We start from the raw sequence: 71,812 nt of genomic DNA, 5'->3' as shown, positions 1-71,812 counted from the left end.
CCACAATAATGCTCATATTTTAGTAACCTTTAGTGTAAGATAGATCAAAAGACTAAACCAAGTACTAGCATAGCATGCACACTCGTCACCTTCATGCATATGTAGGAGGAATAGATCACATCAATATTATCATAGCAATAGTTAACTTCGCAATCTACAAGAGATCATGATCATAGCATAAACCAAGTACTAACACGGTGCACACACTGTCACCTTTGCACACGTGCAGGAGGAATAAAACTACTTTAATAACATTGCTAGAGTAGCACATAGATAAATTGTGATACAAACACATTGCAATCATAAAGAGATATAAATAAGCACTTCACTACGCCATTCATAACAGTGAATAAGTATTCTGTGAAATATAGCCTAAGAGACCCACACGGTGCACACACTGTCACCTTTACACACGTGGGACAAGGAGTCTCCGGAGATCACATAAGTAAAACTCACTTGACTAGCATAACGACATCTAGATTACAAGCATCATCATATGAATCTCAATCATGTAAGGCAGCTCATGAGATTATTGTATTGAAGCACATAGGAGAGAGATGAACCACATAGCTACCGGTACAGCCCCGAGCCTCGATGGAGAACTACTCCCTCCTCATGGGAGCAAGCAGCGGTGTCGATGGAGAAGCCTTCCGGGGCACTTCCCCGCTCCGGCAGGTGCCGGAACGGAGACTCCTGTCCCCGGATCTTGGCTTCGCGATGGCGGCGGCTCCGGAAGGTTTTCCGTATCGTGGTTTTTCGCCTCGGGGGTTTCGCGACGGAGGCTTTATATAGGCGAAGAGGCGGCGCAGGAGGGTCGAAGGGGTGGCCACACCATATGGCGGCGCGGCCGTGGGCCCGGGCCGCGCCGGCCTATGGTCTGGGGGCCCAGTGCCCCCCCTCTGGTCCTTCCCGGGTGTTCTGGATGCTTCCGGTGAAAATAGGAACCTGGGTCTTCGTTTCGTCCAATTCCGAGAATATTTCGTTACTAGGATTTCTGAAACCAAAAACAACAGAAAACAGGAACTGGCACTTCGGCATCTTGTTAATAGGTTAGTTCCAGAAAATACACGAATATGACATAAAGTGTGCATAAAACATGTAGGTATCATCAATAATATGGCATAGAACATAAGAAATTATCGATACGTCGGAGACGTATCAAGCATCCCCAAGCTTAGTTCTCGCTCGTCCCGAGCGGGTAAAACGATAACAAAGATAATTTCTGAAGTGATATGTCATCATAACCTTGATCATACTATTTGTAAACATATGTAGTGGATGCAGCGATCAAAACAATGGTAATGACATGAGTAAACAAGTGAATCATAAAGCAAAGACTTTTCATGAATTAATAGTACTTCAAGACAAGTATTAATAAGTCTTGCATAAGAGTTAACTCATAAAGCAATAAATCAAAGTAAAGGTATTGAAGCAACACAAAGGAAGATTAAGTTTCAGCGGTTGCTTTCAACTTGTAACATGTATATCTCATAGATAATTGTCAACATAGAGTAATATAACAAGTACAATATGCAAGTATGTAGGAATCAATGCACAGTTCACACAAGTGTTTCCTTCTTGAGGTGGAGAGAGATAGGTGAACTGACTCAACATAAAAGTAAAGAGAATGGTCCTTCAAAGAGGAAAGCATCGATTGCTATATTTGTGCTAGAGCTTTTATTTTGAAAACATGAAACAATTTTGTCAACGGTAGTAATAAAGCATATGAGTTATGTACATTATATCTTACAAGTTGCAAGTCTCATGCATAGTATACTAATAGTGCCCGCACCTTGTCCTAATTAACTTGGACTACCGGATCTTTGCAATGCACATGTTTTGACCAAGTGTCACAATGGGGTACCTCCATGCCGCCTGTACAAAGGTCTCAGGAGAAAGCTCGCATTTTGGATTTCTCGCTTTTGATTATTCTCAACTTAGACATCCATACCGGGACAACATGGACAACAGATAATGGACTCCTCTTTAATGCATAAGCATGTGGCAACAATTATTATTCTCATATGAGATTGAGGATATATGTCCAAGACTCGAAACTTCCACCATGAATCATGGCTTTAGTTAGCGGCCCAAAGTTCTTCTCTAACAATATGCATGCTCCAACCATGAAGGTGGTAGATCTCTCTTGCTTTAGACAAGACGGACATGCATAGCAACTCACATGATATCCAACAAAGAATAGTTGATGGCGTCCCCGTAAACATGGTTATCGCACAACAAGCAACTTAATAAGAGATAAAGTGCATAAGTACATATTCAATACCACAATAGTTTTTAAGCTATTTGTCCCATGAGCTATATATTGGAAAGGTGAATGATGGAATTTTAAAGGTAGCACTCAAGCAATTTACTTTGGAATGGCGGATAAATACCATGTAGTAGGTAGGTATGGTGGACACAAATGGCATAGTGGTTGGCTCGGGGATTTTGGATGCATGAGAAGTATTCCCTCTCGATACAAGGTTTAGGCTAGCAAGGTTATTTGAAACAAACACAAGGATGAACGGTACAGACAAAACTCACATAAAAGACATATTGTAAACATTATAAGACTCCATACCGTCTTCCTTGTTGTTCAAAACTCAATACTAGATGTTATCTAGACTCTAGAGAAACCAAATATGCAAACCAAATTAGCAAGCTCTAAGTGTTTCTTCATTAATGGGTGCAAAGTATATGATGCAAGAGCTTAAACATGAGCACAACAATTGCCAAGTATCAAATTATCCAAGACATTTTAGAATTACTACATGTATCATTTTCCAACTCCAACCATATAACAATTTAACGAAGAAGAAACTTCGCCATGAAAATTAAAAGCTAAGAACACATGTGTTCATATGAACCAGAGGAGCGTGTCTCTCTCCCACACAAGCATTTATTCAAAAAAAAACAAAAATAAAAGCACACAGACGCTCCAAGTAAAGTACATAAGATGTGGCCGAATAAAAATATAGTTTCAAGAGAAGGAACCTGATAATTTGTCGATGAAGAAGGGGATGCCTTGGGCATCCCCAAGCTTAGACGCTTGAGTCTTCTTAGAATATGCAGGGGTGAACCACCGGGGCATCCCCAAGCTTAGAGCTTTCACTCTCCTTGATCATAGTATATCATCCTCCTCTCTTGACCCTTGAAAACTTCCTCCACACCAAACTCGAAACAACTCATTAGAGGGTTAGTGCATAATAAAAATTAACATGTTCAGAGGTGACACAATCATTCTTAACACTTCGGACATTGCATAAAGCTACTGGACATTAATGGATCAAAGAAATTCATCCAACATAGCAAAAGAGGCAATGCGAAATAAAAGGCAGAATCTGTCAAAACAGAACAGTCCGTAAAGATGGATTTTATTAGGCCACCATACTTGCTCAAATGAAAATGCCCAAATTGAATGAAAGTTGCGTACATATTCGAGGATCACTCACGTAAATTGGCTTAATTTTCTGAGTTACCTACAGAGAATTAGACCCATATTCGTGACAAAGAAAGAAATCTGTAATCGCTGCAGTAATCCAAATCTAGTATTCACTTACTATCAAAGACTTTACTTGGCACAACAAAACATAAAACTAAGATAAGGAGAGGTTGCTACAGTAGTAAACAACTTCCAAGACACAAATATAAAACAAAGTACTGTAGCAAAATAACACATGGGTTATCTCCCAAGAAGTTCTTTCTTTATAGCCATTAAGATGGGCTCAGCAGTTTTAATGATGCACTCGCAAGAGATAGTATGTGAAGCAAAAGAGAGCATCCAGAGGCAAATTCAAAACACATTTAAGTCTAACATGCTTCCTATGCATAGGAATCTTGTAAATAAACAAGTTCATGAAGAGCAAAGTAACAAGCATAGGAAGATAGAACAAGTGTAGCTTCAAAAAATTCAGCACATAGAGAGGCATTTTAGTAACATGAAAATTTCTACAACCATATTTTCCTCTCTCATAATAACTTTCAGTAGCATCATGAGTAAACTCAACAATATAACTATCACATAAAGCATTCTTATCATGAGTCTCATGCATAAAATTATTACTCTCCACATAGGCATAGTCAATTTTATTAGTAATAGCGGGAGCAAATTCAACAAAGTAGCTATCATTATTATTCTCATCAAGTGTAGGAGGCATAGTATAATCACAACAAAATTTACTCTCCATAGTAGGTGGCACCAAAAGACCACTATCATTATAATCAACGAAATAGGAGGCAAAGTATCATCAAAGAAAATTTTCTCCTCAATGCTTGGGGGACTAAAAAGATCATGAAAACCAGCTTCCCCAAGCTTAGAACTTTCTATATTATTATCAACAATGGTGTTCAAAGCGTTCATACTAATATTACTACCGAGCATGCAAATAAGATTTCATAGGTTTTTTAATTTTCGCATCAAACAATCCATGTTTTAAATCAGGAAATAGAATAAGAAGCTCATTGTTGTCCATTATGCCAAACTAGTGTAAACAAGAAACAAAAAGATGCAATTGCAGGATCTAAAGGAAATAGCTTCGAGCACGTACACAATGGCGCCGGAAAAGTACCGTTACCTGGAACCGGAGTATGAGTGCCTTTTTACCTTTCCTCCCCGCAACGGCGCCTGAAAAGTGCTTGATGTCTACGGGAGCTTCTATTCTTGTAGACAGTGTTGGGCCTCCAAGAGCGAGAGGTTTGTAGAACAGCAGCAAGTTTCCCTTAAGTGGATCACCCAAGGTTTATCGAACTCGGGGAGGAAGAGGTCAAAGATATCCCTCTCATGCAACCCCGCAACCACAAAGAAAGAAGTCTCTTGTGTCCCCAACACACCTAATAGGTGCACTAGTTCGGCGAAGAGATAGTGAAATACGGGTGGTATGAATAAGTAGTAGCAACGAGCACCGGAAAAGTGCTTTGCCCAGGACGAGTAAACAAGCGGTAGTAATGCAGCGAGTAGTAACGCGATAGAAACGATAGAACAAGCAGCGATAGCGAGTATCTAGGAACAAGGCCTAGGGATTACACTTTCACTAGTGGACACTCTCAACATTGATCACATAACGGAATAGATAAATGCATACTCTACACTTTTGTTGGATGATGAACACATTGCGTAGGATTACACGAACCCTCAATGCCGGAGTTAACAAGCTCCACAATAATGCTCATATTTTAGTAACCTTTAGTGTAAGATAGATCAAAAGATTAAACCAAGTACTAGCATAGCATGCACACTGTCACCTTCATGCATATGTAGGAGGAATAGATCACATCAATATTATCATAGCAATAGTTAACTTCGCAATCTACAAGAGATCATGATCATAGCATAAACCAAGTACTAACACGGTGCACACACTCGTCACCTTTGCACACGTGCGAGGAGGAATAAAACTACTTTAATAACATTGCTAGAGTAGCACATAGATAAATTGTGATACAAACACATTGCAATCATAAAGAGATATAAATAAGCACTTCACTACGCCATTCATAACGGTGAATAAGTATTCTGTGAAATATAGCCTAAGAGACCCACACGGTGCACACACTCGTCACCTTTACACACGTGGGACAAGGAGTCTCCTGGAGATCACATAAGTAAAACTCACTTGACTAGCATAACGACATCTAGATTACAAGCATCATCATATGAATCTCAATCATGTAAGGCAGCTCATGAGATTATTGTATTGAAGCACATAGGAGAGAGATGAACCACATAGCTACCGGTACAGCCCCGAGCCTCGATGGAGAACTACTCCCTCCTCATGGGAGCAGCAGCGGTGTCGATGGAGAAGCCTTCCGGGGGCACTTCCCCGCTCCGGCAGGGTGCCGGAACAGAGACTCCTGTCCCCCAGATCTTGGCTTCGCGATGGCGGCGGCTCTGGAAGGTTTTCCGTATCGTGGTTTTTCGCCTCGGGGGTTTCGCGACGGAGGCTTTATATAGGCGAAGAGGCGGCGCAGGAGGGTCGAAGGGGTGGCCACACCATATGGCGGCGCGGCCGGGGCCTGGGCCGCGCCGGCCTATGGTCCGGGGGCCCGGTGCCCCCCCTCCGGTCCTTCCCGGGTGTTCTGGATGCTTCCGGTGAAAATAGGAACCCGGGTCTTCGTTTCGTCCAATTCCGAGAATATTTCGTTACTAGGATTTCCGAAACCAAAAACAGCGAGAAAACAGGAACCGGCACTTCGGCATCTTGTTAATAGGTTAGTTCCAGAAAATGCACGAATATGACATAAAGTGTGCATAAAACATGTAGGTATCATCAATAATATGGCATAGAACATAAGAAATTATCGATACGTCGGAGACGTATCAGGCCCATAGTGGGGCGCCCCAGCCTAGCAAGGCTGGCCGGCCACTTCCCCTCATATAAAGAGGTGGGATGGCTAGGGTTTAGATAGACAAGTTTAGACTAAAGATTAGGGTTTTCCCCATTGCGTGTGTTCACGTGTATCATCCCTCAGGGGGTACGGCGCTGCCGTTTATCTATTATATCCGCTGCGAAGGTTCTTGTGTTCATCAAGGATTGTCTAGCTCAGGTTTGAGGCGTATCGTCCAACGATCTGTTGCTTGCTGGATTCGTCCCTCTTCTCCAGGTTGCTTTCATCGCGTTGTTGGGAGGACTCTCTACCCCAGCTTCTCGTTGTGAAAGATCGGGCAACACCTAGGAGGATCTGTTGGGATCCCCCTTATCACATGTTGTTGCATACAAGTTGGATCAGAACGAGCACTTAAGGATGGGGTACATAATATGCATCTTGATGGCTGTGAAAACACCACTTTTTCTCACGTTTAAGCCTTTATCTAAGTCAAAAAATTGACTAAGTTTGCCTCTCTATTTGTTACTAATGAATAATTATTGCAAAGATGTGCAATCTCTCCTATCTTTGAATGGTGTGCAGGAAATCACGTCATAATGGCCAATGAACCCGCAATTACTTAAGGGAATCACCTCATAAGTGCAGCAAGGTTGACCACGCTTCAAAAGGCGGTTCCTGAAGGTTTAGCGGATACCGGTACGGGAAAGCCCCGCCCGTACTGCGCGTCGCAGCATTCCCGAGGTCAAACCCTATAAGTTCTGTGAAGTACCCGGCGCCAAAAAGGGAGTCATTCGTCGCTAAACAGAGCCACCATCCATCAGATCCATCTACACCACACCGAAGGAGATCCACCATAGTTCATCCATTCCTTCTCCCATCTCCTCCATAGCCATCACCATTGTAATAGAGACCTCCTTGAGAATTGGCGACCATTGTAAGAATATTGTGATTTCAATCCAAGTTTTTGCCACAATGATTTCTATATTTGATATTAATCTTGATATTATGTGTGAGTAGTCCTCACGGGCTGCGGGTTGGGCTGAATACTCGCAGCGTCTATGTGCATCTAATTTTATAATATGTGTAAGGATTGAATAGGAGTTTTGCAATCTTGTATCCTTGTCTCTTTGCCTCGATTCGATGATCTGCATGTACCCATGTCTATCGAATCGATCAAAGGAAGAGACGGCGTGCTATCGCTGTAGGATAACGTTGCATAGAAAACAAAAAATTTCCTACTGCGAACACGCAATCCAAGCCAAGATGCAATCTAGAAGATGGTAGCAACGAGGGGGTATCGAGTCTCACCCTTGAAGAAATTCCAAAGCCTACAAGATGAGGCTCTTGTTGCTGCGGTAGACGTTCACTTGCCGCTTGCAAAAGCGCGTAGAAGATCTTGATCACGATCGCTTCCGGCGCCACGAACGGGCAGCACCTCCGTACTCGGTCACACGTTCGGTTGTTGATGAAGACGGCGTCCACCTCCCCGTTCCGGCGGGCAGCGGAAGTAGTAGCTCCTCTTGAATCCGACAGCACGACGGCGTGGTGTCGGTGGTGGTGGAGAAATCCGGCGGAGCTTCGCTTAAGCGTGCGGGATGTGGTGGAGGAGAGAGACCGCTAGGGTTTGCGGAGAGAGGGGGGTTGGGCGCCGGCCCTCTAAGGGGTGCGGCCAAGGCTGAGGCTTGAAGTGGTCAGCCCCTCTCCTATGCCCCTCATTATATAGGTGGAAGCACCAAGAGTTCTAGTCCAAGTCTTCGAATAAGACCCCAACACTAAAACCTCCCATATGTGGGAAACCTACTCAAGGAGGGAGTCCTACCCAAGGTGGGACTCCCACCTTTCCTTGAGGTGGGTTGGCCGGCCACCCTAGGGGAGTCCACCTTGGACTCCTCCCCTTTAGGGTTGGCTGGTCATGCAAGGTGGAGTCCCTCCGGGACTCTACTTTCCATGGTGATTTCTTCCGGACTTTTCTAGAACCTTCTAGAACCTGCCATAAATGCACCGGATCATTTCCAAACTTGGAATATGACTTCCTATATATGAATCTTATTCTCCGGACCATTCCGGAACTCCTCGTGATGTCCGGGATCTCATCCGGGACTCCGAACAAATATTCGAACTCCATTCCATATTCAAGTTCTACCATTTCAACATCCAACTTTAAGTGTGTCACCCTACGGTTCGTGAACTATGCGGACATGGTTGAGTACTCACTCCGACCAATAACCAATAGCGGGATCTCGGAGATCCATAATGGCTCCCACATATTCAACGATGACTTTAGTGATCGAATGAACCATTCACATACGATACCAATTCCCTTTGTCACGTGATATTTTACTTGTCCGAGGTTTGATCTTCGGTATCACTCTATACCTTGTTCATCCTCGTCTCTCGACAAGTACTCTTTACTCGTACCGTGGTATGTGGTCTCTTATGAACTTATTCATATGCTTGCAAGACATTAGACGACATTCCACCGAGAGGGCCCGGAGTATATCTATCCGTCATCGGGATGGACAAATCCCACTGTTGATCCATATGCCTCAACTCATACTTTCCGGATACTTAATCCCACCTTTATAACCACCCATTTACGGAGTGGCGTTTGATGTAATCAAAGTACCTTTCCGGTATAAGTGATTTACATGATCTCATGGTCATAAGGACTAGGTAACTATGTATCGAAAGCTTATATCAAATAACTTAATGACGAGATCTTATGCTACGCTTAATTGGGTGTGTCCATTACATCATTCATACAATGATATAACCTTGTTATTAATAACATCCAATGTTCATGATTATGAAACTAATCATCCATTAATCAACAAGCTAGTTAAGAGGCATACTAGGGACTCTCTGTTTGTCTACATATCACACATGTACTAATGTTTCGGTTAATACAATTATAGCATGATATATAAACATTTATCATAAACATATAGATATAAATAATAACCACTTTATTATTGCCTCTAGGGCATATCTCCTTCAGTCTCCCACTTGCACTAGAGTCAATAATCTAGTTTACATTTGTAAAGATATAACACCTTGGCCTTATGGTGCTTTATCATGTATTGCTCACTGGAGAGGTTTTTAGTCAACGGATCTGACACGCTCGTAAACGTATGTATTTTGTAATTCATTTGCGTCTCAACGCATCACTCATTTCCAAATGAGTCGGCATTAAATATGTTTGATCTTCTCGGTGGAACCTTAATTCCGCTGTCTCGAAATATGTCACTAATATTGTCACACACAATATAGCTTCAAAGTTCGACTCGTCGGAACCGCACCAAGTTCTCAAAGAACCTCTTGACTTAACATCCTTTGTCATTGTCAAAATAATGACATACTCGCCTTCTTTTGTAGAATCCGTCACAATATTTAGAACTCTTCTAAATCTAGCATAGACAACTTCTAGCTCATTGTGCTACCTTTTAAACAACACTTAGTCTAATTTGAGATTGAAATTATATTTTATATGTGACAAAACCAATATCGGTGTAACACCTTACAGACGATTTGTTTGTCATTTCTTCATACAAAAATATATATATATATCCTTAGTTCTTCTAAAGTACTCAAGGATATTCTTACTCGTCGTCCAATGATCATCATATGAATCATTCTGGTATATGCTCATAACACTTTATAGCACATGATATCTGATTGTGTACATATTATTCGTGATCTATAATCACTCATGTGTTTTTACTCATTGAGTGTCGGATACACTCAAGTCTTGTTAAACCTTCACATGACAAGAACATTTTCTTAATATTTCTATATTGAACTACTTCAATATCCATCATATGTACTTTGACTTAAACTTATTTATGTGTTTCAATCTATCTTCATAGATCTTGACACTAAATTTGTTTCAGTCCATATCCTTTCATTGAAGTTAATTCTCAATGAAACCTTTTTAATCAATTATATAATTACATCATTTATAACCAACTATATGTCACCTACATAAAGTATTATAAATGTGTCTTAGCGCTCCCACTTAATTTCTTGCAAATGCAAGCCTCTTCATCGTCTCCGATGAAATCAAAAAACTCTTTGACTATTTCATCCGGTGAAGATTCCAACTCCGCAATACTTACTTCATCCAATTGAAGTTCGTATACCTATCTAGTATTCCACGGACCAGCAAAACTCTTGGTTGTATCTTGTATACACCTTTAATACATACTTATGATAAGTAATGTATTTTGCCATCCTACTAGCATATCTCATAAAAGAAATATGTAGTAATTACTAGAATAATCCACATAGACTATAAGCATTGCTACGGAAGATCTAATCTTATCGTAGTCAACTCTTTGAACTTTGTCGTAAACAATTTTTCAACAAGTCGAGCTTCTTCAAAGATATTTCATCTAAGTCTATAGATCCATTTACTTTCAAAAAGTATTCATCTATTATGGATTTCATGGTGCATGGCCATTTTAACGGAGTCGTGGCCCATCATAACTTCTTTGCTTGTAGTTGGTTTATCATTGTTCAAAATCAATCCTTTGTCCACAAATCATTTATTTGATCACAAAGTAAACCATACCTACAAGGTTCAATATGTACTTCGATCTCCATGGCTAAAACACTTTGTAGTCATAGGAGCCATGATCGGCGTGGCCGCTTCCGGAACCAATTCCGATGCTGCGCTACTCTGATCATTATGCTCAGGTTCATAAACCTTATCAAGTTCTATTGTCCTCCCACTCAAAAACTTCGCTAGAAACAATTTCTTGGAAATAAGAAACATTGACAAACACTTTTGTCTTTGTCTCCGTTGTGGGAAGAATTCCCAATAAATTCTCTGGGATAACCAACAAAGACATTCATCCGATTTTGGTTGTAAACTTATTTACTTATGCTATGCATACCAAAATTTAAGAAAAGACTATTAGGGTTTATACCCATGTCATAACTCGTATGATGTCATTTCAACGGATCATGATGATGCTCTATTCAGTGTAAAGCGGTAGTCTCTAAAGCGTAATTCACAAAAATATAATGGCATTAATATTTTATCTCATCATTGACCCAACTAGGTTTGGATATCTCTCGGATACTTCATCATCACTATGATACTCCAAGAAATGTGAGTTGTAGAACAATTTCATAACTCTCTTAGATGTTCGCTAAAACTAGTAATTCAAATATTTTCACTATGATCCAATCATAGATATTTGACTTTTCTATTACGATGATTTTTACTTCATGCTGAAATTTATTTGAATCCATTCAAATGTTTCAAACTTCTTCCTTATCGAATATATCCACATATATATACTCAATTTATTGTTTGAAGTTTTCATGAAGTATAAGAATCTTCCGCACACAACTATGCCCAGTGATCCATATACATCATCATGTATGTTTCCACTAAGTTAGTTGCCCGTTCAAAACTTGGCCTATGAACGGTATTTTAGTCATTCTCTTTTAGAAAAGATTTGCAAGCACCAAACGATTCAAAAAATCAAATGACTCCAAAAATCCATTTGCATGGAATTTCTTCATGCGTTCCTTTCCAACATGACCTAAATGGCGGTTCCACAAATAAGTGGAATTCAAATCATTTGCCTTATAGCATTTTAGCGTCAGTGTTATGTATGTGTTTTTCACCATTAAGATTTATAATAACTTATCCATCGTACATGGAGTAATGTCATAATTTAAACAACTCATTGTTTTCATTTGACCAGAGCAAAATAACAATTATTAAGTTCTTTATTATAAATTCTAAGGGTTAGATAGAATGCCAACGATGAACATAATAACACTTTATTTTTGTTCCAAGCGCAGTATTCCTATCATATTCCTTGTCGACCACTTAGGCCATTGTATTCTTGTATTGCGTTGTTTTGTATGACACTTCATACCAACCAATATAGTACTAATACCCAAGAATTTCATAGTGTGACCTAACTAGGAATACAATCATAACATGTATATCATTTATATACACCTGAGCTAGACTTTCTAGTCTTTTCTTTCTTTCGCCAAAATATCTTTTGCAGCTTTCTCTTTAGCTTTCCTCATTATTCGAAAAACACTTCAACATTAATAACTTCTAGGTTTGTTGGTCTCGATACCAATAACCTTGAGGTTCTTATTTTGAAGTTGATCATCATATGACAAGTGTTCCGGATTTCACTATTAGTAACCTTGTAATATGATGAACAATTTCACTCATAATTTTATCCATCATATCATGACGACTTTCCGAGACCATGTCTGTACATGCTAGGCTCGTAAAGTTTTAACCTTGGTATTTGCATGTGCAAATCTAGCTTGCACCCGTTGTATGCACACGTAGAATCTATCACACCCGATCATCACGTGATGCTTCGAAACGACGAGTCTTAGCAACGGTGCATATTAAGGATGGTCACTTCATGGATATGCGAATATCGTTAGTGCCCCAATAGTTGGAGGATTGTGACGCCTTGCGTCTTCAACCTTCGTACATTCCCATAAAACTTATGAGTTCATGTAGTCTCACCAAATTATATTCTATCATCTTGCAATAAGGTCTTAGATATCACATATATCTCATACCTTGATTATTTCCGAAAACTAAATTTTCAGCTCCTTACTTTTCAAACAGATTTGAACTTCAAGTTTCACGGAGACAAGATAACTTTAGGTACTAATTGAAACCATAGCTCTTTGAATCAACAATGTGAGGTTTACTAAAAGTTGCAATAGGACTTAATCAATTCTTGATTCTTTAACAATACGGTATCAATCCGTAAAGTTTCTTGTCAGATTTTAACAGTATTTCTATCTCAATTACAAGACTAGCGCATGGTAGAAAACGGATGCCAATACTACAAAATTAATTCAAAATACTACTCAGACTATGTTTATGATAATTAGTTCATGTTTTAATCTAATTACTAATGAACTCCCACTTAATACAACATCCCTCATAGTTGTTAAGTGGTACACGATCCAAATCCACTACACCAAAACCGATCATCACGTGAGATGATGTAGCTTCAATAGTGAACATCAAAATGTTGATCATATCATCCATATGACTCGTGTTCAACCTTTCGGTTTCCGTTGTCCCGAGGCCATGTCCGTACATGCTAGGCTCGTCAAGCAAACCCAAGTATTCCGCGTGTGCAACATGGCTTACACCCGTTGTATGTGAACGTTGAGTCTATCACATCCGATCATCACGAGATGCTTCGAAACGACGAACTCGTACAACGGTGCATACTAGGGGAGAACACTTTATTATCTTGATATTAATGTGAGGGATCATCTTATAATGCTACCGTCGCGATCTAAGCAAAATAAGATGCATAAAAGGATTAACATCACATGCAGTTCATATGTGATATGATATGGCCCTTTTGTCTTTGCGCCTTTGATCTTCATCTCTAAAGCACGGACATGATCTCCATCATCAACGGGCATGATCTCCATCATCGTCGGCGTAGCGTCATGGTTCATGGCGCCGTCTTCATGGTTGTTCACCTCATGTAGCAACTATTACAACTACTTTGAAATACTACTCAACATGAAATTAAAGACAACCATAAGGCTCCTGCCGGTTGCCACAATACAATAATGATCATCTCATACATATTCATCATCACATTATGGCCATATCACATCACCAAACCCTGCAAAAACAAGTTAGACGTCTCTAATTTGGTTTGCATATTTTACGTGGTTTAGGGTTTTCGAGTAAGATCTAATCTACCTACGAACATGAACCACAACGGTGATACTAGTGTTGTCAATAGAAGAGTAAATTGAATCTTCACTATAGTAGGAGAGACAGACACCCGCAAAGCCTCTTATGCAATACAAGTTGCATGTCGAACGAGGAACAAGTCTCATGAACGCGGTCATGTAAAGTTAGTCCGAGCCGCTTCATCCTACTATGCCACAAAGATGCAAAGTACTCAAACTAAAGATAACAAGAGCATCAACGCCCACAAAACCATTGTGTTCTACTCGTGCAACCATCTATGCATAGACACGACTCTGATACCACTGTAGGATAACGTTGCATAGAAAACAAAAATTTTCCTACCGCGAACACGCAATCCAAGCCAAGATGCAATCTAGAAGATGGTAGCAACGAGGGGGTATCGAGTCTCACCCTTGAAGAGATTCCAAAGCCTACAAGATGAGGCTCTTGTTGCTGCGGTAGACGTTCACTTGCCGCTTGCAAAAGCGCGTAGAAGATCTTGATCACGATCGCTTCCGGCGCCACGAACGGGCAGCACCTCCGTACTCGGTCACACGTTCGGTTGTTGATGAAGACGGCGTCCACCTCCCCGTTCCAGCGGGCAGCGGAAGTAGTAGCTCCTCTTGAATCCGACAGCACGACGGCGTGGTGTCGGTGGTGGTGGAGAAATCCGGCGGAGCTTCGCTTAAGCGTGCGGGATGTGGTGGAGGAGAGAGACCGCTAGGGTTTGGGGAGAGAGGGGGTTGGGCGCCGGCCCTCTAAGGGGTGCGGCCAAGGCTGAGGCTTGAAGTGGTCAGCCCCTCTCCTATGCCCCTCATTATATAGGTGGAAGCACCAAGAGTTCTAGTCCAAGTCTTCGAATAAGACCCCAACAAGAAAACCTCCCATATGTGGGAAACCTACTCAAGGAGGGAGTCCTACCCAAGGTGGGACTCCCACCTTCCTTGAGGTGGGTTGGCCGGCCACCCTAGGGAGTCCACCTTGGACTCCTCCCCTTTAGGGTTGGCTGGTCATGCAAGGTGGAGTCCCTCCGGACTCTACTTTCCATGGTGATTTCTTCCGGACTTTTCTAGAACCTTCTAGAACCTGCCATAAATGCACCGGATCATTTCCAAACTTGGAATATGACTTCCTATATATGAATCTTATTCTCCGGACCATTCCGGAACTCCTCGTGATGTCCGGGATCTCATCCGGGACTCCGAACAAATATTCGAACTCCATTCCATATTCAAGTTCTACCATTTCAACATCCAACTTTAAGTGTGTCACCCTACGGTTCGTGAACTATGCGGACATGGTTGAGTACTCACTCCGACCAATAACCAATAGCGGGATCCGGAGATCCATAATGGCTCCCACATATTCAACGATGACTTTAGTGATCGAATGAACCATTCACATACGATACCAATTCCCTTTGTCACGTGATATTTTACTTGTCCGAGGTTTGATCTTCGGTATCACTCTATACCTTGTTCATCCTCGTCTCCTGACAAGTACTCTTTACTCGTACCGTGGTATGTGGTCTCTTATGAACTTATTCATATGCTTGCAAGACATTAGACGACATTCCACCGAGAGGGCCCGGAGTATATCTATCCGTCATCGGGATGGACAAATCCCACCGTTGATCCATATGCCTCAACTCATACTTTCCGGATACTTAATCCCACCTTTATAACCACCCATTTACGCAGTGGCGTTTGATGTAATCAAAGTACCTTTCCGGTATAAGTGATTTACATGATCTCATGGTCATAAGGACTAGGTAACTATGTATCGAAAGCTTATATCAAATAACTTAATGACGAGATCTTATGCTACGCTTAATTGGGTGTGTCCATTACATCATTCATACAATGATATAACCTTGTTATTAATAACATCCAATGTTCATGATTATGAAACTAATCATCCATTAATCAACAAGCTAGTTAAGAGGCATACTAGGGACTCTTTGTTTGTCTACATATCACACATGTACTAATGTTTCGGTTAATACAATTATAGCATGATATATAAACATTTATCATAAACATATAGATATAAATAATAACCACTTTATTATTGCCTCTAGGGCATATCTCCTTCAATCGCGAAACCTCAGTGAAAGAAACGGGAAAGTAACGGTACATGTTTAGTGATTCATTCGAGATCAACGATACAATTATTTAGCTTAATGCTTTGGTATGTATTCATTTACTTAATTTACTTAATAACTGTTGTTACTCGCGGCTGTGGGAACGGTGGTTGGACCAAGAGGCTTTTTTCACCTCTGGTTTTAGGGGAAAGAGTATTTACGGATGTGCTGCTCACAAATCTCTTATCTCTATTTTATTTACTACACATTTGCACTTCATTTCTATATGTATGCATAGCTGCAGGAGAATCCTTAACCCTGGCCTATTTTCCATCATTGAACACCCATTTAAGAGTAAACTAGATAGGTCCGGTAAACATAAAGTTAAATCAACTAGCAAATCTTGTAGACGTTTCCTTTACACCACTTTAGCAGTGCTTCCCAAGGTTTAATTAAACCTAGGTCTTCTAGGAGAAAAGCTTATCATACTACAATCAATAATCCGGATTGAAGGTATCACATCTATCAATACATCTTGCACATAATATATTCCAATCTCATATCACAATATCATAGAATAAATATCCACCACATAGGAACTACATATATGACCATAACCTTGTTGGGCAGCTAATTGGTACTAAGATCTATGAAGAACAAGAGAGAAATAGATCAAGCTACTACCACAAAACCATAGTCCATAGGTGGATTACTCCACCTTCATCATGATGTTGATGTGGCAGACGTTGGAGAAGGTGGAGATCCCTCCGGCGGCGGCTCCGGCGGAGTTTCCCCCTCCAATCTTCACTGCTACAGCCTCTGTTTTGGTGTTTTTGTGGTGCTCTCCTCGAGTAAACCCCGAGGTCATATATATAGGGTTTTTTTTTAGTTCAAACGGAGTCTGTGGGCGAAAGAATCAGGAGAAACGGATGGTCAATGGCGAAAAGAGCCATGGTGGCGCGCCCTCCCTTACTAGACGGGCCACCCATGCTCTTTTGGGCCTGATCCTCTTCCTCGAGAGGTCCAAGTGCTCCATATGCTTCTCGTGGTGAAATATTGACGTCCATAAATTTCTAGATCAACTTGACTCCGTATAGGTCCCTGAAAGTGAAAAATACACAAAACAGGGTTTTCCTGTTCTTCAGAGTTATAACCCAAATAAAGAGGATCATTGGTAAATCCCCATAAATCAATATAAAACATGGTATAACATAATATATGTTTCAAATATGTGGGAATAAAGTATAAAGTTCATGTATTCATTTGACATGCATCCATGTATCGTCGGATCGGACGCGTGGTCTCGTGTTCGATTTCTGGCATTTGTTGTTTATGGTATTTTTATGCGCAAGATCACTTATCTAAATCAAGAAACCGTGTGAATAATCTAAATCAGGAAACCGCGTGGCTGATTCAGATCGGAAACCGCGTGGTGGCCAAAGGTGGAAACAAAAGCTAGGGTTCCAATGGTGGATTTATAAACCTCGACAACGTCTCCTCTTCCCCCCTCTCTCTGCCGCAAGAAATCTTTTGTTCTTGGCGTATCCTTTGCGAGAGCGAGCCACAGGAGAGGAAAGAGAGCAAGGCAACGATGGCGGTGAGGAACAACGGGAAGGGGAATTGGGATGCGAGCAGGAAGGAGGGGTCATGCAAGAACTTTGGGCAGAAATTCTGCAAGTTGTTCTTCGCTGCGGAATCTCGGAAGCGATTGGTGAGGGTTCTCGAATCTCTGGTTAATATTTTGTTGAGAAAGTTGATATGTCTATGTTTCTCTCTATTAGATATTGATTGTCTAAACATGGAAAATCTTAGTTTTATTATCTAAACATGGACAATCTAATTTGATTGTGTGTTCATCCATCCCGTTGGTACTTTCAGCAGGAAAAGAAAAACAAATCTCTACTATCTCTTGTTGGATGATTCCTTTGTGGATCCACGTTCTTGAGCATGGATGTTTTCCTTTAATTTTTTTTGCAGTCTTTGTTAGTTTAGTTGCCCTTAGTGAGGATGGATGATTCGACTTTGATTTATGGTCATTGTTTTCAAAATTAAATGTGTGGTCTTCATATGAACCATTTAAATGGGGCATGAACAGATTAGATTAAGCTAATTGTATGCTTTCGTTGGGTTTACCCTAGTTAGTATCAGGGTTAGGAATGGTATTTTGTTAGTTTGCTTTTTTGTTCGTTAACTTCTCTGAGTTTTGACCTGCTTAATGCTTTTATTTTTAGGGGTGCTTAGTGCTTACTACTAGTACTAGAATTTTTTGTTAATCCAATATGTGACACGGTGCTTTTGTTATGTGTATTAGCTCTTGCTTATCCTTTAGTACAAAAATATCGTTATCCATTCGTATAACACCCTCAAGTCATCAGGTTATACCAGAATATATAAAGATGGCCCAACCAAAAGGTGTTTACTTCGCGTGAGTTTTGTTGAGATAATTGTAGACTTGATGCTTGTTTGGATGTAATAGATGATATTTATCCTTCCACTTTTACCTTAATACGTTTGAAACATCGACGGTTATATGTGCTTTCATTCGTAGATATGATAAAGTGATCATATGTATTCTACATATGAAACTCAGTCAATTTTTAGTAAATCATAGAATTGTTAGGGCGCTTCCTATTTATTCATCATAACATGCACATGAGTACAGTTGTTGTAACTTGGATAGCTATTGAGATGTTCCCATGAGAGATAAAGTAAAGGGTTTTACCATCAACATGATTAACAAGAACTTGGTTTCTTTCCCTTGTGTCTTTAATGCCTTGATAGAATCCAAATTCAAGGGACCAAGTCAGCTATAGTGGTCAGGATCACTAGTGCATTTTAGCCTTTCTAGAACTCACTTGAATGTTAATGTTAAGTGTATTGTGTTGTATCAGTGACCCATTTCCACGATATAAAAAGTTCTGTATATGGATATTTGTTCGGTGTAATTACTACATGCTTCAATAATTCGGGGTCATTTACCTATATACTATTTGTAAAATGCATTAATGTGATGTTTGTTGCATAGAACAAGTGACATCTAGATATCATAGCAAATCCTTTTAGTTAATGCACATTTTGTTGGGAAGAAACCTAAATTCTGTGAAATTCAAAGACTAAAATAATGATACTTCATTGGTTATTAATTGAGTTAATTTTGAGTTATATTTAAGTTCATTCGCTTTCATAATCTATATATACCCACATCTTATTAGTACATTTTCAGGCTATTATTTCATAGTTTAATCTATGAGCTATGATTGTATTGCAATGTAGTTCATATTGTTAACAAGTTTTCATGTTTATACTAGATAAAAATAAAAAATCTTTATATTTTGTAGAGAATTCCACCATCATTCAATCAATATCTTCTAGAAAATCCAACTGGACTAGTTTGCCTAAGAGGCCCAAGTGGCAACACATGGCTTGCAGAGCTTTCTTCAGACACTGAAGGGTTGTTCTTTGGAGATGGATGGAACAAATTTGTTATGGATCATTCCATAGAGTCAGGACACATTTTAACCTTCTGTTATGATGGGCGCTCTCAATTCTCAGTGGTGGTATTTGATGGAATGTGTATTGAGAAGCCGTCGGGTTTTCATGCTAAGCCTTCCAAGGATCTGGTTGGTCCAATAGAAAGTGATGAAAGGGACAAACAAATGTCCCCTGTTCCCCAAGAGGAGAATCATGGAACCAGGAAGAAGACTAGAGAAATAGATGCAAATGGCTCTACATTGAGGAAGCACTGTAATGGAGCTTTGGTTGGTGACAACTCAGTTAGCCTTAATAATACTGAAGGTAAATCTCATTAAGTTTTAAAATGGTATTTATCTTGACTTGCTCAAAATTAAGTTTATATAAATTGACATATGTAGTAGATGGTGACCGGCGATTGGGGACTGCTAGAGAAACAAGCCGATAAGATTGTGCACAATGCATATTTAAATAATAATTGCATAACCTGGTGGAAGGCGTGGTCAGACATCATCAAACATTTGTAATATGATGATATTGACTAATAATTGCATCAATTGCTTGTTCATTTCCTTTCTTGTCTAGTACAATAGCCATGCATGGTCGTAATTTAGGAGGCTTCTGCTGCGGGGCAATGCATGGTAGTAATTTCTAGAAGTGATCCATCTCGAAGCGCTAGGTTAGATGTGGCTTATATCATTGTCCTTAAACTGATTTTGACAATTATTATTGAGCCTAGTGCATGTAGAATCCACTAAGCTTACTCTTTGTGTCACAGATTCTGTTTCATCATACCATGTGTCAGAAGAAAATATCTCTCGCAACGAGTCCTCAAAGTCTACACCCGGGTCGCTCAAATTGTCTAAGGATGTGGATATATGTGGAAAAAGTAAGTTATCCGAACTTTGTATTATTGCGATATCAGCAGGTTTGCTACCACATGTAGTTCTGATTCCTCATACCGTGTGTCAGAAAAAAATATCTCTCGCAACAAGTCCAAGTCAGTACCGATGCTGCTCAACTTTTCCAAGGATGTGTATATAGATGGAAAAAGTAAGTTATCCGACCCTTGTAATCTTATGTTATCTAGTTAGTAAGAGATGCAAATTATCAGTGCAAGATTTCTGCAAGTAATTCATTGATAATGCACTTTTCAGCCATTGCGGAAGTTCAAAGACAACCAGAAGTAATATCGCAAAGGCCACCAGTTTGTGAAGAACAGCAGAACAACGCTCTTCAAAAGGCAAAGCAATATAAATCGAAGTACCCTATAACTATGCAAATAATGAAGGAGACTTATGTCTACAAGACATTTTTCATGGTAATGTTTTTTCTCCCCATAGTTTACTGTATGCGTGTACATGATTCTTTGGTACATGCCTTTTTCTGTTTTGGCTCTGTGTTGGAGGATTTCCTTGATGATTTTCCTTTAGAAAGTTACGAGCCAATTCAGTATTTTCAAAGTCTGTTTGCCTCATTAGTACTGAGTTTGTCCATGGAATTACGGTGATTCGGTAATTCAAGTAATTAACTTGTATCTGGTTATTGTTATGCAAGAGATTAATGATCCAAGTTACCGGTGTGAATAACTAGAGAATCAGGTTCTGCAAGAAATATGGGAGTATTCTATTTCCCTGCTCAAAATCAGGAAATAGTTAACTCCTCCAATTTAGTAAACAGACAAAACCTAGATTGAATTAATTAACCTCATAGCAAGGAAGCATTTTTTCTCCTATGGAAGCAGCACCCCTGCTCCCCCTTACTTGCACTGTTATCACTTTTCTCACTTATAGTCAGCATCATCCAATCACCCGCATGTAGATGTATAGTGCATAAATAGACTAGTACTCATTCCATAATAGGTGTTCTGACAAGCACGTTGCAAGTATAGATTATCGTTTTCCTGAATTACTTCCGCGTCTTGCAGAATATTCCATGTGAATTTGTCAGGGAGTATCTTCCCCGCACCGACAAGAAGTTGACACTCTCGGATCCACAAGGAATGGCTTGGGAAGTTGACTATGTCTATTGCAGCCAGCGTTGTTCTGGCGCTTTCAGTCGGGGCTGGGGCAAGTTTTCGGTAGGTAATCACCTGGAGACTTTTGATGTCTGCGTCTTCGAGCTCCTCTCAGAGGACAACATAAATGTGCGCATCTACAGAGCAAATGCCGCACTATATCCTTATCTCTCATATTGACATGGGGCTCTAGTAGTCAATGAGGGGACTATCCAGATGATGCTAAAAGATATTTGAAGCAAAGCAAGTGACACCCTGATAGACAAGGTTTTCTTTTAGACTGCATTGTTAGATGTTTGTGTTCATTTGTATCAGTTCAAGAATATTGTTGCAGATTTGCTGCGGACCTGTTGTTCTCTTGTTGCAGTATATGAACAATAGTTATTATGTGTTGCATGATGTTTTGGTTTCCATTGTTAAGTTATTCATTTGCTTGCTGTGAAGGGATGAAACCATTTTGGCCATGTGGTGCCGCCAATTAGTTTGGTTTGTTTTTATTTCAAATTCAAAGATGTGTACAGGAATTTGGCATGGTTCGGCTAATATGAAATGAGAAATTCCAGATAGAATTCTAGTCAGCCTTTCCTATAAAGGCACCATAGGGCAGAGGCGGTGAGAGTATGTGAGCGAGATTTCTTATTTTATACTCCATCCGTTCCAAAATGTAAGACAGCTAAGGATTAGCTAAAAGTCAACATAAAAGTTAACGTTTTTATAAGGCGCATAAGAATTAGTCAAAAGTCAACATCTTTTTAAGTTTAACCAAATTTATACATTAAAATATAAACATTTACAATACTGAATCGGTATCAATATCAATAGATTTACCATAAAGTATATTTTTCTTAATATGTCCATTAGATATTTTGGATGTAAATATTTTTATCTAAATATTTTATTAAAGTTAGCAAGGTTTAACTTTTACTAATTCTTAGACCCCTTATATTTTTTGGATGGAGGGTGTAAGACATTTAGTCTTCGAAAATGGGTTGATCAGAAAATTTAGAAGTTCCTCTTGACTCCACGTTTGTCACTTTGTCGCCCATCGACTCACGCGGTCACACAAAACAACCAGCAGCCCTGAGATTCCAAAGAGAACCAGGGACCACACGCCGCTCAAGAGGCGACAATGCTCCTCCTCTTCGCGCTCCTCGCCGGCGCCGGCGCCGCCGCCTTCTTCCTCTTCAAGTTCGCCACTACCGATGGTAACACCACCTCTCCATTTTCTCCCCCTTTCCGCGCCCGACCGAATCTAGGCCTATTCCATCCAATTATTCCCCTTTCCATCTCCTGTTGGGGGCTAACCACTCTTGTTCTTCCCTGGGCGCAGGGGATTTCACGCTCTTGTCGTGCGGCAAGCCGCGGCGGGACAAGGTGGACGGCAAGGTTCTTGTTGCTGGACTCTTGCTTGCTTTATCATCCCGCTGGATTCATTGTCTAAATTCCCTCGGTTTGCCTTTTCCTTTCTTTGCTTGTCCTTCAGGTTGTCTGGATTACTGGGGCAAGCCGTGGGATTGGTGAGTTTAGTTATACTTCTCTTGAACTGAGTGAATTTAATCGCACTATCGCAGGGAATAAAAAATGATTTTGGGCCTACTGAATTTCATATGATTTCTTATTAGGTGTCACCCTTTGTTCCTGGCTGTTAAATTTGATCTTTGGGCAGCTTCTGAACTCTTGATTGCGTGTATTGCGTGGATCAGGGTGATGGTCCGGATATAAAGAATTGCAACCAGTGATGAGATCATAATATGATACATAATGACCAAAGAAGAAATAAAAAAGGCATATATCATCGGTTTGGTCCCATATGTTGAAATCTTCTTCACTATCACAGTGGATCTTTAGAAGAAAAAAACAGACTTTGTATCGACTGAAGTATATATTTCGACTTTCATGCACTAGAACTTCATGGCTCAAATTCTGCTGCTAATAGAACTTCATAGCTCAAATGCTCCTGCTAGAACTTTAATGCCTTGCACTAGAACTTCATAGCTCAAATTCTCCTGCTAATATGATACATATTGACCATAGAAGAAATAAAAAAAAGAAAGATATCATCGGTTTGGGCCCATATGTTGAAATCTTCTTCACTATCACAGTTGATCTTCGGAAGAAAACATACTTTATATCGACTAAAGTATATACTTCGACTTTCATGCACTAGAACTTCATAGCTCAAATTCTCCTGCTAATAGAGCTTCGACTTTCATGCACTAGAACTTCAATGCCTTGCACTAGAATTTCATAGCTCAAATTCTCCTGCTAATAGTACTTAATCAGCTAGAGAATATAACAAGCATCTCTAACCATGTATGCAAGGCATTGAATTTGCCCTTTAATGAAATCATGTTGAAAGTCTACTGGTGGTATTATATGGTTGATTCACCGAGACATATTCATGTATCACATTCAATTTTGATAATTTGATGTATGTTGCTTTAGCCAATAGATGTCATCCTTCTGATAAATTTTATGGTGTTTGCTAAATTTAGCCTGGTATTCGCCCATAACCATCTCCATCTATTAATGTTTTCTTGTAATGCCAGGGGAGGTTCTTTCAATGCAGTTTGCAAGTTTAGGAGCAAAGCTAATTCTATCTGCACGCAACAAGAATGAACTTGAGAGAGTGAAATATAACATTGTCAGTAAGTTCGAAAAACTCATGTTTTCCTCTAGTACGGTAGTGGACATCTAAGTTCTGGACCAAGTTCGAATTTAATTGTTTGTTTGTTTTCTTATTCTTCAAAGGTAAGCATCCAGATAGCAGAGTTGAAGTGTTACCCATGGATTTATCATCTGATGAAGAATCTCTGAAAGAAGTTGTACATGCGGCGGAATCACTCTTTTCCAGTGCAGGAGTTGACTATATGATACACAATGCAGCCTTTGAGCGTCCAGTAAATATCATCATACATAATTTGTTGTAGTTCTGTCTTCCTAAATTGCTTTTAGTCTCGCTAGTACACGGCCACCAGTTTCTGCTTACTTAATACATCAATCAAATTGCAGAAAAGGGGGGTCCTGGAAGAAACCGAGGAAGGTCTTAAGGTATGTGAACCGCCTACTAGTTTGTTATCTTTATATTATTTCACTGCAACATAACTTCTTGCTAATTATTTCTTGTTAGGCAGGCTATTTTTAATGTCAATGTCTTCGGAACTATTACTTTAACTCGCCTTCTTGCAACTTCAATGTTGGATAGAGGGATGGGTCACTTTGTTGTGGTATGTCAGAACAAAACTTGCCTGTCAATTGGAACGTATGGCCAACATGATTTTTTATTAGTGTAACTAACTTGCTGTTCACAGATGAGTAGTGCAGCTGGAAAGGTCCCCTCACCTGGTCAGGCACTTTACTCTGCTTCCAAACATGCTCTCAATGGTTACTTTGCTTCTCTGCGTTCGGAGGTACTGTAGCTCATTAACCTTGCAGCATAATACAATCCGCTCGAGCTAGCTTATATAGATGAGGGTTATTCACTTCTGCCATCGACGAATATTTGCAAATAAATCTTTCTTCTGTTATCAACAACAGTGTCTATATTTTCTGAAATACAATTTTGTGGTTGGATGGCTGTTGTTGTTAACTAGTTGTTTCCTTATATGTTTAATTTGTTGTTTCGCAAAAATGTTCCTCAAGCTATATGTCTTATCAGTTTATGTGATGTATCTGCTATGGTGTATGCTGCAGTTATGTACGAAAGGCATCAAGGTCACTATTGTCTGTCCTGGACCTATTGAAACACCAGAATCTTCTGGTGCAGCCTCTTCATCACAAAGGAATTCATCTGAGGTATCCTTTGTTGATCAGACTTCTGTTTTTTCAAACAAACAAAATGTTGTTTTTTGGACAAAGGCACACTTGCTCAGCTCGGTGTAGCTTGCGGTTGTTGTGACGTGTTGTGCTTATTTCTAAATCTTCTGAAAAATCTATTAATGACCCTTTCTTGTGCATCATTTAAAGTTACATAAATTCTTTTCTTTACATAGTTCATGTCTTCCTCCCACATACATTAGAATTTAGTAATAAAAATGATTGGACCAAACAGATTATCATAATCCAGTAGTGTTCTAAAATGCATTTCGTTCTAAAAATGCTTGTGACTTACTATAAAGTTTGCTGTTGTATTTATGATATGAAATTCTGCCTGTGTCCTAACATCTCGTATCCAACTACTTGCCTAAGTGTTAAAGGTAGATTCTCAGTCCGCTTCACTCATCCTTGATGTATTCACTCATCTTTGTTAACCTAACCTCTGCAGAAACGTGTTTCAGTGAAAAGATGTGCTGAACTGACAATTGTCGCAGCAACTCATGGACTAAAAGAAGCATGGATATCATATCAGGTATATTTCAATTTGGACTTGACTGCTTGGACCATTTAGGAATCTTGGAGTCTTGAAGATATTCGTCAACCTTGAGGTTCCTAGAAACTTTGCGCCCATATTTGACTAGCAATACAGCTAGTGCGTATAGTAACATATAAAGCTTCCACCATATAATAATGCATTAGATCATAAACTCCCATTGTTGCTACACCCACTATGTTTGCTGAGTTTCTACTATCGATTGAATAAATTATGCATGACACAAAACTTACAATTTTATGTCTGGCACTCTGCATACAGTACAACTTTTTCTATTCTATATTTATATTACATATTGAATCTGAAAATTTGTGACTCCCTTTGCAGCCTGTGCTGGCTGTTATGTACTTGGTGCAGTACATTCCAACAATTGGATACTGGCTTATGGACAAGGTAATTCCTCTATGTTATCTTATTTTAGTGTAGTTACTTTCTTTACCTTACTGGTGAACTGTTTTTGCATCCTCCAGAAACTTCAGATAAAAACCGTGTGGAGAAAGTTTGATTAGTGCAGTACTTCATAATGTCACACTTCTGACTTAAAAATAGTAAAAGTTTCATTTGCGGCCACCAACTTTGGCAAAGTTTATAGCCCATCTAGAGCACATGATGGGAAGTGTACAAACAGGGAAAAAAAACACATAAATTGGAGTGGCATTCCCCACGAAATGCTGATTTCCCCTAAAATGTGTATAAAAGTGGATATTTCTGTCAAATTTTAGAACTGATGCTAGAAATACTTATTCTATCTGCCTAATTAAATTAGGATTGCTGCCGTAATCCATTTGTGAACTTCATCTCCAGGTTGGTGCAAAGCGAGTGGATGCAGCTGCGAAGAAAGGCAATGCCTACAGTTTGAATCTCCTCTTCGGTGGCAAGAAGTCGGCTTGATCAAAGGAAGGCAAAGGCTACAGTTTGAATCTCCTCTTGGGTGGCAAGAAGTCGGCTTGATCATGAAGTTGCTCATCACTCTACTCAACTGATAGGGGTTCTGAAATAGTCAGCACACATCTAACTGCATTGTGAATCTTGTAACCCCTCGAGTTAAAATAAACCTTGTAACCCCTCAAGTTAAAATAAACCTAGCTTCCCTTTTTGTATGTTCATAATGTGTGAAACTACCATAATGAAGCATGTACCCTTGCAATGTCACTTGCTAGTGAAATATATTTGAACTGTTCTTGTTGAGTTTCGACTGTCCTCCTTTACTTGTCTCCGAGTACAGTTCAGTAATCTAGTACGTGAAATAATGGATCATCCAAAATGGAGCATATATTTGTGCTGTTTCCTGTCAAAGTCTTGTTAGTTTACTACTAGCAGGGTGCCTTAATGTTCATGTTTTGTTTGTCAAACAAAATACTTATGTTATAAATAGTTGAGCTGGATATGTATACAAGTTGAGGCTGTGTAAGAACATATGTTACAACAAAAAAAGTCTGTTTGATGCTTTTTGGAGAGTATGTATGATGCTTTCAGAGTTGGTATGCAGCAAAAATGCAGAGTAGAGTAGAAATATGAATCCGTGTGAGCAAAGGCATACTGTTGTGCATGCAACATGGCATATTTCAGACAACAACGCAATTAGATTTCGAAGAAAACATCGGAAGTACTAAATCGTACGGTATTATAACTTAACACCCGCCAGGCCTTCTGGCTGAACTGCAGATGGTACAAGTACAAGCAACTTACAAGAAACATTTCCATCAACATTGAACACGGCATTACGAATATCTTCAGTCAGCCAATCGACTTTACAAGTTTACATTCAAAATGGTATACCCCACTCATATTGTGTTTCAATGTTTCCACCCATTGAGAAAGCCATCTGGACTGTACGGCTCCAAGAATCCGATGAACTGCATGTCATGTGCCAAAGAATAGTCAAATAACTAAAGCACAAACAGGGATTTGTTGCAACAAAGCTAGAGCTTATTTACATTGTCTCCCTGATCACTGCAATAAAAACGCATTATATATATCTAGGTCATAGCTTTTTATTGCCTCATGATCTATTATTTCATTTTAACTTGCGATCCAGATTAGCATGGAATTTGGCCTACTATTCTGATCTTTTGGGCAGTTTTACTGAATCACATAGCAAATGTCAATGTTCAAAAAATCAGCCGATGACACTTTTACTCGTCCGTTTAATCGGTAGTCGGAGGCTGACCGTGTCGAATAGGTAGAATCGCCTGGCTTAATTGCTGGGTCCGTTTAATCGTTCTGACAGCGGATTGAACCCATCTACTTTTGACCCCACAAAAGACAACCCCTCCCAGACCCACCTCCCGCACCATTTCCCTTCCCTCGATTATTACTAGGCGCTCGACCACACGATCGAAATTCACTGCCACCCCAATGCTCGCCTCCCACCTGTGGCTATCATCGTCGCCATCCCCAGGGGAAGGTGGCCGGTCTGACCGCCTGGTGGCCTGGTGCTTCGCTCCGTCTCCCTCCCTTGCTCAGCTGGTCCAGCTGCTCTCAGGCGTCAGGTTCCTCAGCACCCGCTCGGCTGCTGCAGGAACTTCTCCCACCTCCACGGTTCCAATCTCTAGATCAATCCAGGGTATGATTTTCATCCTATTACTCTACTTCCCTGGTGAAGTGTAGGACAGAGTAAAACATCATGGTCTCAGCTCGAGCCCACCGCCGCCGACCGATGCCTCTGTGCGTGAGCGGCTGCCGCTGCGCTGGCCCTCAAGTCCAGACCGTGCGTCCCTCAGGTGTCTCACGCGCAATGACTGTTCTGAACCTGAAGCAAGGAGATGGACATCAGATACAGTCGTGCTTGCTTTGTGCAGTTTGGCTAGCTGTTTTTTATGCGTCGACTTTTTCTTAGTTTGTGGTCTGCCGCTATGTTTCATCGTACGGCCCTTGGAGTCCACAAGAAGAAATTCAGACCGCTGGCCTACAGTGGTGAAGCACAGCGATGTAATCTGCGCAGCAGCTTTCTTTAGTGCACCCTAATAAGTTCTTGCTAGAATGCGCTCGCTGGTGCACTTCTCTATTTGCTCTGTACTAGCTAGCTAGCGAAATGTGAGTTAGCTAATAGTGACATGAGCAAGTCGGAACGAAAATACTAGTATGAGGTTGAATTGCTGCCAAATTGCAATTTTATTTTTGTTTGGTCTTCTATGTTGACTTGCTGCTAAAGTTATTTCTGTATGGTGCTCTATGGTCTAGGGGATTTAACAATCCTATTCCTAACTATTTTATTTGATTGTGAGAGAAAACTAAGATTTATTTGTTGGACTGGTTATGTAATATGGACTTTCGTGGTGCTACTTCTATATTTAACTGGGGACCTGATTATGTAATATGAATTTCTATATTAATCTGTGGACCTGTTTATTAAATTAAGTACTACCTCTATGCTGTTCTATAATGATATTATACGTAGCTAATATGTACAGCCATGTTGTTGTTCTACATCTTAGTGTTGGGAACCTTCAATGTTGAAAAAACCTCGCCGATTAATAATCGACCAATTAAATAAGTTAATAGACCGATTTCCGATTAATACCTAACTTCAAGCGGGCCGAGCAGTTAACGATTAACGATTTCTTGAACATTGGCAAATGTAACGTCGCAATGACTAATCTACACTATAAATTGATGATACATATTCGGCATATACCTCTGTCCAAAGTTTTACATGGTTTTCAAATTCAAGTTACATTTGGTACCGGTGTGATTTGCATACATTAGCAATTTACCTTCCCATGATATCACCTGTAAGTGCATGCATTACACAAAAAGGGCAAATATGGATGATCTGTTAAAAAAAATTGGCCAATTGCTTGAGTAACAAAAAGAATAATAGAAGAGCTATTAGGTCATTTGAGATGCATCACCTTATTACATCAGAGTCTAGCATGACCAACAAATAAGCAGGAAACTCAGTACATGTACCTTAGAGCCATCGTGAGACCATCTGGCACCGTAACCTTCACGCACACGGATTTCAAAAACAGGCCCATAGGGCTGAGTCAGGTGAACATTTATCCAACAACACTCATGTAACAAACGGTCAATGACTTCGGATGAAATTTGGTTCTTGTGTGGATCTGTACATAAATGTTTCAGCTAAAAATACCATAATGGTAGTCTCTAACTTGACGAATTTTAAGCCGGAACATTATCTTTACCACTTCCATGGAGGCAGCCCCACCATCCATCGCTACTCCTGTGAACATGTTTGGCCAGTGCCCTTGCAGCATCAGTTAAGGAACAAGTTTTCACCTCCAATACAATACGACACCATCAATTGTAGGTACAAGGGAAGTTTTAAATGGTCGAGGCTTCGCAATATTTAAGAACTGAAAATTGTTTGGATGGGATAGTTAAACTGAAAGGTGATAAAAGCCAAACTTACAGTTGGTTTGTGTAGTTTCATACAAGATGATATCAGCACGGATCTTTGAGGAGGTAGTCCGTCAGGAACTGTTCCTGCTGTGTTTGCCAGACCGAGGAGTCTACCCAATCCATCATAACCCAATCCCTGGAAATAAAGAGGAGCTAAGTTCAATAAGCACAAAACCAGCTTCTTGAATTACTACAGGTGCCCATGTATGATTATTCAACTTAACAGCAACTAATGGACCTAGTACAGTATTCATTAACAGAACATGGATGAAATACAAATATTGCTGGTTCAGAGATTACAATTGAACCTCAAGAAACATTTGGTAAAACTTGGAGCTACAAAGTTTGCAATTAACATGCAAAGGGGTAGGGAAGCTGGTTTTTTCTGACATTTACATACATAATGAGTTGGACATATCAGCCTTCTATTGCCAAAAAAGTAGATACAAGAGATCTTCCATTACAAATAATATTACAGATGGTCTGGCAACAGTACAAACAGAAGAAATGCTTAAAGAGAATGGGGAACTATGCCACTCACAGCAAGAAGCTCTGTCATGGTTATGTAAGGTTGGCTTCGTGGCTTTGAAACTGATATTGCCAAGACTCCATAAGATTTCTCCTTTTCCTCTGTGTAGAATTTCCTATAAACTTTGACACCTGTATATGCAGATAATTTAATCCATTATCCAGGCACATATAACCTTTTCATATAAAAATAATAATCATACTGGTGACAAAGAACATGTCATACCAACATGGGCTATGATGGACTCGGGCTATTTCAGAAATGTGTACTGACCAACATATCGTGAAACCTAAGTTGTGCTATTTTGGTACAATAAATCTGAAGAGTAAAGAGGTAACATGGCTTAACATGCAACCATGCACCCTTGGAGCTGAATTAAATTATATTATCTATGGTGCTTGTCAAGCCGAGAACAATCAGCGCATAATGGATTCACAACAAGATTTTGAGAGTCCAGCGAACTTTCTAATAAATATCTACAAGGTTGTACAGCTACACGCCTATGCAACAGTTAGACTGATATTACTGTCAACTACTGCCTACACTTGATATTTTTCTTGACTATATTGCAAAGTTTGAATAGTATTGGTTCGCATATATGCTCAAACTCCAGTCCGGGGACCTACAGTTTGTGTTAATATACCATTCATGAATTTAGACTAATAAACTGTCCATAAAAGATGGCATGACAAGTGCCAAAATATGCTCTTACAAGGGTTAACTCACGAATCACCAAAGGTGCTGACAGCATGAGAATTAATCTTGTTTCAGAACACAATACAAATAACATTGTCATGATATGAAATGAATTACCTTCTTCAATTGATGAAATGCCAGGAAGAACATTTGAGATCGTCTCTGCTTGCAGCATCTCAGAGAACGAACTATAATTTCTAATTGCCTGAAATATAAAAGTAAACAATGGAGATTTACAACTCTTGAATAAAAAATTATGTATGCGCTGGTCAAGAAGGATTATTTGACCCATTATTAAGTGTGAAATAAAATATAAGCACATATTTCGAAATGGGATCAACAATGGAATTTTCCTATTGGACGCTTTTGTCAATTGACTGCAAATCAATAAAGACGAAGCAATTTCAGCGATCATCTCAACTGTTAAGAGGAAAGCAAGTTTCAATTGTTTCATCAACCAGTACTGCGGCAATAAGATGATCAACTGATGGCAAAATAAGATAATACCTTACAAAAGTTTACTAATTTGATGATAATGATACAAAGATATGAAATATATTCAGAGAACTAGCACATAATGTTACCTCAACGTCAAGCAAGAGGCATTTATTGAAGATCAACAAAGAACCTTGTGTAATCCTGGGACAAAATGTCAATAAAACATGGTTACATAGAACTGCATAAGTGCTCATAGAATCAGCAACCTTTGGATAATTTTTTTTACTGAAACGACAATATAAAGGGTCCCAAGTAGTATCCCTACACCTTATTCAATAATCCTTCTAGCAAAAAATCATTGAGTAGACGAGCATATGAGCAATTAATAAATGATACATGAGTCAACAAATTATTGTAACATGTGTTGCTTCCCAAAACTTTGAAATGAGAATGAGAATATGGAAGACCCTGAAATAGAGGAACCTGTAAACATGCTGACACCTAAACAGAATAATATAAGTATTTAACGAATTAGAAATTTTGACAGTTCCAGAATGTAACTCCGATAGATGTTCCTAGTTGATGTAGACATCAGGGCTGTAATGTTTTTTTACACCATATGTCTACTTAGAGTTTCAGTTCTCAAAAAATTAAAATCAGATATTCTTACCGGTTGTAATTACCAGCTGCTAACCTCCCTTCAACATTCTTGGATCCAGCTGCAGGAGCACATGCTTCAAGTTAGAAAATGTGGTTGACAAAAAAAAAAATTAATGCAAGTTATAAATTTCCTGGACATAAATCAACTAGTGCCCTGCAGATTTATCCTGAACAATTGAAAAACGATGAAAGTGGAGAAGGGATACAAGCAGCAGCCATTATTCAAATGAAATTAACCATTTTAAGGAACAAGGATTAAATACAGATCACTGGTAATGTATATCAAACACTATGAAAAAATCACAAACGTACATAATAATTAATATACAACTGCCAAGGAAAGGAAGATATGAATATTAGTTCGATGATAACTATACTGAGCCACAAGAAAAAGATTAAGAGTTACCACAGAGTTGAGTGAAGTATGGTTCTTGAACATGTAGCACAAACTCCACTGCATCATACATCTAGTGAATAGAGATGACAAGAATGAGCAACAATCAAACACATTGCAGGAAACCTTAATGCTCCCTATATTTCAAAAAGTGCGCCTCAAAATATCCAAATAATTCAGTCAGAAGTTACACATATACATGTGTAAATACACTGCTAAGTGTAAACACACGTAAGTTTATTTTCATTTGTAAACTACACACCAAAAAGAAGATAACAGTGTCAAAATAGCAATTAGTTGGACAAGTGATTACTTTGTAGCTCAGAAAAAATGCGTAGGTTTTCAAGAAATTTTGAATGGTGGAAAATGTATCAATTTGTACACGTGTTACATTCCAATGTTCTTAATGCAAAACAATGGCTTGCTTATAGTAGTTCAGTAGCCAACTGCACTTTCCAATACCAGGTATCCATATTACAGAAAACAGAGAATACGCAGCACTCTGAGGATGCTCCCAAGAGACATTAGTGCATATATATATATACAGGTATTGGTGTCAATAGTGGAATCATTATGCTACTCGTCGTTCATGACTATAATTCACAGCCGATAGATCGTAAAACACGCCATCCTAGAAGCTCAAACACAGCCCAAATACATGCTTAACTCATTGGCAACAGCTTCAGATGATTCTTGCTCTGAGAATCTTTTCTTTTTTCCTTTCAAGCGAAACAAAAATCTTTTCTTTTTTTCCTCCAGATTCCTTCTTTGACGACTAATGCGCACCTACTCACATATTCAGCAAATCAGAGAATCATTACCCGCTTTAACTCGGCGCCCTTCTCCAGCAGGACTGCCTCCCACTCCTCCTCCCTCTTCCGCGAACAATTCTCCTCTGCAGGAGTTGCTACCGCCCCCTCCCCCGCTGGGGGAGCCGGGACCCGCCCCTCCTCGAGGCACCCCGCAAGCTCCGTGGCCAGCTTATCGCACAGATCGTCGTCGAGGAGGCGGGAGCAATAAGAGGGGGTCAGAGGGAGGGCGGGGTCCGGGGCGGCGACGTGAGAGGAGAGGACGAAACGGAGTAGTTCGCCGATGGTGGCGGACGAGAGGGCGACGGCGCCCACGCCCGGTGACGACGGCTGCGGCGGCGATGAAGGGTGGTCCGTGGTCGCCATTTCTTTTGCTGAAGTGGCGAGATTCGTGCAGACGGTTCAGAGTCAGAATGGGTTTGACTACTGATGAACGACCTCTATGTTTCTGTTCGCGCTGACTATAAAAAAACACAATGAAGGTACACGGTTTTCCTAAAAAAAAATTGACAATCAATGCCACATAGTATATTGGTAGTAACAAATAGTGATAGTGAAGATACACAAGCTGAAACGACTAAATCTTTGATCATCAAATTTCTTCTTCTTTCGTGACATAATCTTGTACTTATCTAAAGTTAGCTAACGATAGATACCAAACCATAGACTTTTGAATATTAATGAAGATTCTTCCATAATTTTATTTGAGCTGCAATGCTAAGACTGCACACGCGCAACTATTGAAATACTCAATCAATATCGGCAAGAGTACCAACACTAGTATATCAGGAAAAAATAATCGAACAACACAATCAACATTGCAGGGTAGTCGAGAGTACAAATCACCATTGTTGAGGATATAACAGTCGGAACAAATATTGCAAGGAGACTCCTCACGATAACCATGAGAAAAGATCTAAACTCGATTTGACGAAGCAAGATCTCAAGACCCGTACCTAGAGAACTGTACGTAATCTTCGAACACCATCATTGACGTTGGGAAGGAGATCTCGTCGTCGAATGAAGGCCAGAAAATCACTTATTGTCGACGATAGCATCTTCGTTGAGGCGGATGTCAAAAAAAAGGACAACCAATAATCTAATCTATTGGAAAAACTACTTTTATGAGAAACCGTGCACATAGATCATGTTCCCCCACCCTCCACGACATCGGGGAGGCTGGACGGAGGGGGGAACGACCTATGGCAGAGGCAGAGCTTTTTTGAGAGCAATTCTAGTGATAAACCGGACCGAAACTAAAAATCTAGTGTGTTTACAGTTTTTGCTCGGTTCAGGCCGCCTATCAGATCCCTTATTCTCGGTATGGCCTGCAAAAATAAATAACGGCTCATGAACATGACCGATCAACCTTTACATATTCCAGTCGATGCGGCGGATACGGGTTGAAACCCTATCTCCGCACCACCGCATCGACCGCTCCGCCACCACCTGCACTCAAATTTCGGCGAGCAATTACTCCACCGTCGCATCCACCCCTCCTTTCGCGCTTATGGCTAACCTTCGTAGCTGCGGAAGGGGGGAGAGAGGCGGATTGGCTCTAGGAGCGCCTCATCTAGTCCCGGTGGAAGCTCCCGCGTGCGCCACAAAGGAGCACGCCAAATGGGTTCGCATCGAGGGTGCCATAAAGCGCGCCGTGCGCAAGTGGAACAATTGGGGTCTGACGCCACCGTCGCTCGCCGTGTACGCGTACGGTGGGGAGGCGTCATCTTCTTCATCCCGCCACCGCCGTCGCTCTCCCACACCCTATTTGGCCGAAGAAAAGGACGCACCTCCCAAGAAGTTAGCATAGTAGATGTGAGGCTTGACATCCCATGCCCCCGGTGGGCGCCACTATCGTGGATATGGCCACGGCAGGCCACGACAGATACTACAGGAGGTAGCACTTGATAGGTACGTGGCGATTGAGAGGTAGCCATCTACAAATCGAGATTGCAAGAAGACCAAGGTTTACCTAGGTTCAGCCTCTTTTGACTATTACAGTGTGTACAAGCAAGGTATGGATTGAAGCAAAAGTCCCTAAACAAGCAACAAGTGATGACATGATCTCAATTTGCACTACAGGCTGGTCACCTTCTCCAAATTCTTCAAATGTTGTGCGCTTAAGTGAAAATGAGGTGGGAATATCTCAACAAGCCATTCTGATGTGTATTCCATTGGTACTTTGTTCTATGCATCTCCACCAAATAACTCTATGTAGTTGTGTCCAACTGTTGTAGGTGATATCTAATATCGCTCTTCGCCATTCCACTCTACATAATTATATATTGTGAAGCACTTCAAAAGGTTTACTTTTTATTTCTTGGGGTGTTATTCTTTCCTAAATTTAGTGTACATTTTTTTATCTCCTTAAATGTTGGTTAATATCAGGAAATATGGATCCTCTGAATACAGTTGTGGTTGGTTCTTCGGAATTCACAGACATATTGTTTATACTTTGTCCTACATGTTATAGGATGTAGGTTGGTGTTTCATGAAACTCATAATCAGACATGGTGATTAAAACTAATGGTGCATTAGTATCTTATTAAACTATGGTCAGTCAACCATTTTTTTGGGAATAGTGTTATATCATAATACCAATGATCAGTTCAGGAGAGATGAACATAATAGTGTTACTGCCAATCTAGTCAGCCGCACTAGTTGGGCTTCACTTGTTCTTGCATAACTCTGCTGTCGGCTATGATGTGTATGTAGTTCCATAATTGTGCTCGGTTTGTAATCTTCATTCTTGATGTGTTAGGTTCTTCTTGTTCAGGGAAGTGTGAGATAGCAGAAGTGCTGCTCTGTAATTTCGTGATAAACTGCTATCCCTCTTTGTTATATCAATCTGATAAGAAGAGTTGTAGGTAGGTTTCGTTCATTGCACCGATAGGCAGGTGATCTAGTGGTTACAAACAAATGAAGAGTGGCTGCACTGTCTCTGTTTGTGATGCAGTTTCCGCATTGTGCTTGGGCCTAATGTTGCAGCAGGGGGGAGGGTCCTGGTGTCGAGGATGGCGCGTGGCGTCCTGGTCGAGGGCGGTGGAAACGGCTGCTTATTTGGACCGTCGTGATCTGGTATGTGCTGCGCCGGTGGTGGCCTGTTTGATGACGTGTAGATGAATTCTTATACTGGGTTATTCCTTGTGAGTGTTTTGGAAAATTTGAAGGAGAAGGAGCTCAAGTTGTGGTTGCTGTGCACGAATGTCTTGACTTGCATCAGTATTAGGCTATACTCCGTATATAGTTGGAGTTGTGAGTCCGAGATGGACTGTATATATGTTGAGGTGTGTTATACAGTACTATACTACAGTAGTCAGTTATATATACTTGGTGTTTGATATGAACAAATGTCAGTTTAGGTGATTGCAGAATTTGGAATAGAATTGCTATTGAATTAGGTAGTAGGAGTATACTACAGTACTATTTTTGTAGTTGAAAAATATTAGGCAGCCGCAGTTGAAAAATCATTCATTCCCAAAACTTGTTTGGCGAGTGGCCGTAATCCTTTGGCTGAACTCCTTTTTCCGAGCATGTGCGCGTGGTTGTGAATCTAATCGTTTTTGACCAATGCATGGATGAAAATGATTGGGTTAGTTGGCGATTCAGTGGCAAAAGAAAAGGAAAAAAAAAACACGGGTTTATTAGGGTATGAGGCACATTAAGTTGGTTAGAAAAAAAAAGAGATATATGCCATAAAAATTGTACCATTGGATTCAGATTCAAAAGAATGTTTCCATTGTTATAGTATTTGCGTTGTATATTTTATATTTTGTAAACCAAAATAGTTTGGGAGAGTCGAAGGTGCAGTTGAAAAAGGAGCGAAGGAGTATTTGTCTGAAGCAGAAGAAAGTGGTACTCATGCACGATAGCACGGTGGATAAATAGTAACGAGTTTATTGTGTGCACGCGGTTTAACACTGTTGTACTACGCGTGTGTTTCAAGAAAGGAAAAGAAAAAGGAAAAGGAAAGAAAAGCGGAGGCAAGGATAGCTGGACGAGGTGGAGGTCAATTCTGATCTTGGGTTTGGGAAAAAAGAAAAGGAAAGAAAGAGGAGGCGAGATCGAGGCGGTGGCGTAGAAATCGATCGATCCATCCATCCATCATCATCAAGTCAGGCCGCAGAAATCAAATGATGTCGCGAGCCTCCTGGGATGGGAAATCAGCGCACTTTTAATGACCGCGACGCCCTCCGGCGTGCGTGAGAGAAAGGGATCCAGGCTGGCACTAGTCAAGTCTCGATTGACCTCCGGTTGGTCGGTTGGAGCACAAGGAGTCTTCGTGCGCGCGGAAGCATCGGGACCCACGGCTTCTTCGCGCGCGTACTCGTGTGTCTCGTGTCATTCCCTTTCCCCAGCAGCCTACATTACTTTTTGCGCGCATACATACACACTATGCAAATAAATTTGTTTCCATGTGTACATACGCCGTGCATATGGAAATGTTTGATTCACCACCGCGATCGATTCACTGACTAGTGGTCACGATTCAGTGGAACATTCCAGGTCGGATTGGTTCTTCTCCTCGGTGTAGTAAAGGCAAAAGGATCAGATAAAATGATCGGGCGTTCGATTCAGACAAATGCATACCAATACATCAGCCATTTATGTACAAACATGATTTTTCTATGTACTGTTGTTGAAAACCAAAGCCGTTTGCCTTTTCACTTTTGCTATAATCTTGTTTAAATTAAAACTTTCTCATATGCCTCTGGTAATGAACTTAAGTTCTTCATCTAGCGTTGTTACATGTATTTGTTCCATCGGAGATCGCCAGCCTCTACCAGCCTAGTGACCAGATTGAGCAGGTCATTCAAACTGCATGTCCAGACTTTGTGTTTATCCAACTAGATTGAACGTTTGTCACACCTTAAATATTAGCTTACTTCTTGTATATCAACCAACTACGAGTTCTTGGTGTTGGCCTTAACCTCTTATCTCTCTCTCTTTTTCATGTTTTGCACTTGAAGATTACTGATGTAATGATTAACATTTTTTTGTTAACAACTGCAGCTTTTGTATTAGCCACCTCTGCATCTGACCAGCCTGAAGCTCCTACAATAGCTAATGACTGTGCTACCCTAAGTGTTGTGCAGGGGATGATTCAGCACTGCCAAGTATGTACCTCGTATAATGAAACTAATTTGTTCCCTGTGATTCTATATAATAAGGCTATTGTTATTGCTCCAATTGAAAACATAGTATAGAAAACACACCTACATGATGCACAAACACACCATAACTGCATTGCAAAAACCACTAGAAAAGCAGCAAGATTTCTAGAAAATGGAGCAAGTTTCAGAATTAGACAGAGCCATGTTTAATCAACCAGTAAGCGCAAAACTAAACTAAACTGCTCCACCAAAACTAATGAAACATTCGATCCTAGTAGCATGCGTATAGTGGGTACTCCAAATGGGTAAATACGATATTTTCAAAGGCATTCAGATAAGGTATAGTGGCCTGCAATAATTTTGTTTGAAGTCAGTCCAAAGACTGAAATACTGTTGTTAACTGTTCTCAATCTGGGCATCTGGGCAGTGCAAGCTTGCATAGAAGTATGCTGCAACAGGTTTGCATCTGTGCGAATGCTGAATGCGGCAAATCTAATTCAGCCCAAATGCATGTCCCATTGTTATACTAATAGAGTATTCAGAAGAGTAGAAAATAGATGAATGTCCCTATCACACGACAGAAGAACACATAAATCTACAATAAATTTTAGTTTTACCACAAAAAGTGACAGGACAATGACTTTGCATTCAACCAGTAGCCAGGATAGTGATACAATTCTCCATGCATTTTTTCAATAAAGGGCATTTTATTACTTAAAATGTTAAGCATTACACCCGGCATCTGTATAGCTAGGATGCACACAACCGACGAAAGGAGATAATAACATAACGTAAAACAAGGTGGTGTGGACGCCTCAATGGCGAAGATGGCCCTATGCGACGACTATGTTGCCACCCATGTTGTATAACAAACTCCTTTGCCGTCTCCTCCAACCACCTCCATAAATAGGTATCTGTTGTCCGCATGCTGAAGAGACGACCATGAACGGATCAAGGAAGCACACCGGTAAATAACCTGCATAAGAGGAGAGTTTTTATTGTTAAAAACCTTGTCATTTCTACATAGCTAAAGCGACCTTATTACTGCTATTACTCCCATCCTAGTAAGTATTTTAAACCTATGTTCCACTCCATTAAACCAATTGCCAAAAATATTTGCGACACTAAGTGGCGGTATAAAGTTGAACCTATTTGGATGATTTGACCATATAATTCACGCAAACTGACATTGTGTTATCACCAGAATTTGACCGAGTCAGAGGTGGGCCGCGATCAAGATGGGTTTGAAGATATATACATGGAAGAAATACGTGAATCGGCCTTTTATACCAAGTTGGGCTAAATTGCCCGTGTATCTGTAACATATTAGATCGCATCTTAGTTTAGAAGTTAGAGTTTTACCCGTGCACGGTTTGGTGCATGCCCACATTAGAAAGTCCCCTGGACTATAAATATGTACCTAGGGTTTATGGAATAAACAACAACACAACGTTCACCCCAAAACAAACCAATCTCGGCGCATCGCCAACTCCTTCGTCTCGAGGGTTTCAATCAGGTAGCGACATGCTGCCTAGATCGCATCTTGCGATCTAGGCAGCACAAGCTCCACGTTGTTCATGCGTTGCCCGTACTGAAGCGTCTTTGATGGCGGGCAACGTAGTTATCATAGATGTGTTAGGGTTAGCATTGTTCCTCGTATAAACATGCTTACGTAGTGCAACCCTTGCATATCTAGCCGTCCTCATGCCTATCTCAGGCATGGGGGCGGCACCCTGCTTGTTCATCGTTTAGTAGATCCGATCCGTTACGATTGCTCCTTGCTCGCAAGGATTAGTTTAATATCTGCAATAGTTAGGCCCTACAAAGGGGGGGAGGATCCAGTGGCACGTAGGGTGGCGTTCGCAGGTCCTAAACAGGATGTTCCGTGGATCAACTACATTGTTGGTTCTTTGGCCTTGTTTAGGATCGGCTTATGAGCACCGTGCGTGGCCGCGAGGCCCAACCTCGGAGTAGGATGATCCGATTATGCGGTGAAAACCCTAAATCGTCGTAGATCTCATTAGCTTTATCTTGATCAAGCAGGATCACCAAGTATTCGTGCACCCCGCACGGATCATGGGTGGATCGGCTCTTTGAGCCGATTCACAGGATAACCCGAGAGCCGATCGAGGCTCGTATTTAATGTTTACGTGTATGCCATGCGAGAACTAAGCGAGGCATTCCCCATCACCTTCCCGACCAGGTATAGGTCAGGTGGCACGCCCTTGCACTTCGCATCGCCGCGTGTGACCAGAAGAGCATTGCGGGCCATCGCTCGGAGGGGTCTCAGCCAGCCGCAGCTCTAGGCTCTTCCCGGCTCTACTAGTGCTGACTGTCGCTGCCCGGCGGTGGGTTTTGGCGGTCAACACATTCTGGCACGCCCGGTGGGACAATCTTCTACATCCACCGCATAGCCATCTACATCTGAGATGGCGGAAAGCGCGCACTCCGGTCAAGTACGAGGATCTGCCTGATGAGCTCAAGAAGAAACATGACGACATCAAGGCAGTCCTCGAAGCCGACCTCATCGGCTCTTTCTCGAAGACCCGTTCTCATGGCATCAGGTGGAACGGCTTTACAGCCAAGGGCGCCCTCGACCAAGTAGATCTGTCCACCCCTTCAGAAAAACGGACCAGAGCTCTGCGCCGGGAAGTTAACTACATGGTAGCTCATTCTGTTTACCGCCATGGCAAAGATGAAGCAGAAAGCAGCCACTCCCGTGGCAAGGACAAAGAGGAGGCCGGTTCAAGCGATTGGCTTCGATATAATGATAAAAGGTACAACAATGAAGACGGTATAGAGTCTTATAATGCTTTCAATATGTCTTTTATGTGAGTTTTGCTGTACCGGTTCATACTTGTGTTTGCTTTAAACAACCTTGCTAGCCTAAACCTTGTATCGAGAGGGAATACTTCTCATGCATCCAAAATCCTTGAGCCAAACACCATGCCACTTGTGTCCACCGTATACACCTACTACATGGTATTTCTCTGCCATTCCAAGCAAATACTTCATGTGCTACCTTTAAACAATTCAAAAGCTATTATCTCTTATTTGTGTCAATGTTTTATAGCTCATGAGGAAGTATGTGGTGTTTTATCTTTCGATCTTGTCATTTACTTTCGACAGACTTTCACAATGGACTAGTGGCTTCATCCGCTTATCCAATAACTTTGCAAAAAGAGCTGGCAACGGGGTTCCCAGCCCCTATTAATTAACTTGCATTAATAATTCTCTTCACATGTTTTGCTTTGATTCATCAATAAGCAACTTCATTTTGAAAATAGACACTCCTTCACGGTATGTGATTGTTGGAAGGCACCCGAGGATTCGGTTAGCCATGGCTTGAGAAAGCAAAGGTTGGGAGGAGTGTCATCTAAAAAAAAAACTAAACTAAAGTACATGTGTAGACAAAAGAGAAGAGGGATGATCTACCTTGCCGGTAGATAGAACGTCCTTCATGGGAGCCGCTCTTGAAAGTCCGGTTGATGAGGTAGTTAGAGTACCCACTATCGATCGTTGACAACAACAAACACCTCTCAAAACTTTACTTTTATACTCTCTATATGATTTCAAAACTTAAAAAGCTCTAGCACATGATTTAATCCTCGCTTCCCTCTGCGAAGGGCCTTTCTTCTACTTTTATTGTTGAGTCGGTTTACCCATTTACTTTTATCTAAAAAAAGGCAAACACTTGTGTTAACTCGTGCATTGATTCCTACATACTTGCATATTGCACTCGTTATATTACTTTATGTTGACAATATCCGGAAGATATACACAAGACCGCATTCGAGTACCAGGTTCGCAGTGGCGCCCCAAGCAAAGGAAAGCCGATGATGAGACATCGGCCGGCTCAAACAGGGTGCTCGTCCTTCCAACGAGTTGGTGCTCCGGGATTACATGAAGCAGCTTATCAAGTTACATGGAGAGGCTCTATTGGATGAACTCTTCAATGGAAGTGTTTGGACGCAGATCCTCTCTTCAAGGACCTCCAACTCCTTTTGGCAAGTTTGAAGGATCACAACCCCGATCGACAACAAGAACAGCATGAACATGCGGATCAGGTCAAGGGTAAGTTGCATCGGTCCGCCAAGATGATGGTTCGGGGGGACAGCTCACCCCGAAGGCTTTTTGCTCGGGAAGCCGATTTTGTTCGAATCGGCCGGCGCTGCATTGCGATGTGGAGACCGATGGTGGACCATTTGGCTGGCTCGCCGCTGTTCTCGCCTTGACCGAGGCTCGGGGGCAACGGAGTTGGTAGATACTCTGTTCTTAAGAAGCCGATTGAGACGTCATCGGCTGGCCCTCCATCATAATCTTCTTCAAAGGGACAGAGCAGGGCTATAAAGGTCACTGAGAAACCAGATAAAAGGGGATATGAGGGAGATTCAGTGCTACAACGATCTCGAGGAAGTGGTGCCCAACAGAAAAATTTCGCAGGCCACGCGAGAAGTGGAAGCGGAAGGGGCAAGGCATCATGATGAAGGATTCCGCGGCAGGTTTCTCGCTTCTGCCACAACATGACCCGACGAAAGAAAGCGTAATGATTTTGGAAATGTCATTTCCAAAACCAGGGGGGCATGTGTTATCACCGGAATTTGACCGAGTCGAGGTGGGCCGCGATCAAGATGGGTTTGAAGATATATACATGGAAGAAATACGTGAATCGGCCTTTTATACCAAGTTGGGCTAAATTGCCCGTGTATCACGTAACATATTAGATCGCATCTTAGTTTAGAAGTTAGAGTTTTACCCGTGCACGGTTTGGTGCATGCCCACATTAGAAAGTCCCCTGGACTATAAATATGTACCTAGGGTTTATGGAATAAACAACAACACAACGTTCACCCCAAAACAAACCAATCTCGGCGCATCGCCAACTCCTTCGTCTCGAGGGTTTCAATCGGGTAAGCGACATGCTGCCTAGATCGCATCTTGCGATCTAGGCAAGCACAAGCTCCACGTTGTTCATGCGTTGCCCGTATCGAAGCGTCTTTGATGGCGGGCAACGTAGTTATCATAGATGTGTTAGGGTTAGCATTGTTCCTCGTATAAACATGCTTACGTAGTGCAACCCTTGCATATCTAGCCGTCCTCATGCCTATCTCGGGCATGGGGGCGGCACCCGCTTGTTCATCGTTTAGTAGATCCGATCCGTTACGATTGCTCCTTGCTCGCAAGGATTAGTTTAATATCCGCAATAGTTAGGCCCTACAAAGGGGGAGGATCCGGTGGCACGTAGGGTGGCGTTCGCGGGTCCTAAACAGGATGTTCCGTGGATCAACTACATTGTTGGTTCTTTGGCCTTGTTTAGGATCGGCTTATGAGCACCGTGCGTGGCCGCGAGGCCCAACCTGGAGTAGGATGATCCGATTATGCGGTGAAAACCCTAAATCGTCGTAGATCTCATTAGCTTTATCTTGATCAAGCGGGATCACCAAGTATTCGTGCACCCCGCACGGATCATGGGTGGATCGGCTCTTTGAGCCGATTCACAGGATAACCTGAGAGCCGATCGAGGCTCGTATTTAATGTTTACGTGTATGCCATGCAGGAACTAAGCGAGGCATTCCCCATCACCTTCCTGACCAGGTATAGGTCGGGTGGCACGCCCTTGCACTTCGCATCGCCGCGTGTGACCAGAAGAGCATTGCGGGCCGTCGCTCGGAGGGGTCTCAGCCAGCCGCAGCTCTAGGCTCTTCCCGGCTCTACTAGTGCTGACTGTCGCTGCCCGGCGGTGGGTTTTGGCGGTCAACACATTGAAAGAAAATGTGTTTTATAGTCTCATCTTGATGATAGAGAACATATTTCGTAGGTCCATGCCAATTGCGTTTAGCAAGGTTATCCTTCGTGAGAATGATCCCTCTACGAAAATACCACGCAAAAACCTTTGTTTTAAACGGAATCTTCATTGTCCAGATTTTCTTATTATTAATTACCGATTCAATAGGTAGAATCAACGCATTGTACATAAAAGCCATCAAGATTATACCATTCTTGATTAGATTCCAATGAAACTCATCAGACCCATGCGTTAATTGGTCAAGAGCCAAACTCTCTAGATTCTCCATGCATGTCAGTTTGGCCTTTGTATAGGGGTAGAATAGGAAATAAAAATATTGGACCGGAAGAACACTTCGGATTTTATTACTAGATATAGATTACGTTAGACTAGAAAATTTAGGCTGGACATTAAATTGCTTCAGTCAAGGCCTAGAAATCCTTATTCTCCCAAAAATCAGGATATTTCTCATTTTAGGGCGTGTTTGGTTGTCTGGGCTGATTTCTTGCATGACTGCGCCAGCGAGATGGGAGCCCTTGCGCGTCGCGAACGGGCCATAGTGCAGTTTTTTGCTGTTGTTTGATAGGTTGTGCAGAATTTTTTGGCCCAACAGAAACGAATGGCTTAGTCTGGTTGGTTTCATACGAGCCCAGTAATAGCCTCACCACTTATCCACATGATGACCTTACCTCTCGCCTCCTCACCTATCACAAAGCCTCATGTCGCCGTTCACAAGTTTCGGCACGTCGGCGACCACGAAGACAGACACCACCATGGCACCGCCGATCACGCTGGTCAAAACCGTCACCACGTCGCCGACCACGAAGATGAAGAGCACCATGAAACCATCGGTCACGCCGGTCAGAAGCATGGGCACGTCGCCGACCACGAAGATAAAGACCACCATAGCACCGCCGTTCACGCCAGCCAGAAGCATCACCACCTCGCCGACCACAAGGACGAAGACAACCATGACGCAGTCGGTGACGCCGGCCACAAGCATCACCATGTCGTCGACCACGAAGACGAGACCACCATGACACCGCCGGTCACGCCGGTCACAAGCATCACCACGTCGCCGACCACGAAGACAAACACCACCATGACACCACCGTTCACGCCCGTCACAAGCATAACCATGTTGCCGATGACGAAGCTGAATATCACCATGACACCGTCGGTCACGCCGGTCACAAGCATCACCACGTCGTGGACCACGAAGATGAACATCACCATGCCGCCACCACCATGGATTATCACCTCTCATTTCTCACATATCATCACCACGTCGCCGTCTATGAATATGACAAGCGAGAAGGAGCAAAAGTAATGCAAACTATACTCACACATACCTAAACATTAGAGTCTACTAGCGAGTCATTTATTTATCCGTCTATGTCCACCAAAAGAAAAACCTTTCAACATGAAAATCATGCGGAATGGTGAGATGAACCCACCCCTCGAAGGAAATTTCAAACGGTTGAGCGTGTGTGACGAATTTGGTAAAATTCGCTCAAAACTTCATACACGAAATTGACGATTTACGACTGACGAAACTCGAAACCGATTGTGGGAATTAATTCCTATCATCAACACACATCTTTTTCATGTACAGCTTATTTTGATTTGGACTATGTTTGTGTTGATTTGAGGAGAGGGTGCGTAGAGTAGTGTAAAGGAGAGTGAGCTTAAACCAGAGTATGCAGGCCTTGCATCAGTGGAGGCAAGGAGGCTCGAGAACGGGTATGTGCTCGGAGAAAATGCCATTCCGAGCGTTCCTCCGGGGTCTAGCCAACGCTGCTGTAAGAACCGATTCATACAAGAACGCGGCTTGACCTAGGTAACCAAACAGATCAAAAATTACTGACCCGATGCGAGCGAAGAGGCTCAAAGGCAACCAAACACGCCCTTAGTATCCGTGCTTTGCCCCGCTCAGCTGGGAACGTGCTGGTAGATTTATGGGAGAGAGAGAGAGAATTAATTCCATGTGCATTCTGTCCATCATCCATGAACTCAGACCATCTCTAGCCCCATTCGTCACTCACAACTCTCAACTGGAGGTCTCCCTTTGCTCACAACCCACAAATCATCTGATTAAGGGAAAATTGTCCAACACAATTTCCTCCATCCTCCTCAGCGTGTGCGCACGACATCTTAAACCCATGTTTTTTTTTTCCTTAAAGCCGCACCCGATTACCTGGCCGTCATAGCCTCGTATGTAAGCCAGCACGACATCTTCCGACGGTACAGTTGCAGCCATGGTACTAGAAGGAAGAGATGCAAGGACCGCGCCATTTCACGTTTCTCAAGTGCTTGAATATCAGATCGGTCTTAGATGGCTTGGAGTTGTCGTTCCGCCACTATTACTGATACCTCTTATTCCCAGCTTTTCAGGTTGCCAGTCTTTTCTCTCATCGTCTATACTTGGTATGCGTATGGGGCTGTAACCTATGGGATTGTCACCTATTTGATCTACTATAAATATTATAAAAACTAGTTTCACAAATACATGAAGATTAAATGAAAAATATATATATCTCTTCTCAGGTGAAGATGGAGTGGTTTATATAATGGGCAATGGTTGCAAAGCATAACTCACGAAAATGAAGTAGGTACATATGCATTTTTTAGTACCTAATAAAAAAATTCCATTCAATTTTTCACAGAATACCACATTTGGTTTCTTAGATAAAAACAATTACAAGAATTCTTTGAAATTTCAAGATTGCACAACTTTCTTCTATCTGACCATTCTCAGGCATTTTGCATCAGCGGAAATTGTTTTTTCAATAGAGAGAACAAATTAATATCACAAATATACCAATTACATCCGGCTTCTACAACAACAGAGTGCCCAATTGGAAATACAGATGCACACAACCAAAAACAAATTATAGAAAAGAAAAATCCCGCTACAATGACCTATTACTTGTAACAGCGGACAAAACATTACTAAGACATCACCAGAAATCCATCATCTCCAAAAGCGAAACCTGCAAAGAGGGAACAATGCACAAACGCCATCATCGTCCTGATTAATGATAATAGGTTTTCACCCCAGAGAAAGCCTGCACTACAAAAAATACTTTCAACAAGGCCATTGCCAGACACAATCAATTAAGACCAGACATTGAGTTTTCACCCTGCAAATTTAGTCACTAAATTCCTCCTATGGTGTTGCCCCCACTTGCCAATGCCATTGCTCGAAGTTAGCTCCAAGTCAGAAATCACCAAGCCAGAATCTCGTCATCACCAGGACACAAACCTTCATTGCTAGTCCTTAGTTCTCGGCTTCAATGTCATTCTCCGCGTCTGACTTCACCATGGAACTAAGACATGTTCCACGACGACAATAAACGGCGGAGCTTCGCAGTGCTCCCTCTGAAACCAAATGGTTAGAAAAAACACGGTTGTGCGCGACCTAAACCCATCCGCTTCGGTTAACTCCAAGCGTGTCGTCCATTTGGAATTCGCCAGCGGAAACTCGATAGTCTGTCCAAGATCAATAAAGTCAAGCGCCAAGCAGTTGATCATCACGACATGAGAAGGATCCAACGACTACCCGCCGCCATGCAACCCCCTCCCGCCCGACCATGCTGCCGTCCGTCGGTTGACCCCCCCTCTAGCAGAAGAGGAGGTAACCTAACAGGAACCACATGCACACGCCATCCCAAGGACAACAACGTGCACCGCGCCACCTCCCCACGTGCTTTCGAGCGACCGACGATCGCGCCGATTGCGGATCAAGGCAGGAGCCTCGATCTGCGACCGCAACCTGCACTCCCACGCACGGGCGCCTAAGGGGAATCCACCGCCACCGCACGACCAGCCAATCTGGCGTGAGCAAACATAATCCTACCCGCGCGGGCGAAGGGAAGGCTGCCGCCCTCGCATGCCAGGGGCGCCACCCCAGCCGCCCCACGCAGCAGAACATTGGCACCATCCACAGTTACCACCAGCGAAGTGCCGTCAGGACGCAAACCCCCGGCACCCTTCGGCGTCGGGCCTGCCGCCACGACGGCCCTTGCCAGCGGCAGCGGCGGTAAGAGAGGCCACCGACGATTTGGCTGGAGGTGGCGGCTAGGGTTTGCTCCAGTATCGCTGCAAATTCATTTCTTCCAACTTTTATTTGTGAAATGTCCAAGAAGAAAAAGAACAAGAAACACATAAAGTAAAATCTACAACTAAAAGATAAATAGGTGATACACCACATAAATGCTATGGTACATTCTCATAAGAAATTTAGAATATTGGAATCCGTAGGTTATTTGTATCAAAATTAATGCTTTTTTGCACCAAAATTATTGCTTTTTTTGCACTACATTTTATAGGAATATTATGTTTTTGGTAGAACCACTTGAAATTGAAATTATTTCTTCATGGGGAATGGAGGGCTTGATGACTCTGTCTGAACCCTAAATTGTCCATCCAACGGCTCAAACAGCCACTCAGCTGCAGCAGCGGCCGGCGGCGGCCCAAAGGGCAAAACCCTCTTCCTCCTTCCCCCTTCCCCCTTCCCCTGCGAGCTCTCCTCCAGCCCTTCTGCTCTGCGCTTCCGAATTCAACCAATTCTCAACTCGAACCCCCCGGCCATGGACAACATCAGCTCCAGGTACGAGATCCCGCGGACGGCCGAGTTCCTGCGGGGCCGCGCCTACACCAGGGTCGCCCTCCAGGTAATTTCCCCCTTCTTCTTTTATCTGCCAAGATTTCTTTTTTTCGATTTCAGCTGTATCGCGGCGTTTGATTCCCGAATCATTAACCTGTCCCTGGTCTCGTCTTCATGGCGCTTTTAGTTCCCGGACGAGTTGCTCAAGGACGCGGCGCCAGTGTCGCGGGCGCTGCGCAGGGAGCTCGGCGGCGGCGGGACCAAGCTGTTCGTCATGGCCGACACCGCCTACAACTCGTGCTGCGTCGACGAGGTGGGGGCGTCCGCCATCGACGCCCAGTGCGTCGTCCACTACGGCCACTCCTGCATGAGCCCGTGAGCCCTTCTTGTCCCTCCTCATCGCCAGTTCTTGCGCTCTGTTCCTTACAAAAGCGGCGTCAGTTGCTGCGCTCCTGTTCCTTGCTACAGGAGCGTCGGTTGTCACGCTCTGTTGCTTATACAAATCTAAATGCAGAACTGTGTGCTGACACCAACAAACCTAAATGCAGAACATCGAATTTGCCTGCTTTCTTCGTATTCGGGAAGGCGCCGTTAGATGTCGACGCGTGCTGCCGCTCATTGCTGGATTGCTCGAGAGAAAGCAATAAACCCATTCTTGTATGCCTCGAACCGTTTCTTATGATGAAATTTGTCCTTCAGTTTATGGAATAAGCATCCATCCTGTTTCTTGTTTTTGTTGTTTGCCTTTTTTACTGAAATAAATTGCAAGTATATATTCTGGAGTACCATTTATAACAATATTAGATAAGATTGAGTTAAAAAAGATGAAATTACCATTCATGACATTCTCTTCGTAATTTGTAGATATTTATGGTTGAGTACAATATATACTTTACTGGTAAGCTTATTATTAATATTAATTAAACCGTATCTTTCTTGAGGAGGTACACAAATAGTTTGACTCTAAATTGCATGATTTGCAAATAAACTGAGCCTCTAAGTAGTTAGAACAAAGTCAGATTGATTGAACTATGGTCACTCAGTTCTGATGCAGTTAATAATGGCAACATCTACATGAAATTCCCCTGTTTCCAGTAATTATCGTGTAAGGCATGAATATGGCTTAATTTATCTGCCTAGTATTTCATTATGTTGCTGCATGTTTCCACTATTTACTATTTGCTTGTTTGACCATAAAACAGCTGGTAAAATGTCTTGAGCTATCAATCGTAATATTAATTAATTCTACTTGCAATAGTAATTTTGCTGCTCTGACTTATGACATAGGTGTTATGTGGATTGGAGTATGCACATGCGTTGGTTGATATTAAAGGAGCAACGGTGAAATTATGCAAATCAGATTCTCGCAATTATGAAATTCAGTATGCAGATGTTCTGTGTTCGGAAATGAGTCCCTCATCAAGTCCTACTGGAGAAGAGCAATGTCCTCAGTCCAATGAAAGCACACTCAACGATGATTTGCCTGTACAGAATGATGATTTGGCAAACTTTGTGAATACTTGTTGTAATGTGGAAGGGTCCATGCGCAAGTATAATCTTGGAGGCCTTACATGGAGTATATCGATAGATGCGAAAATAGATGACTATTTGTTATACTGTATTGGAGAAGATAACTCTGCTTTTGCTAACGTTGCACTTACTTTCAATAAATGTGATATAGGTTTGTTTCTGTCTTCCACCTGCTCAATTTTCTTGTCGGCTCTAGAATATATAATATCAATGTACAATCAAGTTTGCTTTTCTCTTGACATATGTGTAAACGAATTACAAGATAATATGAGTATAACACTATCGACGGTTTGCTTGTTTGCCTCTTACAGCATGTATACTTAACCCTCAATTGTTCATGATGGTTTCTGCTAAATTATCTGTATTGTTGCCATATATTTGCCAGTAGGTCCCTTCATTTTATTATGGGCCTGGCACCCTTGTATGCAGTGGTTCCATTATAATTTGGTAACAGCGGTTTGAGCATCCTTTTGTTAAATATTTGCTGTCTTTATTATGACATGTATTTGAATATTAATGAAATCTTTGTATGCAGTTAGGTATGACACGGTGGCAAATCAATTGTCAAGGGATGTCTCTCATCTTATGAAAATTCTTAGGCGCAGGTAGATTTCCATCCACCAGATGGATTCGTTTGTTTCTGTGTGAAATGCATGTATGCTATTATCTGTATATAGTATTAATTACAATGCAAGCTGTTTGTAGATATTACCTGGTCGAGAAGGCAAAGGATGCAAACATTATTGGCATTTTGGTGGGAACTCTAGGTGTTGGTATGTACATTGCTACCTTTGATATTAAAAATACCGATGTTTGGCAGGTTAGTTTGAAAAGCAGGTGGGAACTCTAGGTGTTGGTATGTGTACATTGCTTGATATTAAAGATAACAATGTTTGTTAGGTCTGCATGAAATTCTAAGCTAGTCTAGTGTTGGTTCTGCTATGTGATATCAAGGCACTGTTCGAATTTGACTTCTGCAAGCATGCCATGTGTCAAGGTTCAGGAAAGCGGAAAAAAGCGTCGCTTATGCGCGCTGAAGCGCAATACGGAAGCCTTCCGCATCGATTGCATAAACGCTTAAGCGGGAAAAAGCGGAAAAAGAGGGAAAAAAAAACGCTGCTTATGCACGCTGAAGCACTAAGCGGAAGGCCACCGCACCAATTACGCTTAACGCTTTCTTGAACCTTGCCATGTGTTGAGCATTGCATCTATCTGTATTTCAGTGTAAACATGCCATGTGTTGCCGATCATCAAATTTCTTGTGCATGTTAGGTCTAATTTGGTTTTATATGGCCTGGTCTGATTGGTTCAAGCCATGGCTGATTCTACTGGTTTGAAGCAATTCAAAATGAAAAATGTGTATGTGTTCAATTTTTGTGGTGGGCTAACCAGATTATGCTTTTTATGAGTTGAACTTCATATTTTTTGTTTTTGTTTTTTCATAATAATTCAATCACTGCACTACGCAGCATTATTCCCTTAATTTACATATTTAGGTTTTCACTTTGCTAGTTATTTGGCACATTGAAGTGTTTTATGATGCAGCTGGTTATCTTGACATAATTGAACAAATGAAAAATCTGATCAAAGCTGCTGGAAAGAAATCTTATACACTGGTCATGGGACGGCCTAATTCTGCAAAACTTGCCAATTTTCCAGAGGTACTACTAAATTCTAAATTGCTCTCCTCCTTCCCATATGAAGATTTACTGACCGATTTTTTCAATGGCAGTGTGAAGTTTTTGTATATGTTTCATGTGCCCAAACTGCTCTATTGGATAGCAAAGAATTTTTAGCCCCAGTTATCACACCATTTGAAGCTGTATTAGCTTTTAGCAGGTACATGCATTATCGACAACAGTAGTATCCTTTGCAACACTACACACATCTACGAATTACTAATTTATTTGTAATAGTTATGTTTGGCATTAAACTTGAAGAATGTGTTCTTTATGTTTTTTTATTAAATCCGTGACGTGTTTTCAGGGGAAGAGAATGGACTGGAGAATATCTTTTGGATTTCAAGGATTTGATTACTTCAGAGAAACCTGAAGTTGCAAGCAGAAGTGAAGAAGCACGATTTTCTTTTATCAAAGGTGGCTATGTTGAAGATGATCTTCCTCAAGGTAGTATCTATACATCTGTCACTGTGTGCACTAGTTTTATTGGCATACTGAAGTTCTTGCAACATTAATATATTATTTATTGAGCTCTATCTTTCACGTGGAAGCGCTAATAGTCCCTGTCTCATGGTTCATGCATGTTCTCTCTTTTCTTCTAAATCATACCTGTATTTCGACTATTTGTCACAGAAAATGAAGAGCATCCGGAAACATCACTTGCACTGGCTGAGCTAACGGAAAAGGCTCTTAGTGTACGGAACCAAAATAACGATGCAGTTCTCTACCAAGGAGGTGCCAAGTCTGCGATCGACTACCTCAAGGCACGATCCTACCGTGGTCTCACTGGAGAATACGAGGTAGCACCAGACACGGTCTTGGTAGGCAGGACAGGGAGGGCTGCTGGTTACTCTGATGAGAAAACAAAGCAATGACGGATTGCTGCATGCGGTGCTGTGGGCATTTTCCTTTGCCATGTTCATTCATTTTAGTGGGAAAAGCGAGACTTGGATGGCGTGTTACTGTCTTAGGGCCTTATTGGGCTGTTATTTCTTTGTTGTATACTAGAAACTACTGTATTCATAGGGTCAGTTTTGTTGTGAGCCATGAGCCTTGTGACAATCCATGTACAATTATGGCACCTGATGAGAACTTGTGATACACCCAGTCTGCCAACTGAAGTACTCCCTCTGTCTCAACAACAACAACAACAACAACAACAACAAAACATTTATTCTCAAACAAGTTGGGGTAGGCTAGAGGTGAAACCCATAAGTACTCCCTCTGTCTCAAATTTAGAAAAATCTAAGACAAGTTTTATGAGACGAAGGGAGTAGATCATTTGCCTTATAGTTTATTGTTCCATACCCTGCCTAAGCAAATCGTACTGAGTAATTGTTTTTAGTGGGAAGTTGCAAGGGAAAGCCCTGGCAGTAGATTGTTATTGAAAAAACAAAAGTTATTGACAAGATGTACTGGGAATGTACATCAAGGAGGATGGGATATGCAAAGCTTCAAGCCAAGCCCTAAGAAAGACAGAAAACTCCTCCACTCTGAAGTAGATATAATATAAGTACCTTTTTTGTACTGTAATTTCCAGGTTTGTAAGAAGAAAACTTGGTTTTGCTCTGACGAGTGACTCTTCCAGGCGCATCAAAATTGCAGACGGTGCAGATGCAGTCATTTATGACATGTAGACTACGCTTCCCAGTGGATTCTATACAGAGTGCTGATTCTATATCTAGGAGAAGCCAAGCAAAAGGCTAACATTAATTCAAAGTAGAACCGCAGCTTTGCAGGATTTTTCTATATCTGCATTCTTTTTTCCCCTTCATCTCCCTATCGGTATTATGTATCTGAATTATAGGACGCGGGCGCTTTGAATCTGGTGTCAGGTTTTCCTGGAAGGTCGACCGCGCATAGCTACTTCGTAATCTGTTTTTGAATTAAGATTTTTTAATATACGGACATCACATTTTAGAGTATGTCCTGCAAGACAAGGTACTAATTGCATCCCTCTGTATCTCACTACTGAAAACCAAATTTCTTGACCATGTTGGGTCTAATTTCAACGCCTCCGCAAGGAAATGTCTATACAGTTGTCGTCGGACGCCCTAATCCTGCAAAACTTGCCAATTTTCTTGAGGTGCAACTAAATTCTGAACTGTTTTCCTCAGCATATGAGGAGTAACTGAAAAAAAATAAACGGCAGTGTGAAGTTTTTTAAAATTTGTTTCTTGTTTCAAAAACATACAATTGTTCGCCTCCGATCTGTTTTTTGGTTACTCCGATGAAAAAAAAGACCGCAATGAAGAACTGCTGCGTGCCTGCGGGCATATCCGCATCTGAATTGTTTGCCTCTGCCCACCGATTCACTTTCATGGATGTCTTTTACTGTCCTAGGGCCTTCTTTGGCATTTCTTTTAGGTTTTGTGAACTAGAAACTAATTAATCACATGACCACTTTTCATATGGCACTTTTTTTTTGCGAATCAAGGAGCTTTATCAATTACTCAGGGCTATTACAATCTTCCTCAAGAATAGTAGCTAAAAACTATGGTATATAGTTTAACCCCAACCGTGGCACTTGTTCAGAACTTGGGATATACGCGGATCAAAGTCGCTGTAAAGAAATCTTATACGGTGGTCATGGGATGGATTAATTCTGTAAAACTGCTCATGTGAAGAGTGACTTTAAACAATCAATATCTTTGTTCTCAAAATCCGGACCACTAGTCTAGGAGGCGCTGTCTGAAGGATACACACTGTCCCAAGTTTACCAGCAGGATTCACTAAACTATAGCCAATGTTCTTTATATAGTATTTTGGAGGAATATAGCCAAGCTTGTGCCAATAAAATCGTGGCAAGGGAGCTAAGACATCTTTGGTTTCCTTAAGCCTTTGACCAGCCGGTCAGTGGGTCTCATCCTAGTTCAGAAGAAACTGATCAGAAGAAAATGATCAGCTGACCAGTGTAGAAACCACTTCATGGATCTATGCATTGTAGGAACCACTTCATGGATCTATGCATAGTTCAGAAGTTGGAGTCAACTAGCATTGTAGGAACGCACCCAATACATGCATGAAAGCATGTGTTCTAAATAAAGTTGCCTTGATTTGATTCTCAAAGAACAAATTCTGATTTGGTGGTGTGATTGGTACTATTTTTGTTTTCTGTCCCATTGCAACTAATAGTCAAGGCCTGAAATTTTCAGAACATGTGTAGTCCTTCCAATCATGTCTGAGCTGAGATAGAAATGTAGTACTATTCCAATTTCCAAATTGGTTCATATTGCAAATGTTGGTACTGGTTTTGCAACTTGCAGCTATTGCATGCGTCTGTGTAACATACCCTACTTGTTTTAGCTTATTTTTAGATGGATCTGCTCATTCATTTAATTTCACATTTTCTAGGTCAGACCATTGATATTTGACAAAGCTACAGATGACAAACTGCATCAGGAAGAACAGTCTGTGTGTTGCAATACTTCAAGCAAGCTCAGTACATGTTGAGCAATGGACCATATTTAGTATGATGCTTTACATGTCGAAAGATAATTCAGGACTAGCTAATTATCAAACATTTATAGCTATATCTTAATACTGTGTAGTTTAAACTGAAACAACTCAGATTTTGCTATGATATTGCTCTGTTGATTGTTTAGATCATGAGATGCATTACAATGTGAATATGATTTGAACCTGATATTTTACTCTAGTATTTGAATTTGGCATGAATAGCAACCTGCGATATTGGGGAGAATCGCTCCCTCATGCCTTTAGTCACCAAGGTCCATAATTTCTTGGTTATAAAAGTGTCTGGTCATCAACTAGTACACGGTGACTAAAGCTTTTAGTTACCAACTTACCATGCATCCATTGGTTTGAAGAGATGGCTAGTCATGGACTACCACACAGCGGCTAAATACTTTTAGTTATCATGCAGCTAGACCTCCATGAAGAAGTTAAGAAGAGCCATGTGAAAGTAGATTTCCCAGCAGGAAATATGCAGAGGGAGCATCTCCATTCGTTGGTGACATGAAGGCTGCGGCTCAAGTGTTGAGCCTAGATGTATGGCTATATGCCTATATCATTCATGAGAAGCCAAGCAAATGTCCAGATCCAAGCCTGGAAGTTCCACGGGCTAGGATTAACATTCTGAAGAAAAAACAACCTGGCATTTCTGACTCAAGATATTCCGTGCAGCCGCAATGAAGATTTCCATAGAGAAGCCAAAAAGTACCATGTGAAAGGAGATCTTTCATCAGGGAGACTGCAAATGTAGTTATTGGTGACATTCCCGTAAAAAAGTTATTGGTGATATGAAGACTCCACACGCTCCTCCGTTCTATAATTCTTGTCGTGATTGTAGTTTAAGATTGAACTAGAACCATGGCAAAAATTATGGAACTAAGAATAACTGAACCCAGGGAGTGCTAATTTTTTTTTCCAATGATAGGTGGGAGTCCCAAATTAGAGGTCCAAATCCAGTTGATCGAGGTAAGAGTTTCCATGTGCTGAAAAGCCAAAGAGTAGTAGTACTTCCGGTAGGAGTAGTAGGAGTAGAAGTGAATCTCCTTTTAATAAATGGCCGTGTGCATCGTCATGATGCAGAAACCAGGGCATACCCCCATTTCGAAAAAAAAGGAGTAGAAGACGCTGGGAAAACTATAATCTGAACCTGGCCTTAAAATCCGGGCTACTAGTCTAAATGGTGCTGTCCCAAGCATACCCACTGTCCCAAGTTCACTCCGAGGAGTCACTGCAAATAGTCAAGGTTGTGTTGATAGTATATTGTGAAAACTGAGCCAAGGTTGTGACGATAATATTGTGGATACTAGCCAAGGCTTGGCTGCCAAGGCATCTTTCATTTTTTATGAGCCCTTGACCATCCGGCCGGTCGATCACGTCATACTTTCAAATAAAAGGACGAACGTGGAGTCATTTTCAGCATTCCAGTAATACCAACAACCACACCGTGGATTCTATGGACAAGTGACAGACGAATAGTAGAGTCAACTATCATGGAAAGGAACGTCATAGAATGTGTTTTCAATGAATTTGCCTTGACTTGAATGCCTATTAGCTAGAGAGAATGGTGTCCTACAAAAGACAGAGAAGAAACGGGCATTTGCTCCAGACTCACCTCGATCGGTCTTGTTTACTGACCAAGCTCTTCGCCGGTTATTGCTTCATCGCCATCGGAGTCTCCACCGCGCCGCCGTAGCTGCCGGGTGGCTGTCCGTTTTGTCTCTAGCCGCTGATATTGATCACCCAGCCATAGGCAAGTAAGCTTCTCTCGTTTAAGCATCTGTTCTTGCTATTCTCTTTTGCTTCTCTTCACAAACTGCATCCATCGTCGTTCTCTTCTTTTACATAGGGACGTGAAAAAAAGTAATGAGTGTCGCACATATGTACAGTAGCAAAGTCTTCCATTTATTCTGAATGAAGCTTCCCGAAGAATCTTGACAAAGGGAGGTTTAGCTGCAAGTGAAACTAAATCATTTTCAGGTAAACTAAAATTAATCATGTTATTTGGATGTTCGAATGTTTTTTCTGACTATCTAAATATCACCCTTAATCTATTTCATGTTGTTTATGCATATGAATATTTATGCGTATGAATATTGTAGAGATCCGGCCAGAGTAGCATATACAAGACAATGAAGGATACTGTCGTTGGGCAGCTTCTCATGCTGCTCATAGCTTCCGGTGCTGCACAAGCCATCGCCAGCTCCACCCTTGGGAATGAAACAGACCGGATTTCCCTGCTTGAATTCAAGAAGGCTATCCTCCTCGACCCACAGCAAGCCTTGGTGTCCTGGAATAAGAGCACTCACCTCTGCGACTGGGAAGGCGTCTCCTGCAGGACCAAGGATCCACGCCGTGTCGTCTCTCTTCGCCTTGCGAACCGAGGACTGGTTGGGCAAATCTCTCCTTGGCTTGGCAACCTGACGTTCCTGAGAAATCTAGCCCTGCCGACAAACATTCTTACTGGGAAAATCCCACCGTCCCTTGGTCGCCTTCGTCGCCTTCAAACACTCTACTTGAGCAACAACACTCTCCAGGGGATCATTCCCAGCTTTGTCAACTGTTCCGGACTCAAGGTTCTGTGGCTGAACAACAATGGTCTGACTGGGCAAATCCCTGCAGATTTCCCTCCAAACATTCAACAGCTGCAGTTTTCATCAAACGATATTAGTGGAACTATCCCCCCTTCTCTCACCAACATCACAGTGCTCAAGAAGATTAGCTTTGCGTTTAATCGTATCCATGGCAGCATCCCTGATGAGCTCGCAAAGTTGGACGGGCTAGAGATTCTGTACGTGGGCAGTAATAATTTGGTTGGTAGATTTCCAGCAGCCATCCTTAATCTTACCAGTCTCATTGGCCTGGGACTCAATACCAATATGTTAGGTGGTGAGCTGCCTCCTGATCTCGGCAACTCTCTACCTAATCTCCAAATACTCTCGTTTGCCCAGAACTTCTTTCATGGCAAAATCCCACATTCGTTTGTAAACATGTCAAATGTACAAGTATTCGACATATCAACGAATAATTTTACCGGGGTTGTGCCAAGCTCCATCGGCAGACTCTCTAAACTTGTCGAGTTCAATATTCAGATGAATAAACTCCAAGCAAGCCACAAGCAAGAGTGGGAGTTTATGATTAGCTTATCCAACTGTACTGAGCTACAAGTTCTATCGTTAGCAAGCAATCACTTACAAGGTCATGTGCCAAGTGCGTTGAGCAACCTTTCCATTCAACTTCAGCATCTATATTTGGGACAAAATCAATTGGAGGGAAGTTTTCCTTCCGGCATAGCCAACCTCCCAAATCTGATCATTATGGGATTGGATTACAATCGATTTACAGGCATGGTGCCACCATGGCTTGGATCTTTCAAACAATTGCAAAAACTAAGCTTATCCACTAACATGTTTGCAGGCAACATTCCTTCTTCCCTTTCCAACTTGTCTCAATTAACAGAACTCCTTCTAGACACAAACCGATTCAGTGGGCACATACCCACAGGCTTGGGAAACTTTCAATCGCTTGCAACACTAAGCATTTCCAATAATAATCTTCATGGTGGGGTACCAGAGGGGATCTTCAGAATCCCAACAATCGCGCAAGTTGGGTTATCGTCTAACAACCTTCATGGGCAACTTCCTGCCGAAGTAGGCAAAGCCAAGCAGCTCATGATTTTGTTGCTTTCATCCAACAAGTTATCTGGAGATATTCCTAGCACTTTGGGCGATTGCAGAAGTTTGGAAGACATTGAGTTGGACAACAATATTTTCAATGGAAGCATCCCGACTTCATTTGGCAACCTATTTAGCCTAAAAATTCTCAACTTGTCATACAATAACCTAACTGGACCAATACCAGATTCTCTTGGCAAACTTGAGCTTCTTGAACAACTAGATTTTTCATTCAACCATCTTGAGGGTAAGGTTCCAATACATGGAATATTCATGAACACAACTGCCACGCATATTGATGGAAATAAGGGCCTTTGTGGTGGTTCAGCAGACTTACACTTGCCTCCATGTTCTGTACTGTCTTTAAGTTCATCAAAACACAACCTATCTTTAGTACTCAAAGTAGCGATCCCACTCACCTGTATCCTTTCACTTGCTATGGTGATCTGTGTCTTATTTCAATGGAGGAAAAACTATATGAGAAGATCTATGCATATGTATTTGCCCTCATTCGATAGCAAATTCCCAAAAGTTTCTTACAAAGACCTTGCCAGAGCAACAGATGGATTCTCAGCATCCAATTTGATTGGGAAGGGAAGATACAGCTCTGTGTATAGAGGGGAAATACTTCAAGATAAAAATGTGGTTGCCGTAAAATCTAGTCCGTATCTTAACTGCATGTTCTAGCATCGATTCTAGTGGAAATGATTTTAAAGCACTAGTGTATGAGTTCATGCCAAAAGGGGATTTGCATAACTTGCTATACTCAATGGAAGGCGATGGGAACACTTCAAAATTACGCCACATATCACTAGCTCAAAGGTTAAGCCTTGTGGTAGATATATCAGATGCAGTTGCGTACCTGCACCATAACCACCACGGAAGTATTGTTCATTGTGATCTCAAACCTAGCAACATTCTTCTGGATAGTGACATGGTAGCTCATGTTGGAGATTTTGGACTTGCAAGGTTGCAAGTCTATCCCGAACCATCATCCTCTGGTAACTCGACATCGAGTTCTTCGGTTGCGATAAGGGGAACCATAGGATATGTTGCTCCAGGTATTCTCCAATTTTGTATCGCTGTGTTTTGCTTCCTATTCAACTTGGAATCTGGTGATTTAACCGATATCTTAATATGTGCAATCTACAGAATATGGCGGGGGTGGTCAAGTTTCTACTGCCGCAGATGTTTACAGCTTTGGGGTCATTCTACTCGAAATATTCATCCGAAAGAGCCCAACAGATGACACGTTCAAGGATGGATTGAGCATTGCAAAGTTTGCAGAGATCAACTTCCCTGACAAGATGTTGCAGATTGTCGATCCACAATTGGCACAAGAGTTGTACCTTCGCCAAGAAGCTCCCGTGGCTGATGACAGTGCAGCACATTGTTTACGTTCTGTGCTTGATGTTGGCCTTTGCTGCACCAAGTCATCTCCAAGCGAACGCATCAGCATGGAGGAGGTGGCTGCCAAGCTGCATCGGATCACGAACGCATCACGCTTATATGGGAACTTAAGAGGAACCTCAAGTAGTTGAACGGTTGCAGAACTGGGCGCCAAATAATTGCAAAAGAATTGTCTCGTGGACCTTTTGTTCTGTTCGAATGACTAGCCACACTTTGTTCTTTAATATGTCAATGGTCTAGTTGAAGAAAACAAAGATATAAATATAAATATACATCTACAATTCCAATTCAGTCTGTTGTTTCCACTTTGTGGCAAATGTTTGTCAAAGCATATCCATTTGTCCATCATACAACATGGTGTGCTACTCAAGAATACACAAGCTGACGCTAATACTTGCCTTCTATATAGTTACTGAAGGAGTGTTTGCCTTCTGATACTTTGTTGGGCACTTTGTTTTAATACCTGATGTTCTGCTCTCAGGAATGGAAAGTACAGTGCTTGCGGTGGTTACTTGTTAGGGCCCAACACATTGTCTTTACTCGGAGGAACTAACTGTAGCTCCACATGCCCATGTCTATTCAGCTACTTCTCTACAATATCATCTATACGAATTTTCATATTTATTAATATTTTTTCAAATATGTTTCTATTTGCCAGTATAATTAGAAGAGAAGTTTCAGATCAAAAAAAGAACAACAGAACAGAGGCGAACTGATGGGAAGTGGAAGATTCACAAAAGGGAGGCACCCAAGTACTTGTCAATCACGAGATGATCAAAGCCCAAACTACTCAAGTTTGGATGAACTGATTATGCATTGAACTGTTTTTTTTTAGATCGAAGATAGTGATGTCTGGTGACGCTTGGGTGTTGTATTCAGTAACATTTTTCTACAAATTCGTAGCATCAAACTTACACAATGAATATGAATCACACGTTCTATCCTATCTCTGCGAATGATTTGCATCAAAATTGGTTCACAGTCATGGATAATAACTCGTGAAGCGAGACGGAATTACAGGGGCATAGAGACATTGTCACTTGTTCAGTACACATAGAAAAACTGAACACTGACCATGGCTGTTCGCGCGACAGATCGAAGACGCCGGGGCAGGGACCTCCGGCCGTGGCTATTCTGTGGAGACCTCTGGCCGTGGCTGTTCTCGCGGCAGGGGTAGGATGCCGGGCGGAGGCCTTGGTCCGCGACGTCTCGTCGGGGCGGCGCTGCGGGTTGCGTCCGGCGGCCTTGGCTGCTTGGGCGGCGTGGCGGCGGCAGATCGCAGCGTGGAACACGCCCCAGCAGAGCACGGCTAATAGCATGTGCAAATGAGTAAAGGGAGTTATATAGTCTAACATGCACAATCCAGCAAAAGAACAAAACCAATTCGTAGGAAATGAATCAATTGCTTTGTTTCATGAAAGTTCCAAGACAAGGACACATCAGGCCTCTAAATTGTTTTGTTTGAACCCTCGTTGATATCTCTCCAAGGGCGTTAAGGATAAAAGCGAGTATTGGAATTCTCCATTGCGGTTTGCGATCAAAATAGCCCTCACTGTTATGTGAACCATAAGGCTACAACTGGGCATGGGCTGCCCGGCCCGGACGACCCGGTCCGACCTGGCCCGAAAATTCCGGGTCGGGCTTGCACTTCGGGCCGGGTTTGGGCTTGTATTTTGAGCCCGAACGTCGGGCCGGGCTCGGGCTTGCAGTTTTTGCACTTTAGGCAGGTTCGGGCCGGGCTTCTCGGGCCGGGCCGGGCTTTTTGCCTGTTCGGGCCGGGTTCGGGCTTAATTTATAGGCCCGACGGTCGGGTCGGGCCGGGCTCAGGCTTAGCATTTTACGTTCGGGCTTTTTCGGGCTTGGCCCGAAGCCTGGCCCGGCAAAAATACATAAAGCATGGTATATTGGGGGGAGTTGAGACAATTTTGTGCCAATAAAGTTGTGGAAATGGAGTCAAGACATCTTTGATTTTTTTAAGCCTTTGACCGGCCGGTCAGTGGGTCTTAGCCTAGTTTTAATGATCAGCTGACCAGTACGTGTAGCAACCACTTCATGGATGTACTCCCTCTTTCACATTTTATTAGGCGTGTGTATTCCTAGGCCGCAAATTTGATCAAGTTAGCATATGTTGTAAAAATTATATCATTAGAAAATATAAATATTCTATTTTTTAATGATATAATTTTTGCATTATATAAGTAAAATTATATAAGTCAAATTGGTGGCCTAGGGATACGGAGAAAACTAGTAAACTGAGACAGAGGAAGTATTGGGAAAATGATGATAGAGTTTGGAGGAGTGCTCCTGTGCTTTCCGACTCATTTTTGCACACTTTACAAAGAAGACTGACGGCTGTGATTAAGGGCGCTAATCTCACCTACTTATCCTAATGAAAAGGTATTACGTCACTTTCAAATCCCACACAAAGAAACATGTGCAAACTCTTGTCCAGCTCGCCCCGTTGGTCTGGCCCGTCCGTACCCTTCTGATCGCTCAACTCCCTCTGCCTTGTCCCGTTTGCCTTAGGAGGACGCCGCCAGCCCCTTGCTGAGACTCTCTTCGAGCGCCCTGCCGCGCAACCTCCTGCAGCTCCATAGTCAAGTGCTCCATCAAGTACGCCCGTCTCTCAGCCGTGCAGCCCCTCCATACGAGCAGCCGAGGCAGGCGTGCATGAGGACTCACGAATCCGGTGGCGATGCTGCAGCTGCACGAGCTCCTGGACGAATGAACGGCCGAGAGAGATGAGGTGATCGTTCGTCTCCTGGGGAACGGACGGAGGTGTCATGGGAGGTAACCGACAGATCGTGGTGTCGAGGGGCTAGAGCAGGCGCAGGACGAGCTCGACGGTTCGGGCCAGATGAATTTAAGATGCGAAGTGATGTTAGTACCCTTTCATTAGGGAAACCGATGTGATTAGCTCCCTTAATCACAGCCATCAGGTTGCTTCGGAAAGCGTGCAAAAAACGAGAGTTGAAAAGGACCGGAGCACTCGCCTAAAGTTGGAGTCAACTAGCATTGTAGGAACAAATTATGATAGCAACCCATTACATGAAAGCATGTGTTTTGAATAAAGTTGCATTGACTGATTCTCATAGCACAAATTCTGATTTGGTGTGGTTGCTACTATCTCTGTTTTCTTTCCGTTGCAACTACTAGCTAGTCAAGGCCTGAAAGTTTCAGGAGTCAGGACATCTAGGATCCTTCTAATTATGTATGAGCTGAGATAGAAATGTAATACTAATTTCCAAGTTGGTTCATATTGCAAATGTTGGTACCGGTTAGCAACTTGTGGCTATTGCGGATGCAACCATAGCACTAAAGCATAGGATCCATTCTCATCAGGACTCCAATGTTATGCCTACTTCGACGAAATTAGTACTAGGATGTGTGATCTTATGGGAAGTCCACCCCTTTCATTCGAAAAAAACTTGTAGCTGTTGTATGCCTATGCATGACATACACAACTTGTTTTTGGTTTTTTTAGATGGATATGCACATTCATTTAATTTTGCATTTTCTAGGTCAGACCAGTGATATTTGACAAAGCTATATGAAAACCTGCAGCAGGAAGAACCTTCTATGTTGCAATACTTCAAGCAAGCTCAGTACATGTCGAGCAATGGGTGATATTTAGTATGATGCTTACATGTTGAAAGATAATTCAAGATTAGCTGATTGTCAAATACTTGTAGCTATATCTTAATATGGTGTACTTTAATCTGAAGAAACTCAGATTTTGATATGATATTGGTCTATTAATTGTTGAGATCACGAGATGCATTACAATGTTGATATGATTAGAACCTGGTATTTTACTCTGGTTTTTTTGTGTGCAGGTATTTGAATTTGACATGAATAACAACCTGAGATATTGGAGAGAATCCCATCCGTCATGCCTTTAGTCACAAAGGTCTATAATTTCTTGGTTACAACAAATGTCTGGTCATCAACTAGTACCCGGTGGCTGAAGCTTTCAGTTACCCACTTACCATGCATTACCTGGTTTGAAGAGGTGGCTAGTCACCAACTACCACACAATGGCTACACACTTTTAGTTATCATGCAGCAAGACCTCCATGAAGAAGCCAAGAAGAGCCATGTGAAAGTAGATTGTTAGCAGGAAAGTTGCAAAGGGTGCATCTGCATTCATTTTGTTTCATGAATGTAGTAGAGGCTGTGGCTCAAGTGTTGAGCCTATATCATTGAGGAGAAGCCAAGCAAAGGCTAACATATGGTTCCAGTTCTAGGTGTTCGAGGTAGGAGGGACCATGTGCTGAAAAGGCAAGCAGTGATACTTCCTGTAGGAGTAGGAGGCACCGGGAAAATCATAACCTCTACTTGTTCCAATAATCCGGGCCACTAGTCAAGAAGGTGTTGTCCGAGATGCACTAACTGTCCGAAGTATATTGCCAAGAGTCACTGAACAACAATCAAGCAACTTGTATCGATAGTATATTGCGGAAAGGGAGCCAAGGGTGTGCCAATAATACTGTGTAAATGGGGGCAAGCCAAGGTACATGTTGCTTGTTTGAGCCTTTGAACAGCCAGTCTGCGGATCACATCATATTGTGAAGAAAATGACTAGCATTCCCGGTCTACCAAGAACCATCATGGTTCTACGGGCAATTGAGGCGGAATGGAAGTCGACCAACATGAAAAGGAACATACACATCATGTGATATACCGAGTTTTAATTAAAGTTGCCTTGACTCGACTCTAGCTAGATGCTAGCATTCTAGGCTATAAAGACCACAGAACTGACATTCTATTCGATCCCTCTTGATCTGTTTTATGATGAAACTTTATGCTTTGCCTCACAGAAGTAGCATCAACTATGTTCCTTGTCATTTAGTTCCGGAGTCCATAATTAAATTCTATAAACTACAATACACGATGAACACGTTGAAAATGATTGCATGTCCAACTAAAATAAAATGACCGTTTCTAACTATATTACCCAAAATTAAGTTAGAAAAGAAGGCATTTTTGAATATAGACATTTTGTACTAAATTCCCGACACTTATTATGTATGGAGGGTGTAGTATTTCTTGGTGGGAACAATGTAATTTACTGTTAAGTTTAGCTTAAAATTAACATCAATTGGACCATATATCCTTCTTAAGGAAGTCCAGAACGGTGTGCAAATAAAATGAGCCTATAAGTAGCTAGAAAAAAAATCAAATTGACTGGACCATGGTTATTCTCTCTTGTGTTGCCGTTAATGGCATCTGCATAAAATTTCCATGTTTCAATAATATTGTGTCAGGCATGCACGTGATATAATTTATCTGATTAATATTTCAATATGCTGCTGCATGTTTCCAGTATTACTCCTATTTGGTTGTATGACCACAAAAGAGCTGATAAAAATGATTGCACTATCTTGATTATCTTTTTATAGATTTCTCACCACATATGCCATGTGGTATTCTAGTGAGCAATCAGTTCTAATATTATTTAGTTTTTCTATTTTATATAAAATCCTTACTTTACATTAATAAAGCTAACACAGCCGAACGATACACCGTGTTGAGGAGAGCCTCTTGCAAAGCTATATATGAAAACCTGCAGCAGGAAGAACCTTCTATGTTGCAATACTTTAAGCAAGCCCAGTACATGTCGAGAAATGGGTGATATTTAGTATGATGCTTACATGCTGAAAGATAATTCAAGATTAGCTGATTGTCAAATACTTGTAGCTATATCTTAATATGGTGTACTTTAATCTGAAGAAACTCAAATTTTGATATGATATTGGTCTATTGATTGTTGAGATCACGAGATGCATTACAACGTTGATATGATTAGAACCTGGTATTTTACTCTGGTTTTTTTTTGCAGGTATTTGAATTTGACATGAATAACAACCTGAGATATTGGAGAGAATCCCATCCTTCATGCCTTTAGTCACCAAGGTCTATAATTTCTTGGTTACAACAAATGTCTGGTCATCAACTAGTACCCGGTGGCTGAAGCTTTCAGTTACCCCTTACCATGCATTACCTGGTTTGAAGAGGTGGCTAGTCACCAACTACCACACAATGGCTACACACTTTTAGTTATCATGTAGCAAGACCTCCATGAAGAAGCCAAGAAGAGCCATGTGAAAGTAGATTGTTAGCAGGAAAGTTGCAAAGGGTGCATCTGCATTCATTTGTTTCATGAATGTTGTAGAGGCTGTGGCTCAAGTGTTGAGCCTATATCATTGAGGAGAAGCCAAACAAAGGCTAACATATGGTTCCAGTTCTAGATGTTCGAGGTAAGAGGGACCATGTGCTGAAAAGCCAAGCAGTGATACTTCCTGTAGGAGTAGGAGGCACCGGGAAAATCATAACCTCTACTTGTTCCAATAATCCGAGCCACTAGTCAAGAAGGTGTTGTCCGAGATGCACTAACTGTCCGAAGTATATTGCCAAGATCCACTGAACAACAATCAAGCAGCTTGTATCGATAGTATATTGCGGAAAGGGAGCCAAGGGTGTGCCAATAATATTGTGTAAATGGGGGCAAGCCAAGGTAGCTTGTTTGAGCCTTTGAACAGCCAGTCTGCGGATCACATCATATTGCGAAGAAAATGACTAGCATTCCCGGTCTACCAAGAACCATCATGGTTCTACGGGCAATTGAGGCGGAATGGAAGTCGACCAACATGAAAAGGAACATACACATCATGTGATACACCGAGTTTTAATTAAAGTTGTCTTTACTTGACTCTAGCTAGATGCTAGCATTCTAGGCTATAAAGACCACAGAACTGGCATTCTATTCGATCTGGTGCCCTCTTGATCTATTTTATGATGAAAGTTTATGCTTTGCCTCACAGAATTAGAATCAACTATGTTCCTTGTCATTTAGTTCCGGAGTCCATAATTAAATTCTATAAACTACAATACACGATGAACACGAGTTGAAAATGATTGCATGTCCAACTAAAATAAAATGACCGTTTCTAACTATATTACCCAAAATTAAGTTAGAAAAGAAGGCATTTTTGAATATAGACATTTTGTACTAAATCCCCGACACTTATTATGTATCAGAGGGTGTAGTATTTCTTGGTGGGAACAATGTAATTTACTGTTAAGTTTAGCTTAAAATTAACATCAATTGGACCATATATCCTTCTTAAGGAAGTCCAGAACGGTGTGCAAATAAAATGAGTCTATAAGTAGCTAGAAAAAAATCAAATTGACTGGACCATGGTTATTCTCTCTTGTGTTGCCGTTAATGGCATATGCATAAAATTTCCATGTTTCAATAATATTGTGTCAGCCATGCACGTGATATAATTTATCTGATTAATATTTCAATATGCTGATCCATGTTTCCAGTATTACTCCTATTTGGTTGTATGACCACGAAAGAGCTGATAAAAATGATTGCACTATCTTGATTATCTTTTTATAGATTTCTCACCACATATGCCATGTGGTATTCTAGTGAGCAATCAATTCTAATATTATTTAGTTTTACTATTTTATATAAAATCCTTACTTTACATTAATAAAGCTAACACAGCCGAACGATACACCGTGTTGAGGAGAGCCTCTTACAAAGCATAAAAAATACCAAACAAAACTTGAAAAAACAGAGGACAAATAATTATCAGAGCACATATCCATACAGAGCTATGCCGACGAGGAAGAGCACCTGCTGGATGGGAAAAGTTGTCGGGGCGGGGCTCACCCTAAATTTCAAACACACCAACAATCGTTGCACACCGCTGTGAGAGCACCACACCAACACAGGCACCACCAGGGGACAAATTGGCTCGAAACAGCAGAAAAGACCCCACAACAGTTGAAACAAGCTTGGCATTGAAGATGAACGAATCTCCACTAATATAATATAATATAAAAAGAGAGAGAGGGTGGTGATCCAACTAATATTGGCCTTGCAACACTACGATCAACGCTCAGGCTTCGTTCGGTTGTTCCCTACCCGACCTGTTTTGGGCCCAGATACAGGTGGTCACACCGGGGTTAGGCCCCGGGGGGCAAACTACCGGCCCACGCTGGAGACCCGTTCGGTTAAACCTCGCTGGTTTTCTGCCCCGCCTGTTTTTGTACGAAACCCTCTATTTTGGCCGGTTTTTAGAAACGCTAGGCTCGACCCATGGATAACATCCCGACTCCCGAGCGCGACGCGATAGTGGCGGCGGCGGCGACTGGAATGGAGGATTTGAGGGGACGGCGGCGGCGACTAGACGGTGGCTGGCTGGAGGAGAGGAGATGACGCTGCCCTTCCTCGACGCGGACGCCGCTGCGGAGCCCGACCGAAGCCCTAGCCGGAGAGCTTCCTCTTCCCAGCCTCCGACTCTAGCCGGTAGAAGGTAAATAATCTCCTCCTCCTCCTCCCCTCCGCCTCTTCTTCTTTTCTGGCTTGTTCGTGTTGGTTGGTCCGAGTAGTGATGTTTCGATCTGGCTTTGATCTGCTCGGGATGAACCAGAGATTGATCTAGTAGATGTTGTACAGGGTGAGATGTTGAACCAGAGATTACTCTAGCGTTATTCCTATGGTGCGATCTGTATCTCACAGTTTGAAAATACTGCTCTAGCATGGTTTTGTTAATATTTTGTTTGATGTGGAATGTTGTCGTCTAGATGTTCACCTAGGCTGTACAGTGATGTTCACATCCATGTGTATGTTATAGTTTATGTTTGTTCATATGGTTGTCTAGTCAACTATTGATGCAATACAAATGATCTCTAGGACTCAATACAAATGATGTTCCAATTTAAGCATTGGTGAATTGATCTGAGAATCCCAAAATAATCAGTTCTTGTTGTATCTTTTTTCTGTTATTGTAATCCAACATGCAAAATGACCGCCAAACAATGACGAGATAAGCTTGATAGCAAGATTTTTCTTTCTTCTGAACCAATTACGTAGCTGTGTTTCAATTGAAGTAGAAAATTTGCTCGATTGTTTACGCAAACTTGTCTTTCTTGTACTATATTAATTCATCACTCCATACTCCACAGTTGGAGATGGATGAAGTGATTGCAGTTGCTGCAAGTCTGATGTGTTGAGGCAGTACTAACCTATTGAGTGTAAAAGTGTAATTGAGTGATGTGGTATTTAGCTGCAATTATACTCTCTGTGTTTTCTTTGTGTTTATGGTATTTAAATCTACATCTTTCAAACTAAGGTAGATGGCTTTGAGAATTACGGATCAGATTAGGAAGAGAGATGAGGAGGAAGAGGAGGAGGAAGAGGAGGATGATGATGATATGATTCTATTTCTTTTACCAATGCTGCATCTGCTGGGTGAACCAAGGGAAAAAAGCCCCGCCATACATCGATGATAAGAGGCGAGGAGGTTGTAAGGGACTTGCTGGAAGGCTCTTGTGGATTTGCTCCATGAGCACAATACTCCACAATATCGTGGGTAGAATGGATGGTCCACCGATGTTTGGAACAGGATTACCAAGAAATTCCATGATAACCATCCATACAAGAATTACACAAAGGGTCAGATCCAAGACAAGGAGAAGGAGTTGAAGAGAGAGTACCAGATGCTCAAGGAGGCTAGACAACAGAGTGGGGTTTCATGGAATGAGAAACGGTGTATGATTGAAGCTGATCCAGAGTTGTGGGACAACCTCATCATTGTAAGATAGTTTTTATTGCTCCTTCCATGCTTGTATTCATTCCTTTTAACAATATGCATCACTCATGTGTTCCTTTATATTGTGCAGTCATTTCATAAGATCGGGAAGTTCCGTAGCAACAAGGCTTTTCCCCTCTTTGATGCCTTGGGAGAGCTATATGATGGACATCTTGCCGAGGTAAACTACAAGTTCACTTCCACTGAACCAACACAGCACACACAAGTGGAGGTCAATCCCGAGGCCAGTTCTGTAGAGGCGACGCATTCCCATCATGATATTGCACAGACCTTGGTGGATGATACACAAGGAGGGATGCAAGAGGCTAGTATGATGGAGAACTTTGTTGGGAACGGGGAGGCTCAGCCCACGGTGCCTGCTGCACCATCAACAAGTACTGAAAATGAACCCAAGAAGCGCCGGTCAAATGGAGATATTGCTGCTATGATGGAGAAGTACATTGAGATCAAGACGAAGCAGGTCGAGAGCAAGCAAATCGCGAACATGGATGAGTACTCAATCAAGAACAGCGTGGCTCGGCTAAACACAATGGGATTGTCACGAGAGGAGAAGGTCAAAGCCGTACAAGTCTTTAAGAATGCTGACAATCCCGAGCTCTTCATTTGCGTTGATATGGATACTGCTCTCATGTGGCTGCAAGGCGAAATGTCCTAGGAAAGGTAAACTCTCTTCTTGTATGCATTCTCTACACTGATATGCTTGCTTACCTTGGACTTTAGCTCATATTAATGCTTTTCTACACTGATATGCTAGCTTGCATTAGTTACTGTGATAACAATACCTAATTTTATGTAATAGCATGATGAATTATTGTCCAGTAGCTAATTTTATGTAATAGCATGATGAATTGTTGTCCAGTACCTACTATCAATAATTGGTAGAGGCTCATGCTTTTCTCAATAATTGTCTTAGGTTTGCATGAGAACTTTTCTTCTTTCTGATTGCAAGGTTCTATGTTTTAGATTATCCAAAACATCCTCATTCTGTAGATGATAGATGTTACTTGTAGCAGATCAGTTGTTAACT

The 71,812-nt window shown here is 41.6% G+C and overlaps 4 protein-coding genes and 1 pseudogene across 6 annotated transcripts; 4 read left to right on the top strand and 1 right to left on the bottom strand.

Moving 5' to 3' along the window:
- The first annotated feature begins 17,724 nt into the window (after positions 1–17,724).
- LOC124696577 (B3 domain-containing protein Os11g0197600-like) lies at positions 17,725–21,801 on the top strand. The gene is made up of 6 exons (XM_047229285.1): positions 17,725–17,844; positions 19,472–19,928; positions 20,383–20,493; positions 20,577–20,657; positions 20,762–20,925; positions 21,532–21,801. Exons 1-6 carry the CDS (start codon positions 17,725–17,727, stop codon positions 21,799–21,801), a joined length of 1,203 nt encoding a protein of 400 aa, XP_047085241.1.
- An 891-nt stretch (positions 21,802–22,692) lies between these two features.
- On the top strand, positions 22,693–27,178 carry LOC124703476 (dehydrogenase/reductase SDR family member 7-like). The gene is made up of 12 exons (XM_047235686.1): positions 22,693–22,826; positions 22,952–23,007; positions 23,105–23,138; positions 24,171–24,269; positions 24,373–24,521; positions 24,634–24,672; positions 24,756–24,848; positions 24,933–25,031; positions 25,315–25,416; positions 25,886–25,969; positions 26,318–26,383; positions 26,795–27,178. The coding sequence occupies exons 1-12, from the start codon at positions 22,751–22,753 to the stop codon at positions 26,879–26,881; spliced, it is 984 nt and encodes a 327-aa protein (XP_047091642.1). The 5' UTR covers positions 22,693–22,750; the 3' UTR covers positions 26,882–27,178.
- Positions 27,179–27,593: 415 nt separating this feature from the next.
- LOC124703474 lies at positions 27,594–34,247 on the bottom strand. Of its 3 annotated transcripts, XM_047235683.1 has the most exons (10): positions 33,894–34,247; positions 33,085–33,145; positions 32,689–32,737; positions 32,165–32,219; positions 31,698–31,785; positions 30,897–31,015; positions 30,366–30,491; positions 30,139–30,232; positions 29,903–30,057; positions 27,594–27,846 (listed from the first exon to the last, which is right to left on the bottom strand). In XM_047235683.1, the coding sequence occupies exons 1-10, from the start codon at positions 34,245–34,247 to the stop codon at positions 27,787–27,789; spliced, it is 1,161 nt and encodes a 386-aa protein (XP_047091639.1). In that variant the 3' UTR covers positions 27,594–27,786. The 3 variants fall into 3 exon arrangements, with proteins under 3 accessions (XP_047091639.1, XP_047091641.1, XP_047091640.1); XM_047235685.1 differs by lacking the exon at positions 27,594–27,846 and having other exon boundaries at positions 29,953–30,057; positions 30,139–30,176; XM_047235684.1 differs by lacking the exon at positions 27,594–27,846 and having other exon boundaries at positions 29,953–30,176.
- Positions 34,248–49,317: 15,070 nt separating this feature from the next.
- LOC124699568 (2-(3-amino-3-carboxypropyl)histidine synthase subunit 2-like) lies at positions 49,318–53,679 on the top strand. The gene is made up of 10 exons (XM_047231849.1): positions 49,318–49,456; positions 49,577–49,764; positions 49,938–50,046; positions 50,677–51,070; positions 51,455–51,524; positions 51,625–51,692; positions 52,465–52,580; positions 52,652–52,758; positions 52,906–53,045; positions 53,232–53,679. Exons 1-10 carry the CDS (start codon positions 49,373–49,375, stop codon positions 53,471–53,473), a joined length of 1,518 nt encoding a protein of 505 aa, XP_047087805.1. The 5' UTR covers positions 49,318–49,372; the 3' UTR covers positions 53,474–53,679.
- Positions 53,680–58,201: 4,522 nt separating this feature from the next.
- LOC124696576 lies at positions 58,202–61,284 on the top strand (annotated as a pseudogene).
- The last annotated feature ends 10,528 nt before the right edge of the window (positions 61,285–71,812 follow it).

The sequence above is a fragment of the Lolium rigidum genome, chromosome 3 (genome assembly GCF_022539505.1).
Source record: "Lolium rigidum isolate FL_2022 chromosome 3, APGP_CSIRO_Lrig_0.1, whole genome shotgun sequence".
Taxonomy (NCBI): domain Eukaryota; kingdom Viridiplantae; phylum Streptophyta; class Magnoliopsida; order Poales; family Poaceae; genus Lolium; species Lolium rigidum.
The sequence above is the reverse complement of the archived record's forward strand: the minus strand, read 5'-3'. Positions and strand labels throughout refer to the sequence as shown.

Bases quoted from the DNA above. Each gene is read 5' to 3' on its own strand.
- LOC124703476 (XM_047235686.1), top strand. From the start codon at position 22,751: ATGCTCCTCCTCTTCGCGCTCCTCGCCGGCGCCGGCGCCGCCGCCTTC. The intron at 24,522-24,633 runs GTAAATATCATC...ATCAAATTGCAG, and splicing joins ATGCAGCCTTTGAGCGTCCA to AAAAGGGGGGTCCTGGAAGA. The intron at 24,673-24,755 runs GTATGTGAACCG...CTTGTTAGGCAG, and splicing joins AAACCGAGGAAGGTCTTAAG to GCTATTTTTAATGTCAATGT.
- LOC124703474 (XM_047235683.1), bottom strand. From the start codon at position 34,247: ATGGCGACCACGGACCACCCTTCATCGCCGCCGCAGCCGTCGTCACCG. The intron at 30,058-30,138 runs GTAAAGATAATG...ATTTATGTACAG, and splicing joins GGGCTGCCTCCATGGAAGTG to ATCCACACAAGAACCAAATT. The intron at 27,847-29,902 runs GTACATGTACTG...CATGACATGCAG, and splicing joins GGTCTCACGATGGCTCTAAG to TTCATCGGATTCTTGGAGCC.
- LOC124696577 (XM_047229285.1), top strand. From the start codon at position 17,725: ATGGCGGTGAGGAACAACGGGAAGGGGAATTGGGATGCGAGCAGGAAG. The intron at 20,494-20,576 runs GTAAGTTATCCG...ACCGTGTGTCAG, and splicing joins TGTGGATATATGTGGAAAAA to AAAAAAATATCTCTCGCAAC. The intron at 20,926-21,531 runs GTAATGTTTTTT...CGCGTCTTGCAG, and splicing joins TCTACAAGACATTTTTCATG to AATATTCCATGTGAATTTGT.
- LOC124699568 (XM_047231849.1), top strand. From the start codon at position 49,373: ATGGACAACATCAGCTCCAGGTACGAGATCCCGCGGACGGCCGAGTTC. The intron at 49,457-49,576 runs GTAATTTCCCCC...TGGCGCTTTTAG, and splicing joins ACACCAGGGTCGCCCTCCAG to TTCCCGGACGAGTTGCTCAA. The intron at 52,581-52,651 runs GTACTACTAAAT...TTTCAATGGCAG, and splicing joins AACTTGCCAATTTTCCAGAG to TGTGAAGTTTTTGTATATGT.